Source organism: Castor canadensis, chromosome 15, assembly GCF_047511655.1.
Source record: "Castor canadensis chromosome 15, mCasCan1.hap1v2, whole genome shotgun sequence".
Lineage (NCBI taxonomy): Eukaryota > Metazoa > Chordata > Mammalia > Rodentia > Castoridae > Castor > Castor canadensis.
In genome coordinates, this window is record NC_133400.1 from 41,121,494 (window position 1) to 41,193,582 (window position 72,089).

Below are 72,089 nucleotides of genomic sequence, written 5' to 3' on the forward strand. Positions count from 1 at the left end.
GTTAGACAGTATTCCCTTCAACAGGTAAGTCAATTCACAGTGCTTAACAGGGTGCTAGACCCTCTTCCTTCTAACATTAATGATTGTCTAACAAGACCTACAGTATGCCTCCATTCCCTTCAAAGGGGCTATTTAGCAGAACATTGATTTTCCTCCCCCTGAAAACACTGAGAGTTGGCAGTATTCCATTCAACAGGTAACTCAATTCATAGTGCTTAACAAGATGCTTGACCCTCTTGCTTCTAACACTTATGCATCTCTTACAGGAGAAACAGTGCTTCTTCCTTCCATTGAAACAGGGCTCTTTTGCACAAAGATAATCTTCTTCACACTGTAAATGCCTGAGAGACAGGTAGTATTCCTTTGTAAAGCTCACTCAATTCTCACTTTTAAACAACAGTCGAGACCCTCTTGCTGCTGGAATGAATGCTTTTCATACATCCTAAACTGTTCTGGTTCCATTCAGTTGAAGGCAGCTATTTGGCCCAACGGTGATCTTCCTCACACATGAATAAACTGAGGGGTAGTCAGTATTCCTTTCAACAGGTAACTCATTTCTCATAGGGAGACAAGTGGCAAACTATTCCTGCCTCTCACATACTGCATCCTGCCCTGAGCTACAAGTGAATGTGCATTTCGCCGAAAGTGGGTATTTTTCAAGGAGTGAATGATTCTCCATTGTCAAAGGCTTTCATTTGGCAAGCACTCCTTTCACATGCTATTTCAACTCTCACAGGAAAACAATGTGCTTGCAACTGCTGCTGCAAACCTTGACATCTGCTTGCCAGACACACAGTGCATGTTCCATTCAGTGGAAACGGTCTATTGGCACAAAGATGGATTTGCTCACACTGTCAAACCCTTGACAGATAGGCAGTGTTCCTTTTGAATGCTAAATCACTTGAAGCTGCTAAACAAAGTGCTTGAGCATCTTTCTTGTAACCTTTGTGGTTCTCCTACAAGACATACAGTAATCCTTCCCTTCATGGAAACAGGCAATTTTGCCCCAAAATCAAGTTCCTCACACTTTCAAACTGTCAGAGGCAGGTGGTCTTCCTTTTAAAACTTCACTCTACTCACACTGTTACACAACTTGCTGTACGCTCTTGCTTCCAACCTAAATAATTTAATCAGAAGAGCCTCAGAACTTCTTCCATTCTCTTCAAAGGGGTGATGTTGCACAAAGGTGATATACCTCATCCTTGAAAACACTGAGTGGTAGGTAGTATTCCTGGAAAAAAGTTACTCACGTATCATCCGAAGACAAGCTGCTTCACCCTCCTGCTTGTAACATTCATACTTTTCTTACAACACCCACACAGCTGGGTCCAGTCAGTTGTAAGAGGAGATTTTGCACAAAGTTGAAGGTTCTCACATATAAAAGCACTGAGAGGTATCAGTATGTCCTTAAACAGCTAACTCATTTGAGAATTCTCAACAGAGTGCTAGGCTCTCTTCCTGTTAACAGTAATGTCTCTCTTATAAGACCTACAGTGCAGCTTCCATTCACTCGAATGGGGCAATTTTGAAAAATCCTGGTAGTCCTCATCCCTGAAAACCCTGAGAGGTAGGTAGTATTCCATTAAACAACTCACTCAATTCCCAAAGCTGAAGAAGGTGCTTGACCTTCTTCTTTCTAACATTGATGGATTTCATACAAGAGCAACAGTGTTTCTCCATTCCCTTCACAAAGGCAATTTTGCACAAAGGTGAGGTTCCTGACTCCTGAAAACTCTGAGAAGTAGGCAGTATTCCTTTAAACAGCTAAGTCAATTCACAATGCTAAACAACTTGCTACACCCTGTTGCTTCAAACATTCATGAGTCTCTTACAAGAGCTACCAGGAATCTTCCATTCGCTTGTATGGGATATTTTGCAAAAGTTGGGTTCCTCACCCATGAAAACGCTGAGAGGTAGGCAGTATTCCTTTACCCAGCTAACTCAGTTCACAATGCTGTTCAAAGTGGTAGACCCTTTCCTTTCTAACATTAATGATTCTCTCACAAGATCGACAGTGATTCTTCCCATCCCTCTAAGTGCGGTATTTTGCCCAAAGGTGGTATTCCTCACCCATGAAAACGCTGAGTTGTAGGCATTATTCCTTTAAAGCAGTATATCAATTCGCCTTTGAAAACAAGGTGCTTGACCCTCCTGCTTCTAACATTCATACTTCTCATCCAAGAGATGTAGTGCTGGTTCCATTGACTTGAAAGAGGCAATTTTGCACAAACTTGAGGTTCCTCCACCCATAAAAACACTGAGAGTTAGACAGTATTCCCTTCAACAGGTAAGTCAATTCACAGTGCTTAACAGGGTGCTAGACCCTCTTGCTTCTAACATTAATGATTGTCTTACAAGACCTACACTATGCCTCCATTCCCTTGGAAGGGGCTATTTAGCAAAACATTGATTTTCCTCCACCTGAAAACACAGAGAGTTAGGCAGTATTCCATTCAACAGGTAACTCAATTCATAGTGCTTAACAAGGTGCTTGACCCTCTTGCTTCTAACACTTATGCATCTCTTACAGGAGAAACAGTGCTTCTTCCTTCCATTGAAACAGGGCTCTTTTGCACAAAGATAATCTTCTTCACACTGTAAAAGCCTGAGAGACAGGTAGTATTCCTTTGTAAAGCTCACTCAATTCTCACTTTTAAACAACAGTCGAGACCCTCTTGCTGCTGGAATGAATGGTTTTCATACATCCTAAACTGTTCTGGTTCCATTCAGTTGAAGGCAGCTATTTGGCCCAACGGTGATCTTCCTCACACATGAATAAACTGAGGGGTAGTCAGTATTCCTTTCAACAGGTAACTCATTTCTCATAGGGAGACAAGTGCCAAACTATTCCTGCCTCTCACATACTGCATCCTGCCCTGAGCTACAAGTGAATGTGCATTTCGCCGAAAGTGGGTATTTTTCAAGGAGTGAATGATTCTCCATTGTCAAAGGCTTTCATTTGGCAAGCACTCCTTTCACATGCTAATTCAACTCTCACAGGAAAACAATGTGCTTGCAACTGCTGCTGCAAACCTTGACATCTGCTTGCCAGACACACAGTGCATGTTCCATTCAGTGGAAAGGGTCTATTGGCACAAAGATGGATTTGCTCACACTGTCAAACTCTTGACAGATAGGCAGTCTTCCTTTTGAATGCTAAATCACTTGAAGCTGCTAAACAAAGTGCTAGAGCATCTTTCTTGTAATCTTTGTGGTTCTCCTACAAGACATACAGTAATCCTTCCCTTCATGGAAACAGGCAATTTTGCCCCAAAATCAAGTTCGCCACACTTTCAAACTGTGAGAGGCAGGTGGTCTTCCTTTTAAAACTTCACTCTACTCACACTGTTACACAACTTGCTGTGCGCTCTTGCTTCCAACCTAAATAATTTTCTCAGAAGAGCCTCAGAACTTCTTTCATTCTCTTCAAAGGGGTGATGTTGCACAAATGTGATATACCTCATCCTTGAAAACACTGAGTGGTAGACAGTATTCCTGGAAACAAGTTACTCACGTATCATCCGAAGACAAGCTGCTTCACCCTCTTGCTTGTAACATTCATACTTTTCTTACAACACCCACACAGCTGGGTCCAGTCAGTTATAAGAGGAGATTTTGCACAAAGTTGAAGGTTCTCACATATAAAAGCACTGAGAGGTATCAATATGTCCTTAAACAGCTAACTCAGTTGAGAATCCTCAACAGAGTGCTAGGCTCTCTTCCTGTTAACAGTAATGTCTCTCTTATAAGACCTACAGTGCAGCTTCCATTCACTCGAATGGGGCAATTTTGAAAAATCCTGGTAGTCCTCATCCCTAAAAACCCTGAGAGGTAAGTAGTATTCCATTAAACAACTCATTCAATTCACAAAGCTGAAGAATGTGCTTGACCCTCTTCCTTTTAACATTGATGGATATCATACAAGAGCAACAGTGTTTCTCCATTCACTTCAGAGAGGCAATTTTGCACAAAGGTGAGGTTCCTGACTCCTGAAAACTCTGAGAAGTAGGCAGTATTCCTTTAAACAGCTAAGTCAATTCACAATGCTAAACAACTTGCTACACCCTGTTGCTTCAAACATTCATGAGTCTCTTACAAGAGCTACCAGGAATCTTCCATTCGCTTGTATGGGATATTTTGCAAAAGTTGGGTTCCTCACCCATGAAAACGCTGAGAGGTAGGCAGTATTCCTTTACCCAGCTAACTCAGTTCACAATGCTGTTCAAGGTGGTAGACCCTTTCCTTTCTAACATTAATGATTCTCTCAGAAGTTCGACAGTGATTCTTCCCATCCCTCTAATTGCAGTATTTTGCACAAAGGTGGTATTGCTCACCCATGAAAACGCTGAGTTGTAGGCATTATTCCTTTAAAGCAGTATATCAATTGGCATTGGAAAACAAGGTGCTTTACCCTGCTGCTTCTAACATTCATACTTCTTTTCCAAGAGATGTAGTGCTGGTTCCATTGACTGGAAAGAGGTCATTTTGCACAAACTTGAGGTTCCTCCACCCATAAAAACACTGAGAGTTAGACAGTATTCCCTTCAACAGGTAAGTCAATTCACAGTGCTTAACAGGGTGCTAGACCCTCTTCCTTCTAACATTAATGATTGTCTAACAAGACCTACAGTATGCCTCCATTCCCTTCAAAGGGGCTATTTAGCAGAACATTGATTTTCCTCCCCCTGAAAACACTGAGAGTTGGCAGTATTCCATTCAACAGGTAACTCAATTCATAGTGCTTAACAAGATGCTTGACCCTCTTGCTTCTAAGACTTATGCATCTCTTACAGGAGAAACAGTGCTTCTTCCTTCCATTGAAACAGGGCTCTTTTGCACAAAGATAATCTTCTTCACACTGTAAATGCCTGAGAGACAGGTAGTATTCCTTTGTAAAGCTCACTCAATTCTCACTTTTAAACAACAGTCGAGACCCTCTTGCTGCTGGAATGAATGGTTTTCATACATCCTAAACTGTTCTGGTTCCATTCAGTTGAAGGCAGCTATTTGGCCCAACGGTGATCTTCCTCACACATGAATAAACTGAGGGGTAGTCAGTATTCCTTTCAACAGGTAACTCATTTCTCATAGGGAGACAAGTGGCAAACTATTCCTGCCTCTCACATACTGCATCCTGCCCTGAGCTACAAGTGAATGTGCATTTCGCCGAAAGTGGGTATTTTTCAAGGAGTGAATGATTCTCCATTGTCAAAGGCTTTCATTTGGCAAGCACTCCTTTCACATGCTATTTCAACTCTCACAGGAAAACAATGTGCTTGCAACTGCTGCTGCAAACCTTGACATCTGCTTGCCAGACACATAGTGCATGTTCCATTCAGTGGAAAGGGTCTATTGGCACAAAGATGGATTTGCTCACACTGTCAAACCCTTGACAGATAGGCAGTGTTCCTTTTGAATGCTAAATCACTTGAAGCTGCTAAACAAAGTGCTTGAGCATCTTTCTTGTAACCTTTGTGGTTCTCCTACAAGACATACAGTAATCCTTCCCTTCATGGAAACAGGCAATTTTGCCCCAAAATCAAGTTCCTCACACTTTCAAACTGTCAGAGGCAGGTGGTCTTCCTTTTAAAACTTCACTCTACTCACACTGTTACACAACTTGCTGTACGCTCTTGCTTCCAACCTAAATAATTTTCTCAGAAGAGCCTCAGAACTTCTTCCATTCTCTTCAAAGGGGTGATGTTGCACAAAGGTGATATACCTCATCCTTGAAAACACTGAGTGGTAGGTAGTATTCCTGGAAAAAAGTTACTCACGTATCATCCGAAGACAAGCTGCTTCACCCTCCTGCTTGTAACATTCATACTTTTCTTACAACACCCACACAGCTGGGTCCAGTCAGTTGTAAGAGGAGATTTTGCACAAAGTTGAAGGTTCTCACATATAAAAGCACTGAGAGGTATCAGTATGTCCTTAAACAGCTAACTCATTTGAGAATTCTCAACAGAGTGCTAGGCTCTCTTCCTGTTAACAGTAATGTCTCTCTTATAAGACCTACAGTGCAGCTTCCATTCACTCGAAAGGAGCAATTTTGAAAAATCCTGGTAGTCCTCATCCCTGAAAACCCTGAGAGGTAGGTAGTATTCCATTAAACAACTCACTCAATTCCCAAAGCTGAAGAAGGTGCTTGACCCTCTTCTTTCTAACATTGATGGATTTCATACAAGAGCAACAGTGTTTCTCCATTCCCTTCACAAAGGCAATTTTGCACAAAGGTGAGGTTCCTGACTCCTGAAAACTCTGAGAAGTAGGCAGTATTCCTTTAAACAGCTAAGTCAATTCACAATGCTAAACAACTTGCTACACCCTGTTGCTTCAAACATTCATGAGTCTCTTACAAGAGCTACCAGGAATCTTCCATTCGCTTGTATGGGATATTTTGCAAAAGTTGGGTTCCTCACCCATGAAAACGCTGAGAGGTAGGCAGTATTCCTTTACCCAGCTAACTCAGTTCACAATGCTGTTCAAGGTGGTAGACCCTTTCCTTTCTAACATTAATGATTCTCTCAGAAGTTCGACAGTGATTCTTCCCATCCCTCTAAGTGCAGTATTTTGCACAAAGGTGGTATTGCTCACCCATGAAAACGCTAAGTTGTAGGCATTATTCCTTTAAAGCAGTATATCAATTCGCATTGGAAAACAAGGTGCTTGACCCTGCTGCTTCTAACATTCATACTTCTTTTCCAAGAGATGTAGTGCTGGTTCCATTGACTGGAAAGAGGTCATTTTGCACAAACTTGAGGTTCCTCCACCCATAAAAACACTGAGAGTTAGACAGTATTCCCTTCAACAGGTAAGTCAATTCACAGTGCTTAACAGGGTGGTAGACCCTCTTCCTTCTAACATTAATGATTGTCTAACAAGACCTACAGTATGCCTCCATTCCCTTGAAAGGAGCTATTTAGCAGAACATTGATTTTCCTCCCCCTGAAAACACTGAGAATTGGCAGTATTCCATTCAAAAGGTAACTCAATTCATAGTGCTTAACAAGATGCTTGACCCTCTTGCTTCTAACACTTATGCATCTCTTACAGGAGAAACAGTGCTTCTTCCTTCCATTGAAACAGGGCTCTTTTGCACAAAGATAATCTTCTTCACACTGTAAATGCCTGAGAGACAGGTAGTATTCCTTTGTAAAGCTCACTCAATTCTCACTTTTAAACAACAGTCGAGAACCTCTTGCTGCTGGAATGAATGCTTTTCATACATCCTAAACTGTTCTGGTTCCATTCAGTTGAAGGCAGCTATTTGGCCCAACGGTGATCTTCCTCACACATGAATAAACTGAGGGGTAGTCAGTATTCCTTTCAACAGGTAACTCATTTCTCATAGGGAGACAAGTGGCAAACTATTAATGCCTCTCACATACTGCATCCTGCCCTGAGCTACAAGTGAATGTGCATTTCGCCGAAAGTGGGTATTTTTCAAGGAGTGAATGATTCTCCATTGTCAAAGGCTTTCATTTGGCAAGCACTCCTTTCACATGCTAATTCAACTCTCACAGGAAAACAATGTGCTTGCAACTCCTGCTGCAAACCTTGACATCTGCTTGCCAGACACACAGTGCATGTTCCATTCAGTGGAAAGGGTCTACTGGCACAAAGATGGATTTGCTCACACTGTCAAACCCTTGACAGATAGGCAGTGTTCCTTTTGAATGCTAAATCACTTGAAGCTGCTAAACAAAGTGCTTGAGCATCTTTCTTGTAACCTTTGTGGTTCTCCTACAAGACATACAGTAATCCTTCCCTTCATGGAAACAGGCAATTTTGCCCCAAAATCAAGTTCGCCACACTTTCAAACTGTGAGAGGCAGGTGGTCTTCCTTTTAAAACTTCACTCTACTCACACTGTTACAAAACTTGCTGTGCGCTCTTGCTTCCAACCTAAATAATTTTCTCAGAAGAGCCTCAGAACTTCTTTCATTCTCTTCAAAGGGGTGATGTTGCACAAATGTGATATACCTCATCCTTGAAAACACTGAGTGGTAGACAGTATTCCTGGAAACAAGTTACTCACGTATCATCCGAAGACAAGCTGCTTCACCCTCTTGCTTGTAACATTCATTCTTTTCTTACAACACCCACACAGCTGGGTCCAGTCAGTTGTAAGAGGAGATTTTGCACAAAGTTGAAGGTTCTCACATATAAAAGCACTGAGAGGTATCAGTATGTCCTTAAACAGCTAACTCAGTTGAGAATCCTCAACAGAGTGCTAGGCTCTCTTCCTGTTAACAGTAATGTCTCTCTTATAAGACCTACAGTGCAGCTTCTATTCACTCGAATGGGGCAATTTTGAAAAATCCTTGTAGTCCTCATCCCTGAAAACCCTGAGAGGTAGGTAGTATTCCATTAAACAACTCACTCAATTCCCAAAGCTGAAGAAGGTGCTTGACCCTCTTCTTTCTAACATTGATGGATTTCATACAAGAGCAACAGTGTTTCTCCATTCCCTTCACAAAGGCAATTTTGCACAAAGGTGAGGTTCCTGACTCCTGAAAACTCTGAGAAGTAGGCAGTATTCCTTTAAACAGCTAAGTCAATTCACAATGCTAAACAACTTGCTACACCCTGTTGCTTCAAACATTCATGAGTCTCTTACAAGAGCTATCAGGAATCTTCCATTCGCTTGTATGGGATATTTTGCAAAAGTTGGGTTCCTCACCCATGAAAACGCTGAGAAGTAGGCAGTATTCCTTTACCCAGCTAACTCAGTTCACAATGCTGTTCAAGGTGGTAGACCCTTTCCTTTCTAACATTAATGATTCTCTCAGAAGTTCGACAGTGATTCTTCCCATCCCTCTAAGTGCAGTATTTTGCACAAAGGTGGTATTGCTCACCCATGAAAACGCTGAATTGTAGGCATTATTCCTTTAAAGCAGTATATCAATTCGCATTGGAAAACAAGATGCTTGACCCTGCTGCTTCTAACATTCATAGTTCTTTTCTAAGAGATGTAGTGCTGGTTCCATTGACTGGAAAGAGGTCATTTTGCACAAACTTGAGGTTCCTCCACCCATAAAAACACTGAGAGTTAGACAGTATTCCCTTCAACAGGTAAGTCAATTCACAGTGCTTAACAGGGTGCTAGACCCTCTTCCTTCTAACATTAATGATTGTCTAACAAGACCTACAGTATGCCTCCATTCCCTTCAAAGGGGCTATTTAGCAGAACATTGATTTTCCTCCCCCTGAAAACACTGAGAGTTGGCAGTATTCCATTCAACAGGTAACTCAATTCATAGTGCTTAACAAGATGCTTGACCCTCTTGCTTCTAAGACTTATGCATCTCTTACAGGAGAAACAGTGCTTCTTCCTTCCATTGAAACAGGGCTCTTTTGCACAAAGATAATCTTCTTCACACTGTAAATGCCTGAGAGACAGGTAGTATTCCTTTGTAAAGCTCACTCAATTCTCACTTTTAAACAACAGTCGAGACCCTCTTGCTGCTGGAATGAATGGTTTTCATACATCCTAAACTGTTCTGGTTCCATTCAGTTGAAGGCAGCTATTTGGCCCAACGGTGATCTTCCTCACACATGAATAAACTGAGGGGTAGTCAGTATTCCTTTCAACAGGTAACTCATTTCTCATAGGGAGACAAGTGGCAAACTATTCCTGCCTCTCACATACTGCATCCTGCCCTGAGCTACAAGTGAATGTGCATTTCGCCGAAAGTGGGTATTTTTCAAGGAGTGAATGATTCTCCATTGTCAAAGGCTTTCATTTGGCAAGCACTCCTTTCACATGCTATTTCAACTCTCACAGGAAAACAATGTGCTTGCAACTGCTGCTGCAAACCTTGACATCTGCTTGCCAGACACATAGTGCATGTTCCATTCAGTGGAAAGGGTCTATTGGCACAAAGATGGATTTGCTCACACTGTCAAACCCTTGACAGATAGGCAGTGTTCCTTTTGAATGCTAAATCACTTGAAGCTGCTAAACAAAGTGCTTGAGCATCTTTCTTGTAACCTTTGTGGTTCTCCTACAAGACATACAGTAATCCTTCCCTTCATGGAAACAGGCAATTTTGCCCCAAAATCAAGTTCCTCACACTTTCAAACTGTCAGAGGCAGGTGGTCTTCCTTTTAAAACTTCACTCTACTCACACTGTTACACAACTTGCTGTACGCTCTTGCTTCCAACCTAAATAATTTAATCAGAAGAGCCTCAGAACTTCTTCCATTCTCTTCAAAGGGGTGATGTTGCACAAAGGTGATATACCTCATCCTTGAAAACACTGAGTGGTAGGTAGTATTCCTGGAAAAAAGTTACTCACGTATCATCCGAAGACAAGCTGCTTCACCCTCCTGCTTGTAACATTCATACTTTTCTTACAACACCCACACAGCTGGGTCCAGTCAGTTGTAAGAGGAGATTTTGCACAAAGTTGAAGGTTCTCACATATAAAAGCACTGAGAGGTATCAGTATGTCCTTAAACAGCTAACTCATTTGAGAATTCTCAACAGAGTGCTAGGCTCTCTTCCTGTTAACAGTAATGTCTCTCTTATAAGACCTACAGTGCAGCTTCCATTCACTCGAAAGGAGCAATTTTGAAAAATCCTGGTAGTCCTCATCCCTGAAAACCCTGAGAGGTAGGTAGTATTCCATTAAACAACTCACTCAATTCCCAAAGCTGAAGAAGGTGCTTGACCCTCTTCTTTCTAACATTGATGGATTTCATACAAGAGCAACAGTGTTTCTCCATTCCCTTCACAAAGGCAATTTTGCACAAAGGTGAGGTTCCTGACTCCTGAAAACTCTGAGAAGTAGGCAGTATTCCTTTAAACAGCTAAGTCAATTCACAATGCTAAACAACTTGCTACACCCTGTTGCTTCAAACATTCATGAGTCTCTTACAAGAGCTACCAGGAATCTTCCATTCGCTTGTATGGGATATTTTGCAAAAGTTGGGTTCCTCACCCATGAAAACGCTGAGAGGTAGGCAGTATTCCTTTACCCAGCTAACTCAGTTCATAATGCTGTTCAAAGTGGTAGACCCTTTCCTTTCTAACATTAATGATTCTCTCACAAGATCGACAGTGATTCTTCCCATCCCTCTAAGTGCGGTATTTTGCCCAAAGGTGGTATTCCTCACCCATGAAAACGCTGAGTTGTAGGCATTATTCCTTTAAAGCAGTATATCAATTCGCCTTTGAAAACAAGGTGCTTGACCCTCCTGCTTCTAACATTCATACTTCTCTTCCAAGAGATGTAGTGCTGGTTCCATTGACTTGAAAGAGGCAATTTTGCACAAACTTGAGGTTCCTCCACCCATAAAAACACTGAGAGTTAGACAGTATTCCCTTCAACAGGTAAGTCAATTCACAGTGCTTAACAGGGTGCTAGACCCTCTTGCTTCTAACATTAATGATTGTCTTACAAGACCTACACTATGCCTCCATTCCCTTGGAAGGGGCTATTTAGCAAAACATTGATTTTCCTCCACCTGAAAACACAGAGAGTTAGGCAGTATTCCATTCAACAGGTAACTCAATTCATAGTGCTTAACAAGGTGCTTGACCCTCTTGCTTCTAACACTTATGCATCTCTTACAGGAGAAACAGTGCTTCTTCCTTCCATTGAAACAGGGCTCTTTTGCACAAAGATAATCTTCTTCACACTGTAAAAGCCTGAGAGACAGGTAGTATTCCTTTGTAAAGCTCACTCAATTCTCACTTTTAAACAACAGTCGAGACCCTCTTGCTGCTGGAATGAATGGTTTTCATACATCCTAAACTGTTCTGGTTCCATTCAGTTGAAGGCAGCTATTTGGCCCAACGGTGATCTTCCTCACACATGAATAAACTGAGGGGTAGTCAGTATTCCTTTCAACAGGTAACTCATTTCTCATAGGGAGACAAGTGGCAAACTATTCCTGCCTCTCACATACTGCATCCTGCCCTGAGCTACAAGTGTATGTGCATTTCGCCGAAAGTGGGTATTTTTCAAGGAGTGAATGATTCTCCATTGTCAAAGGCTTTCATTTGGCAAGCACTCCTTTCACATGCTAATTCACCTCTCACATGAAAACAATGTGCTTGCAAGTCCTGCTGCAAACCTTGACCCCTGCTGGCAAGAGACACAGTGCATGTTCCATTCAGTGGAAAGGGTCTATTGGCACAAAGATGGATTTGCTCACACTGTCAAACTCTTGACAGATAGGCAGTCTTCCTTTTGAATGCTAAATCACTTGAAGCTGCTAAACAAAGTGCTAGAGCATCTTTCTTGTAATCTTTGTGGTTCTCCTACAAGACATACAGTAATCCTTCCCTTCATGGAAACAGGCAATTTTGCCCCAAAATCAAGTTCGCCACACTTTCAAACTGTGAGAGGCAGGTGGTCTTCCTTTTAAAACTTCACTCTACTCACACTGTTACACAACTTGCTGTGCGCTCTTGCTTCCAACCTAAATAATTTTCTCAGAAGAGCCTCAGAACTTCTTTCATTCTCTTCAAAGGGGTGATGTTGCACAAATGTGATATACCTCATCCTTGAAAACACTGAGTGGTAGACAGTATTCCTGGAAACAAGTTACTCACGTATCATCCGAAGACAAGCTGCTTCACCCTCTTGCTTGTAACATTCATACTTTTCTTACAACACCCACACAGCTGGGTCCAGTCAGTTATAAGAGGAGATTTTGCACAAAGTTGAAGGTTCTCACATATAAAAGCACTGAGAGGTATCAATATGTCCTTAAACAGCTAACTCAGTTGAGAATCCTCAACAGAGTGCTAGGCTCTCTTCCTGTTAACAGTAATGTCTCTCTTATAAGACCTACAGTGCAGCTTCCATTCACTCGAATGGGGCAATTTTGAAAAATCCTGGTAGTCCTCATCCCTAAAAACCCTGAGAGGTAAGTAGTATTCCATTAAACAACTCATTCAATTCACAAAGCTGAAGAATGTGCTTGACCCTCTTCCTTTTAACATTGATGGATATCATACAAGAGCAACAGTGTTTCTCCATTCACTTCACAGAGGCAATTTTGCACAAAGGTGAGGTTCCTGACTCCTGAAAACTCTGAGAAGTAGGCAGTATTCCTTTAAACAGCTAAGTCAATTCACAATGCTAAACAACTTGCTACACCCTGTTGCTTCAAACATTCATGAGTCTCTTACAAGAGCTACCAGGAATCTTCCATTCGCTTGTATGTGATATTTTGCAAAAGTTGGGTTCCTCACCCATGAAAACGCTGAGAGGTAGGCAGTATTCCTTTACCCAGCTAACTCAGTTCACAATGCTGTTCAAGGTGGTAGACCCTTTCCTTTCTAACATTAATGATTCTCTCAGAAGTTCGACAGTGATTCTTCCCATCCCTCTAATTGCAGTATTTTGCACAAAGGTGGTATTGCTCACCCATGAAAACGCTGAGTTGTAGGCATTATTCCTTTAAAGCAGTATATCAATTGGCATTGGAAAACAAGGTGCTTGACCCTGCTGCTTCTAACATTCATACTTCTTTTCCAAGAGATGTAGTGCTGGTTCCATTGACTGGAAAGAGGTCATTTTGCACAAACTTGAGGTTCCTCCACCCATAAAAACACTGAGAGTTAGACAGTATTCCCTTCAACAGGTAAGTCAATTCACAGTGCTTAACAGGGTGCTAGACCCTCTTCCTTCTAACATTAATGATTGTCTAACAAGACCTACAGTATGCCTCCATTCCCTTCAAAGGGGCTATTTAGCAGAACATTGATTTTCCTCCCCCTGAAAACACTGAGAGTTGGCAGTATTCCATTCAACAGGTAACTCAATTCATAGTGCTTAACAAGATGCTTGACCCTCTTGCTTCTAACACTTATGCATCTCTTACAGGAGAAACAGTGCTTCTTCCTTCCATTGAAACAGGGCTCTTTTGCACAAAGATAATCTTCTTCACACTGTAAATGCCTGAGAGACAGGTAGTATTCCTTTGTAAAGCTCACTCAATTCTCACTTTTAAACAACAGTCGAGACCCTCTTGCTGCTGGAATGAATGCTTTTCATACATCCTAAACTGTTCTGGTTCCATTCAGTTGAAGGCAGCTATTTGGCCCAACGGTGATCTTCCTCACACATGAATAAACTGAGGGGTAGTCAGTATTCCTTTCAACAGGTAACTCATTTCTCATAGGGAGACAAGTGGCAAACTATTCCTGCCTCTCACATACTGCATCCTGCCCTGAGCTACAAGTGAATGTGCATTTCGCCGAAAGTGGGTATTTTTCAAGGAGTGAATGATTCTCCATTGTCAAAGGCTTTCATTTGGCAAGCACTCCTTTCACATGCTATTTCAACTCTCACAGGAAAACAATGTGCTTGCAACTGCTGCTGCAAACCTTGACATCTGCTTGCCAGACACACAGTGCATGTTCCATTCAGTGGAAACGGTCTATTGGCACAAAGATGGATTTGCTCACACTGTCAAACCCTTGACAGATAGGCAGTGTTCCTTTTGAATGCTAAATCACTTGAAGCTGCTAAACAAAGTGCTTGAGCATCTTTCTTGTAACCTTTGTGGTTCTCCTACAAGACATACAGTAATCCTTCCCTTCATGGAAACAGGCAATTTTGCCCCAAAATCAAGTTCCTCACACTTTCAAACTGTCAGAGGCAGGTGGTCTTCCTTTTAAAACTTCACTCTACTCACACTGTTACACAACTTGCTGTACGCTCTTGCTTCCAACCTAAATAATTTAATCAGAAGAGCCTCAGAACTTCTTCCATTCTCTTCAAAGGGGTGATGTTGCACAAAGGTGATATACCTCATCCTTGAAAACACTGAGTGGTAGGTAGTATTCCTGGAAAAAAGTTACTCACGTATCATCCGAAGACAAGCTGCTTCACCCTCCTGCTTGTAACATTCATACTTTTCTTACAACACCCACACAGCTGGGTCCAGTCAGTTGTAAGAGGAGATTTTGCACAAAGTTGAAGGTTCTCACATATAAAAGCACTGAGAGGTATCAGTATGTCCTTAAACAGCTAACTCATTTGAGAATTCTCAACAGAGTGCTAGGCTCTCTTCCTGTTAACAGTAATGTCTCTCTTATAAGACCTACAGTGCAGCTTCCATTCACTCGAATGGGGCAATTTTGAAAAATCCTGGTAGTCCTCATCCCTGAAAACCCTGAGAGGTAGGTAGTATTCCATTAAACAACTCACTCAATTCCCAAAGCTGAAGAAGGTGCTTGACCTTCTTCTTTCTAACATTGATGGATTTCATACAAGAGCAACAGTGTTTCTCCATTCCCTTCACAAAGGCAATTTTGCACAAAGGTGAGGTTCCTGACTCCTGAAAACTCTGAGAAGTAGGCAGTATTCCTTTAAACAGCTAAGTCAATTCACAATGCTAAACAACTTGCTACACCCTGTTGCTTCAAACATTCATGAGTCTCTTACAAGAGCTACCAGGAATCTTCCATTCGCTTGTATGGGATATTTTGCAAAAGTTGGGTTCCTCACCCATGAAAACGCTGAGAGGTAGGCAGTATTCCTTTACCCAGCTAACTCAGTTCACAATGCTGTTCAAAGTGGTAGACCCTTTCCTTTCTAACATTAATGATTCTCTCACAAGATCGACAGTGATTCTTCCCATCCCTCTAAGTGCGGTATTTTGCCCAAAGGTGGTATTCCTCACCCATGAAAACGCTGAGTTGTAGGCATTATTCCTTTAAAGCAGTATATCAATTCGCCTTTGAAAACAAGGTGCTTGACCCTCCTGCTTCTAACATTCATACTTCTCATCCAAGAGATGTAGTGCTGGTTCCATTGACTTGAAAGAGGCAATTTTGCACAAACTTGAGGTTCCTCCACCCATAAAAACACTGAGAGTTAGACAGTATTCCCTTCAACAGGTAAGTCAATTCACAGTGCTTAACAGGGTGCTAGACCCTCTTGCTTCTAACATTAATGATTGTCTTACAAGACCTACACTATGCCTCCATTCCCTTGGAAGGGGCTATTTAGCAAAACATTGATTTTCCTCCACCTGAAAACACAGAGAGTTAGGCAGTATTCCATTCAACAGGTAACTCAATTCATAGTGCTTAACAAGGTGCTTGACCCTCTTGCTTCTAACACTTATGCATCTCTTACAGGAGAAACAGTGCTTCTTCCTTCCATTGAAACAGGGCTCTTTTGCACAAAGATAATCTTCTTCACACTGTAAAAGCCTGAGAGACAGGTAGTATTCCTTTGTAAAGCTCACTCAATTCTCACTTTTAAACAACAGTCGAGACCCTCTTGCTGCTGGAATGAATGGTTTTCATACATCCTAAACTGTTCTGGTTCCATTCAGTTGAAGGCAGCTATTTGGCCCAACGGTGATCTTCCTCACACATGAATAAACTGAGGGGTAGTCAGTATTCCTTTCAACAGGTAACTCATTTCTCATAGGGAGACAAGTGCCAAACTATTCCTGCCTCTCACATACTGCATCCTGCCCTGAGCTACAAGTGAATGTGCATTTCGCCGAAAGTGGGTATTTTTCAAGGAGTGAATGATTCTCCATTGTCAAAGGCTTTCATTTGGCAAGCACTCCTTTCACATGCTAATTCAACTCTCACAGGAAAACAATGTGCTTGCAACTGCTGCTGCAAACCTTGACATCTGCTTGCCAGACACACAGTGCATGTTCCATTCAGTGGAAAGGGTCTATTGGCACAAAGATGGATTTGCTCACACTGTCAAACTCTTGACAGATAGGCAGTCTTCCTTTTGAATGCTAAATCACTTGAAGCTGCTAAACAAAGTGCTAGAGCATCTTTCTTGTAATCTTTGTGGTTCTCCTACAAGACATACAGTAATCCTTCCCTTCATGGAAACAGGCAATTTTGCCCCAAAATCAAGTTCGCCACACTTTCAAACTGTGAGAGGCAGGTGGTCTTCCTTTTAAAACTTCACTCTACTCACACTGTTACACAACTTGCTGTGCGCTCTTGCTTCCAACCTAAATAATTTTCTCAGAAGAGCCTCAGAACTTCTTTCATTCTCTTCAAAGGGGTGATGTTGCACAAATGTGATATACCTCATCCTTGAAAACACTGAGTGGTAGACAGTATTCCTGGAAACAAGTTACTCACGTATCATCCGAAGACAAGCTGCTTCACCCTCTTGCTTGTAACATTCATACTTTTCTTACAACACCCACACAGCTGGGTCCAGTCAGTTATAAGAGGAGATTTTGCACAAAGTTGAAGGTTCTCACATATAAAAGCACTGAGAGGTATCAATATGTCCTTAAACAGCTAACTCAGTTGAGAATCCTCAACAGAGTGCTAGGCTCTCTTCCTGTTAACAGTAATGTCTCTCTTATAAGACCTACAGTGCAGCTTCCATTCACTCGAATGGGGCAATTTTGAAAAATCCTGGTAGTCCTCATCCCTAAAAACCCTGAGAGGTAAGTAGTATTCCATTAAACAACTCATTCAATTCACAAAGCTGAAGAATGTGCTTGACCCTCTTCCTTTTAACATTGATGGATATCATACAAGAGCAACAGTGTTTCTCCATTCACTTCAGAGAGGCAATTTTGCACAAAGGTGAGGTTCCTGACTCCTGAAAACTCTGAGAAGTAGGCAGTATTCCTTTAAACAGCTAAGTCAATTCACAATGCTAAACAACTTGCTACACCCTGTTGCTTCAAACATTCATGAGTCTCTTACAAGAGCTACCAGGAATCTTCCATTCGCTTGTATGGGATATTTTGCAAAAGTTGGGTTCCTCACCCATGAAAACGCTGAGAGGTAGGCAGTATTCCTTTACCCAGCTAACTCAGTTCACAATGCTGTTCAAGGTGGTAGACCCTTTCCTTTCTAACATTAATGATTCTCTCAGAAGTTCGACAGTGATTCTTCCCATCCCTCTAATTGCAGTATTTTGCACAAAGGTGGTATTGCTCACCCATGAAAACGCTGAGTTGTAGGCATTATTCCTTTAAAGCAGTATATCAATTGGCATTGGAAAACAAGGTGCTTTACCCTGCTGCTTCTAACATTCATACTTCTTTTCCAAGAGATGTAGTGCTGGTTCCATTGACTGGAAAGAGGTCATTTTGCACAAACTTGAGGTTCCTCCACCCATAAAAACACTGAGAGTTAGACAGTATTCCCTTCAACAGGTAAGTCAATTCACAGTGCTTAACAGGGTGCTAGACCCTCTTCCTTCTAACATTAATGATTGTCTAACAAGACCTACAGTATGCCTCCATTCCCTTGAAAGGAGCTATTTAGCAGAACATTGATTTTCCTCCCCCTGAAAACACTGAGAGTTGGCAGTATTCCATTCAACAGGTAACTCAATTCATAGTGCTTAACAAGATGCTTGACCCTCTTGCTTCTAACACTTATGCATCTCTTACAGGAGAAACAGTGCTTCTTCCTTCCATTGAAACAGGGCTCTTTTGCACAAAGATAATCTTCTTCACACTGTAAATGCCTGAGAGACAGGTAGTATTCCTTTGTAAAGCTCACTCAATTCTCACTTTTAAACAACAGTCGAGACCCTCTTGCTGCTGGAATGAATGCTTTTCATACATCCTAAACTGTTCTGGTTCCATTCAGTTGAAGGCAGCTATTTGGCCCAACGGTGATCTTCCTCACACATGAATAAACTGAGGGGTAGTCAGTATTCCTTTCAACAGGTAACTCATTTCTCATAGGGAGACAAGTGGCAAACTATTCCTGCCTCTCACATACTGCATCCTGCCCTGAGCTACAAGTGAATGTGCATTTCGCCGAAAGTGGGTATTTTTCAAGGAGTGAATGATTCTCCATTGTCAAAGGCTTTCATTTGGCAAGCACTCCTTTCACATGCTATTTCAACTCTCACAGGAAAACAATGTGCTTGCAACTGCTGCTGCAAACCTTGACATCTGCTTGCCAGACACATAGTGCATGTTCCATTCAGTGGAAAGGGTCTATTTTCACAAAGATGGATTTGCTCACACTGTCAAACCCTTGACAGATAGGCAGTGTTCCTTTTGAATGCTAAATCACTTGAAGCTGCTAAACAAAGTGCTTGAGCATCTTTCTTGTAACCTTTGTGGTTCTCCTACAAGACATACAGTAATCCTTCCCTTCATGGAAACAGGCAATTTTGCCCCAAAATCAAGTTCCTCACACTTTCAAACTGTCAGAGGCAGGTGGTCTTCCTTTTAAAACTTCACTCTACTCACACTGTTACACAACTTGCTGTACGCTCTTGCTTCCAACCTAAATAATTTAATCAGAAGAGCCTCAGAACTTCTTCCATTCTCTTCAAAGGGGTGATGTTGCACAAAGGTGATATACCACATCCTTGAAAACACTGAGTGGTAGGTAGTATTCCTGGAAAAAAGTTACTCACGTATCATCCGAAGACAAGCTGCTTCACCCTCTTGCTTGTAACATTCATACTTTTCTTACAACACCCACACAGCTGGGTCCAGTCAGTTGTAAGAGGAGATTTTGCACAAAGTTGAAGGTTCTCACATATAAAAGCACTGAGAGGTATCAGTATGTCCTTAAACAGCTAACTCATTTGAGAATTCTCAACAGAGTGCTAGGCTCTCTTCCTGTTAACAGTAATGTCTCTCTTATAAGACCTACAGTGCAGCTTCCATTCACTCGAATGGGGCAATTTTGAAAAATCCTGGTAGTCCTCATCCCTGAAAACCCTGAGAGGTAGGTAGTATTCCATTAAACAACTCACTCAATTCCCAAGGCTGAAGAAGGTGCTTGACCCTCTTCTTTCTAACATTGATGGATTTCATACAAGAGCAACAGTGTTTCTCCATTCCCTTCACAAAGGCAATTTTGCACAAAGGTGAGGTTCCTGACTCCTGAAAACTCTGAGAAGTAGGCAGTATTCCTTTAAACAGCTAAGTCAATTCACAATGCTAAACAACTTGCTACACCCTGTTGCTTCAAACATTCATGAGTCTCTTACAAGAGCTACCAGGAATCTTCCATTCGCTTGTATGGGATATTTTGCAAAAGTTGGGTTCCTCACCCATGAAAACGCTGAGAGGTAGGCAGTATTCCTTTACCCAGCTAACTCAGTTCACAATGCTGTTCAAAGTGGTAGACCCTTTCCTTTCTAACATTAATGATTCTCTCACAAGATCGACAGTGATTCTTCCCATCCCTCTAAGTGCGGTATTTTGCCCAAAGGTGGTATTCCTCACCCATGAAAACGCTGAGTTGTAGGCATTATTCCTTTAAAGCAGTATATCAATTCGCCTTTGAAAACAAGGTGCTTGACCCTCCTGCTTCTAACATTCATACTTCTCTTCCAAGAGATGTAGTGCTGGTTCCATTGACTTGAAAGAGGCAATTTTGCACAAACTTGAGGTTCCTCCACCCATAAAAACACTGAGAGTTAGACAGTATTCCCTTCAACAGGTAAGTCAATTCACAGTGCTTAACAGGGTGCTAGACCCTCTTGCTTCTAACATTAATGATTGTCTTACAAGACCTACACTATGCCTCCATTCCCTTGGAAGGGGCTATTTAGCAAAACATTGATTTTCCTCCACCTGAAAACACAGAGAGTTAGGCAGTATTCCATTCAACAGGTAACTCAATTCATAGTGCTTAACAAGGTGCTTGACCCTCTTGCTTCTAACACTTATGCATCTCTTACAGGAGAAACAGTGCTTCTTCCTTCCATTGAAACAGGGCTCTTTTGCACAAAGATAATCTTCTTCACACTGTAAAAGCCTGAGAGACAGGTAGTATTCCTTTGTAAAGCTCACTCAATTCTCACTTTTAAACAACAGTCGAGACCCTCTTGCTGCTGGAATGAATGGTTTTCATACATCCTAAACTGTTCTGGTTCCATTCAGTTGAAGGCAGCTATTTGGCCCAACGGTGATCTTCCTCACACATGAATAAACTGAGGGGTAGTCAGTATTCCTTTCAACAGGTAACTCATTTCTCATAGGGAGACAAGTGGCAAACTATTCCTGCCTCTCACATACTGCATCCTGCCCTGAGCTAAAAGTGAATGTGCATTTCGCCGAAAGTGGGTATTTTTCAAGGAGTGAATGATTCTCCATTGTCAAAGGCTTTCATTTGGCAAGCACTCCTTTCACATGCTAATTCACCTTCACATGAAAACAATGTGCTTGCAAGTCCTGCTGCAAACCTTGACCCCTGCTGGCAAGAGACACAGTGCATGTTCCATTCAGTGGAAAGGGTCTATTGGCACAAAGATGGATTTGCTCACACTGTCAAACTCTTGACAGATAGGCAGTCTTCCTTTTGAATGCTAAATCACTTGAAGCTGCTAAACAAAGTGCTAGAGCATCTTTCTTGTAATCTTTGTGGTTCTCCTACAAGACATACAGTAATCCTTCCCTTCATGGAAACAGGCAATTTTGCCCCAAAATCAAGTTCGCCACACTTTCAAACTGTGAGAGGCAGGTGGTCTTCCTTTTAAAACTTCACTCTACTCACACTGTTACACAACTTGCTGTGCGCTCTTGCTTCCAACCTAAATAATTTTCTCAGAAGAGCCTCAGAACTTCTTTCATTCTCTTCAAAGGGGTGATGTTGCACAAATGTGATATACCTCATCCTTGAAAACACTGAGTGGTAGACAGTATTCCTGGAAACAAGTTACTCACGTATCATCCGAAGACAAGCTGCTTCACCCTCTTGCTTGTAACATTCATACTTTTCTTACAACACCCACACAGCTGGGTCCAGTCAGTTATAAGAGGAGATTTTGCACAAAGTTGAAGGTTCTCACATATAAAAGCACTGAGAGGTATCAATATGTCCTTAAACAGCTAACTCAGTTGAGAATCCTCAACAGAGTGCTAGGCTCTCTTCCTGTTAACAGTAATGTCTCTCTTATAAGACCTACAGTGCAGCTTCCATTCACTCGAATGGGGCAATTTTGAAAAATCCTGGTAGTCCTCATCCCTAAAAACCCTGAGAGGTAAGTAGTATTCCATTAAACAACTCATTCAATTCACAAAGCTGAAGAATGTGCTTGACCCTCTTCCTTTTAACATTGATGGATATCATACAAGAGCAACAGTGTTTCTCCATTCACTTCACAGAGGCAATTTTGCACAAAGGTGAGGTTCCTGACTCCTGAAAACTCTGAGAAGTAGGCAGTATTCCTTTAAACAGCTAAGTCAATTCACAATGCTAAACAACTTGCTACACCCTGTTGCTTCAAACATTCATGAGTCTCTTACAAGAGCTACCAGGAATCTTCCATTCGCTTGTATGGGATATTTTGCAAAAGTTGGGTTCCTCACCCATGAAAACGCTGAGAGGTAGGCAGTATTCCTTTACCCAGCTAACTCAGTTCACAATGCTGTTCAAGGTGGTAGACCCTTTCCTTTCTAACATTAATGATTCTCTCAGAAGTTCGACAGTGATTCTTCCCATCCCTCTAAGTGCAGTATTTTGCACAAAGGTGGTATTGCTCACCCATGAAAACGCTGAGTTGTAGGCATTATTCCTTTAAAGCAGTATATCAATTGGCATTGGAAAACAAGGTGCTTGACCCTGCTGCTTCTAACATTCATACTTCTTTTCCAAGAGATGTAGTGCTGGTTCCATTGACTGGAAAGAGGTCATTTTGCACAAACTTGAGGTTCCTCCACCCATAAAAACACTGAGAGTTAGACAGTATTCCCTTCAACAGGTAAGTCAATTCACAGTGCTTAACAGGGTGCTAGACCCTCTTCCTTCTAACATTAATGATTGTCTAACAAGACCTACAGTATGCCTCCATTCCCTTGAAAGGAGCTATTTAGCAGAACATTGATTTTCCTCCCCCTGAAAACACTGAGAGTTGGCAGTATTCCATTCAACAGGTAACTCAATTCATAGTGCTTAACAAGATGCTTGACCCTCTTGCTTCTAACACTTATGCATCTCTTACAGGAGAAACAGTGCTTCTTCCTTCCATTGAAACAGGGCTCTTTTGCACAAAGATAATCTTCTTCACACTGTAAATGCCTGAGAGACAGGTAGTATTCCTTTGTAAAGCTCACTCAATTCTCACTTTTAAACAACAGTCGAGACCCTCTTGCTGCTGGAATGAATGCTTTTCATACATCCTAAACTGTTCTGGTTCCATTCAGTTGAAGGCAGCTATTTGGCCCAACGGTGATCTTCCTCACACATGAATAAACTGAGGGGTAGTCAGTATTCCTTTCAACAGGTAACTCATTTCTCATAGGGAGACAAGTGGCAAACTATTCCTGCCTCTCACATACTGCATCCTGCCCTGAGCTACAAGTGAATGTGCATTTCGCCGAAAGTGGGTATTTTTCAAGGAGTGAATGATTCTCCATTGTCAAAGGCTTTCATTTGGCAAGCACTCCTTTCACATGCTAATTCAACTCTCACAGGAAAACAATGTGCTTGCAACTCCTGCTGCAAACCTTGACATCTGCTTGCCAGACACACAGTGCATGTTCCATTCAGTGGAAAGGGTCTACTGGCACAAAGATGGATTTGCTCACACTGTCAAACCCTTGACAGATAGGCAGTGTTCCTTTTGAATGCTAAATCACTTGAAGCTGCTAAACAAAGTGCTTGAGCATCTTTCTTGTAACCTTTGTGGTTCTCCTACAAGACATACAGTAATCCTTCCCTTCATGGAAACAGGCAATTTTGCCCCAAAATCAAGTTCGCCACACTTTCAAACTGTCAGAGGCAGGTGGTCTTCCTTTTAAAACTTCACTCTACTCACACTGTTACACAACTTGCTGTACGCTCTTGCTTCCAACCTAAATAATTTAATCAGAAGAGCCTCAGAACTTCTTCCATTCTCTTCAAAGGGGTGATGTTGCACAAAGGTGATATACCTCATCCTTGAAAACACTGAGTGGTAGGTAGTATTCCTGGAAAAAAGTTACTCACGTATCATCCGAAGACAAGCTGCTTCACCCTCCTGCTTGTAACATTCATACTTTTCTTACAACACCCACACAGCTGGGTCCAGTCAGTTGTGAGAGGAGATTTTGCACAAAGTTGAAGGTTCTCACATATAAAAGCACTGAGAGGTATCAGTATGTCCTTAAACAGCTAACTCATTTGAGAATTCTCAACAGAGTGCTAGGCTCTCTTCCTGTTAACAGTAATGTCTCTCTTATAAGACCTACAGTGCAGCTTCCATTCACTCGAATGGGGCAATTTTGAAAAATCCTGGTAGTCCTCATCCCTGAAAACCCTGAGAGGTAGGTAGTATTCCATTAAACAACTCACTCAATTCCCAAAGCTGAAGAAGGTGCTTGACCTTCTTCTTTCTAACATTGATGGATTTCATACAAGAGCAACAGTGTTTCTCCATTCCCTTCACAAAGGCAATTTTGCACAAAGGTGAGGTTCCTGACTCCTGAAAACTCTGAGAAGTAGGCAGTATTCCTTTAAACAGCTAAGTCAATTCACAATGCTAAACAACTTGCTACACCCTGTTGCTTCAAACATTCATGAGTCTCTTACAAGAGCTACCAGGAATCTTCCATTCGCTTGTATGGGATATTTTGCAAAAGTTGGGTTCCTCACCCATGAAAACGCTGAGAGGTAGGCAGTATTCCTTTACCCAGCTAACTCAGTTCACAATGCTGTTCAAAGTGGTAGACCCTTTCCTTTCTAACATTAATGATTCTCTCACAAGATCGACAGTGATTCTTCCCATCCCTCTAAGTGCGGTATTTTGCCCAAAGGTGGTATTCCTCACCCATGAAAACGCTGAGTTGTAGGCATTATTCCTTTAAAGCAGTATATCAATTCGCCTTTGAAAACAAGGTGCTTGACCCTCCTGCTTCTAACATTCATACTTCTCATCCAAGAGATGTAGTGCTGGTTCCATTGACTTGAAAGAGGCAATTTTGCACAAACTTGAGGTTCCTCCACCCATAAAAACACTGAGAGTTAGACAGTATTCCCTTCAACAGGTAAGTCAATTCACAGTGCTTAACAGGGTGCTAGACCCTCTTGCTTCTAACATTAATGATTGTCTTACAAGACCTACACTATGCCTCCATTCCCTTGGAAGGGGCTATTTAGCAAAACATTGATTTTCCTCCACCTGAAAACACAGAGAGTTAGGCAGTATTCCATTCAACAGGTAACTCAATTCATAGTGCTTAACAAGGTGCTTGACCCTCTTGCTTCTAACACTTATGCATCTCTTACAGGAGAAACAGTGCTTCTTCCTTCCATTGAAACAGGGCTCTTTTGCACAAAGATAATCTTCTTCACACTGTAAAAGCCTGAGAGACAGGTAGTATTCCTTTGTAAAGCTCACTCAATTCTCACTTTTAAACAACAGTCGAGACCCTCTTGCTGCTGGAATGAATGGTTTTCATACATCCTAAACTGTTCTGGTTCCATTCAGTTGAAGGCAGCTATTTGGCCCAACGGTGATCTTCCTCACACATGAATAAACTGAGGGGTAGTCAGTATTCCTTTCAACAGGTAACTCATTTCTCATAGGGAGACAAGTGGCAAACTATTCCTGCCTCTCACATACTGCATCCTGCCCTGAGCTACAAGTGAATGTGCATTTCGCCGAAAGTGGGTATTTTTCAAGGAGTGAATGATTCTCCATTGTCAAAGGCTTTCATTTGGCAAGCACTCCTTTCACATGCTAATTCAACTCTCACAGGAAAACAATGTGCTTGCAACTGCTGCTGCAAACCTTGACATCTGCTTGCCAGACACACAGTGCATGTTCCATTCAGTGGAAAGGGTCTATTGGCACAAAGATGGATTTGCTCACACTGTCAAACCCTTGACAGATAGGCAGTGTTCCTTTTGAATGCTAAATCACTTGAAGCTGCTAAACAAAGTGCTTGAGCATCTTTCTTGTAACCTTTGTGGTTCTCCTACAAGACATACAGTAATCCTTCCCTTCATGGAAAGAGGCAATTTTGCCCCAAAATCAAGTTCGCCACACTTTCAAACTGTGAGAGGCAGGTGGTCTTCCTTTTAAAACTTCACTCTACTCACACTGTTACACAACTTGCTGTGCGCTCTTGCTTCCAACCTAAATAATTTTCTCAGAAGAGCCTCAGAACTTCTTTCATTCTCTTCAAAGGGGTGATGTTGCACAAATGTGATATACCTCATCCTTGAAAACACTGAGTGGTAGACAGTATTCCTGGAAACAAGTTACTCACGTATCATCCGAAGACAAGCTGCTTCACCCTCCTGCTTGTAACATTCATACTTTTCTTACAACACCCACACAGCTGGGTCCAGTCAGTTGTAAGAGGAGATTTTGCACAAAGTTGAAGGTTCTCACATATAAAAGCACTGAGAGGTATCAGTATGTCCTTAAACAGCTAACTCAGTTGAGAATCCTCAACAGAGTGCTAGGCTCTCTTCCTGTTAACAGTAATGTCTCTCTTATAAGACCTACAGTGCAGCTTCCATTCACTCGAATGGGGCAATTTTGAAAAATCCTGGTAGTCCTCATCCCTAAAAACCCTGAGAGGTAAGTAGTATTCCATTAAACAACTCATTCAATTCACAAAGCTGAAGAATGTGCTTGACCCTCTTCCTTTTAACATTGATGGATATCATACAAGAGCAACAGTGTTTCTCCATTCACTTCACAGAGGCAATTTTGCACAAAGGTGAGGTTCCTGACTCCTGAAAACTCTGAGAAGTAGGCAGTATTCCTTTAAACAGCTAAGTCAATTCACAATGCTAAACAACTTGCTACACCCTGTTGCTTCAAACATTCATGAGTCTCTTACAAGAGCTACCAGGAATCTTCCATTCGCTTGTATGGGATATTTTGCAAAAGTTGGGTTCCTCACCCATGAAAACGCTGAGAGGTAGGCAGTATTCCTTTACCCAGCTAACTCAGTTCACAATGCTGTTCAAGGTGGTAGACCCTTTCCTTTCTAACATTAATGATTCTCTCAGAAGTTCGACAGTGATTCTTCCCATCCCTCTAAGTGCAGTATTTTGCACAAAGGTGGTATTGCTCACCCATGAAAACGCTGAGTTGTAGGCATTATTCCTTTAAAGCAGTATATCAATTGGCATTGGAAAACAAGGTGCTTGACCCTGCTGCTTCTAACATTCATACTTCTTTTCCAAGAGATGTAGTGCTGGTTCCATTGACTGGAAAGAGGTCATTTTGCACAAACTTGAGGTTCCTCCACCCATAAAAACACTGAGAGTTAGACAGTATTCCCTTCAACAGGTAAGTCAATTCACAGTGCTTAACAGGGTGCTAGACCCTCTTCCTTCTAACATTAATGATTGTCTAACAAGACCTACAGTATGCCTCCATTCCCTTGAAAGGAGCTATTTAGCAGAACATTGATTTTCCTCCCCCTGAAAACACTGAGAGTTGGCAGTATTCCATTCAACAGGTAACTCAATTCATAGTGCTTAACAAGATGCTTGACCCTCTTGCTTCTAACACTTATGCATCTCTTACAGGAGAAACAGTGCTTCTTCCTTCCATTGAAACAGGGCTCTTTTGCACAAAGATAATCTTCTTCACACTGTAAATGCCTGAGAGACAGGTAGTATTCCTTTGTAAAGCTCACTCAATTCTCACTTTTAAACAACAGTCGAGACCCTCTTGCTGCTGGAATGAATGCTTTTCATACATCCTAAACTGTTCTGGTTCCATTCAGTTGAAGGCAGCTATTTGGCCCAACGGTGATCTTCCTCACACATGAATAAACTGAGGGGTAGTCAGTATTCCTTTCAACAGGTAACTCATTTCTCATAGGGAGACAAGTGGCAAACTATTCCTGCCTCTCACATACTGCATCCTGCCCTGAGCTACAAGTGAATGTGCATTTCGCCGAAAGTGGGTATTTTTCAAGGAGTGAATGATTCTCCATTGTCAAAGGCTTTCATTTGGCAAGCACTCCTTTCACATGCTATTTCAACTCTCACAGGAAAACAATGTGCTTGCAACTGCTGCTGCAAACCTTGACATCTGCTTGCCAGACACATAGTGCATGTTCCATTCAGTGGAAAGGGTCTACTGGCACAAAGATGGATTTGCTCACACTGTCAAACCCTTGACAGATAGGCAGTGTTCCTTTTGAATGCTAAATCACTTGAAGCTGCTAAACAAAGTGCTTGAGCATCTTTCTTGTAACCTTTGTGGTTCTCCTACAAGACATACAGTAATCCTTCCCTTCATGGAAACAGGCAATTTTGCCCCAAAATCAAGTTCCTCACACTTTCAAACTGTCAGAGGCAGGTGGTCTTAATTTTAAAACTTCACTCTACTCACACTGTTACACAACTTGCTGTACGCTCTTGCTTCCAACCTAAATAATTTAATCAGAAGAGCCTCAGAACTTCTTCCATTCTCTTCAAAGGGGTGATGTTGCACAAAGGTGATATACCACATCCTTGAAAACACTGAGTGGTAGGCAGTATTCCTGGAAAAAAGTTACTCACGTATCATCCGAAGACAAGCTGCTTCACCCTCCTGCTTGTAACATTCATACTTTTCTTACAACACCCACACAGCTGGGTCCAGTCAGTTGTAAGAGGAGATTTTGCACAAAGTTGAAGGTTCTCACATATAAAAGCACTGAGAGGTATCAGTATGTCCTTAAACAGCTAACTCAGTTGAGAATCCTCAACAGAGTGCTAGGCTCTCTTCCTGTTAACAGTAATGTCTCTCTTATAAGACCTACAGTGCAGCTTCTATTCACTCGAATGGGGCAATTTTGAAAAATCCTGGTAGTCCTCATCCCTGAAAACCCTGAGAGGTAGGTAGTATTCCATTAAACAACTCACTCAATTCCCAAAGCTGAAGAAGGTGCTTGACCCTCTTCTTTCTAACATTGATGGATTTCATACAAGAGCAACAGTGTTTCTCCATTCCCTTCACAAAGGCAATTTTGCACAAAGGTGAGGTTCCTGACTCCTGAAAACTCTGAGAAGTAGGCAGTATTCCTTTAAACAGCTAAGTCAATTCACAATGCTAAACAACTTGCTACACCCTGTTGCTTCAAACATTCATGAGTCTCTTACAAGAGCTACCAGGAATCTTCCATTCGCTTGTATGGGATATTTTGCAAAAGTTGGGTTCCTCACCCATGAAAACGCTGAGAAGTAGGCAGTATTCCTTTACCCAGCTAACTCAGTTCACAATGCTGTTCAAGGTGGTAGACCCTTTCCTTTCTAACATTAATGATTCTCTCAGAAGTTCGACAGTGATTCTTCCCATCCCTCTAAGTGCAGTATTTTGCACAAAGGTGGTATTGCTCACCCATGAAAACGCTGAATTGTAGGCATTATTCCTTTAAAGCAGTATATCAATTTGCATTGGAAAACAAGATGCTTGACCCTGCTGCTTCTAACATTCATAGTTCTTTTCTAAGAGATGTAGTGCTGGTTCCATTGACTGGAAAGAGGTCATTTTGCACAAACTTGAGGTTCCTCCACCCATAAAAACACTGAGAGTTAGACAGTATTCCCTTCAACAGGTAAGTCAATTCACAGTGCTTAACAGGGTGCTAGACCCTCTTCCTTCTAACATTAATGATTGTCTAACAAGACCTACAGTATGCCTCCATTCCCTTCAAAGGGGCTATTTAGCAGAACATTGATTTTCCTCCCCCTGAAAACACTGAGAGTTGGCAGTATTCCATTCAACAGGTAACTCAATTCATAGTGCTTAACAAGATGCTTGACCCTCTTGCTTCTAAGACTTATGCATCTCTTACAGGAGAAACAGTGCTTCTTCCTTCCATTGAAACAGGGCTCTTTTGCACAAAGATAATCTTCTTCACACTGTAAATGCCTGAGAGACAGGTAGTATTCCTTTGTAAAGCTCACTCAATTCTCACTTTTAAACAACAGTCGAGACCCTCTTGCTGCTGGAATGAATGCTTTTCATACATCCTAAACTGTTCTGGTTCCATTCAGTTGAAGGCAGCTATTTGGCCCAACGGTGATCTTCCTCACACATGAATAAACTGAGGGGTAGTCAGTATTCCTTTCAACAGGTAACTCATTTCTCATAGGGAGACAAGTGGCAAACTATTCCTGCCTCTCACATACTGCATCCTGCCCTGAGCTACAAGTGAATGTGCATTTCGCCGAAAGTGGGTATTTTTCAAGGAGTGAATGATTCTCCATTGTCAAAGGCTTTCATTTGGCAAGCACTCCTTTCACATGCTAATTCAACTCTCACAGGAAAACAATGTGCTTGCAACTCCTGCTGCAAACCTTGACATCTGCTTGCCAGACACACAGTGCATGTTCCATTCAGTGGAAAGGGTCTACTGGCACAAAGATGGATTTGCTCACACTGTCAAACCCTTGACAGATAGGCAGTATTCCTTTTGAATGCTAAATCACTTGAAGCTGCTAAACAAAGTGCTTGAGCATCTTTCTTGTAACCTTTGTGGTTCTCCTACAAGACATACAGTAATCCTTCCCTTCATGGAAACAGGCAATTTTGCCCCAAAATCAAGTTCCTCACACTTTCAAACTGTCAGAGGCAGGTGGTCTTAATTTTAAAACTTCACTCTACTCACACTGTTACACAACTTGCTGTACGCTCTTGCTTCCAACCTAAATAATTTAATCAGAAGAGCCTCAGAACTTCTTCCATTCTCTTCAAAGGGGTGATGTTGCACAAAGGTGATATACCTCATCCTTGAAAACACTGAGTGGTAGGCAGTATTCCTGGAAAAAAGTTACTCACGTATCATCCGAAGACAAGCTGCTTCACCCTCCTGCTTGTAACATTCATACTTTTCTTACAACACCCACACAGCTGGGTCCAGTCAGTTGTAAGAGGAGATTTTGCACAAAGTTGAAGGTTCTCACATATAAAAGCACTGAGAGGTATCAGTATGTCCTTAAACAGCTAGCTCAGTTGAGAATCCTCAACAGAGTGCTAGGCTCTCTTCCTGTTAACAGTAATGTCTCTCTTATAAGACCTACAGTGCAGCTTCTATTCACTCGAATGGGGCAATTTTGAAAAATCCTGGTAGTCCTCATCCCTGAAAACCCTGAGAGGTAGGTAGTATTCCATTAAACAACTCACTCAATTCCCAAAGCTGAAGAAGGTGCTTGACCCTCTTCTTTCTAACATTGATGGATTTCATACAAGAGCAACAGTGTTTCTCCATTCCCTTCACAAAGGCAATTTTGCACAAAGGTGAGGTTCCTGACTCCTGAAAACTCTGAGAAGTAGGCAGTATTCCTTTAAACAGCTAAGTCAATTCACAATGCTAAACAACTTGCTACACCCTGTTGCTTCAAACATTCATGATTCTCTTACAAGTGCTACCAGGAATCTTCCATTCGCTTGTATGGGATATTTTGCAAAAGTTGGGTTCCTCACCCATGAAAACGCTGAGAAGTAGGCAGTATTCCTTTACCCAGCTAACTCAGTTCACAATGCTGTTCAAGGTGGTAGACCCTTTCCTTTCTAACATTAATGATTCTCTCAGAAGTTCGACAGTGATTCTTCCCATCCCTCTAAGTGCAGTATTTTGCACAAAGGTGGTATTGCTCACCCATGAAAACGCTGAATTGTAGGCATTATTCCTTTAAAGCAGTATATCAATTTGCATTGGAAAACAAGATGCTTGACCCTGCTGCTTCTAACATTCATAGTTCTTTTCTAAGAGATGTAGTGCTGGTTCCATTGACTGGAAAGAGGTCATTTTGCACAAACTTGAGGTTCCTCCACCCATAAAAACACTGAGAGTTAGACAGTATTCCCTTCAACAGGTAAGTCAATTCACAGTGCTTAACAGGGTGCTAGACCCTCTTCCTTCTAACATTAATGATTGTCTAACAAGACCTACAGTATGCCTCCATTCCCTTCAAAGGGGCTATTTAGCAGAACATTGATTTTCCTCCCCCTGAAAACACTGAGAGTTGGCAGTATTCCATTCAACAGGTAACTCAATTCATAGTGCTTAATAAGATGCTTGACCCTCTTGCTTCTAACACTTATGCATCTCTTACAGGAGAAACAGTGCTTCTTCCTTCCATTGAAACAGGGCTCTTTTGCACAAAGATAATCTTCTTCACACTGTAAATGCCTGAGAGACAGGTAGTATTCCTTTGTAAAGCTCACTCAATTCTCACTTTTAAACAACAGTCGAGACCCTCTTGCTGCTGGAATGAATGCTTTTCATACATCCTAAACTGTTCTGGTTCCATTCAGTTGAAGGCAGCTATTTGGCCCAACGGTGATCTTCCTCACACATGAATAAACTGAGGGGTAGTCAGTATTCCTTTCAACAGGTAACTCATTTCTCATAGGGAGACAAGTGCCAAACTATTCCTGCCTCTCACATACTGCATCCTGCCCTGAGCTACAAGTGAATGTGCATTTCGCCGAAAGTGGGTATTTTTCAAGGAGTGAATGATTCTCCATTGTCAAAGGCTTTCATTTGGCAAGCACTCCTTTCACATGCTATTTCAACTCTCACAGGAAAACAATGTGCTTGCAACTGCTGCTGCAAACCTTGACATCTGCTTGCCAGACACATAGTGCATGTTCCATTCAGTGGAAAGGGTCTATTGGCACAAAGATGGATTTGCTCACACTGTCAAACCCTTGACAGATAGGCAGTGTTCCTTTTGAATGCTAAATCACTTGCAGCTGCTAAACAAAGTGCTTGAGCATCTTTCTTGTAACCTTTGTGGTTCTCCTACAAGACATACAGTAATCCTTCCCTTCATGGAAACAGGCAATTTTGCCCCAAAATCAAGTTCCTCACACTTTCAAACTGTCAGAGGCAGGTGGTCTTCCTTTTAAAACTTCACTCTACTCACACTGTTACACAACTTGCTGTACGCTCTTGCTTCCAACCTAAATAATTTAATCAGAAGAGCCTCAGAACTTCTTCCATTCTCTTCAAAGGGGTGATGTTGCACAAAGGTGATATACCTCATCCTTGAAAACACTGAGTGGTAGGTAGTATTCCTGGAAAAAAGTTACTCACGTATCATCCGAAGACAAGCTGCTTCACCCTCCTGCTTGTAACATTCATACTTTTCTTACAACACCCACACAGCTGGGTCCAGTCAGTTGTAAGAGGAGATTTTGCACAAAGTTGAAGGTTCTCACATATAAAAGCACTGAGAGGTATCAGTATGTCCTTAAACAGCTAACTCATTTGAGAATTCTCAACAGAGTGCTAGGCTCTCTTCCTGTTAACAGTAATGTCTCTCTTATAAGACCTACAGTGCAGCTTCTATTCACTCGAATGGGGCAATTTTGAAAAATCCTGGTAGTCCTCATCCCTGAAAACCCTGAGAGGTAGGTAGTATTCCATTAAACAACTCACTCAATTCCCAAAGCTGAAGAAGGTGCTTGACCTTCTTCTTTCTAACATTGATGGATTTCATACAAGAGCAACAGTGTTTCTCCATTCCCTTCACAAAGGCAATTTTGCACAAAGGTGAGGTTCCTGACTCCTGAAAACTCTGAGAAGTAGGCAGTATTCCTTTAAACAGCTAAGTCAATTCACAATGCTAAACAACTTGCTACACCCTGTTGCTTCAAACATTCATGAGTCTCTTACAAGAGCTACCAGGAATCTTCCATTCGCTTGTATGGGATATTTTGCAAAAGTTGGGTTCCTCACCCATGAAAACGCTGAGAGGTAGGCAGTATTCCTTTACCCAGCTAACTCAGTTCACAATGCTGTTCAAAGTGGTAGACCCTTTCCTTTCTAACATTAATGATTCTCTCACAAGATCGACAGTGATTCTTCCCATCCCTCTAAGTGCGGTATTTTGCCCAAAGGTGGTATTCCTCACCCATGAAAACGCTGAGTTGTAGGCATTATTCATTTAAAGCAGTATATCAATTCGCCTTTGAAAACAAGGTGCTTGACCCTCCTGCTTCTAACATTCATACTTCTCTTCCAAGAGATGTAGTGCTGGTTCCATTGACTTGAAAGAGGCAATTTTGCACAAACTTGAGGTTCCTCCACCCATAAAAACACTGAGAGTTAGACAGTATTCCCTTCAACAGGTAAGTCAATTCACAGTGCTTAACAGGGTGCTAGACCCTCTTGCTTCTAACATTAATGATTGTCTTACAAGACCTACACTATGCCTCCATTCCCTTGGAAGGGGCTATTTAGCAAAACATTGATTTTCCTCCACCTGAAAACACAGAGAGTTAGGCAGTATTCCATTCAACAGGTAACTCAATTCATAGTGCTTAACAAGGTGCTTGACAGTCTTGCTTCTAACACTTATGCATCTCTTACAGGAGAAACAGTGCTTCTTCCTTCCATTGAAACAGGGCTCTTTTGCACAAAGATAATCTTCTTCACACTGTAAAAGCCTGAGAGACAGGTAGTATTCCTTTGTAAAGCTCACTCAATTCTCACTTTTAAACAACAGTCGAGACCCTCTTGCTGCTGGAATGAATGGTTTTCATACATCCTAAACTGTTCTGGTTCCATTCAGTTGAAGGCAGCTATTTGGCCCAACGGTGATCTTCCTCACACATGAATAAACTGAGGGGTAGTCAGTATTCCTTTCAACAGGTAACTCATTTCTCATAGGGAGACAAGTGCCAAACTATTCCTGCCTCTCACATACTGCATCCTGCCCTGAGCTACAAGTGAATGTGCATTTCGCCGAAAGTGGGTATTTTTCAAGGAGTGAATGATTCTCCATTGTCAAAGGCTTTCATTTGGCAAGCACTCCTTTCACATGCTAATTCAACTCTCACAGGAAAACAATGTGCTTGCAACTGCTGCTGCAAACCTTGACATCTGCTTGCCAGACACACAGTGCATGTTCCATTCAGTGGAAAGGGTCTATTGGCACAAAGATGGATTTGCTCACACTGTCAAACCCTTGACAGATAGGCAGTGTTCCTTTTGAATGCTAAATCACTTGAAGCTGCTAAACAAAGTGCTTGAGCATCTTTCTTGTAACCTTTGTGGTTCTCCTACAAGACATACAGTAATCCTTCCCTTCATGGAAACAGGCAATTTTGCCCCAAAATCAAGTTCGCCACACTTTCAAACTGTGAGAGGCAGGTGGTCTTCCTTTTAAAACTTCACTCTACTCACACTGTTACACAACTTGCTGTGCGCTCTTGCTTCCAACCTAAATAATTTTCTCAGAAGAGCCTCAGAACTTCTTTCATTCTCTTCAAAGGGGTGATGTTGCACAAATGTGATATACCTCATCCTTGAAAACACTGAGTGGTAGACAGTATTCCTGGAAACAAGTTACTCACGTATCATCCGAAGACAAGCTGCTTCACCCTCCTGCTTGTAACATTCATACTTTTCTTACAACACCCACACAGCTGGGTCCAGTCAGTTGTAAGAGGAGATTTTGCACAAAGTTGAAGGTTCTCACATATAAAAGCACTGAGAGGTATCAGTATGTCCTTAAACAGCTAACTCAGTTGAGAATCCTCAACAGAGTGCTAGGCTCTCTTCCTGTTAACAGTAATGTCTCTCTTATAAGACCTACAGTGCAGCTTCTATTCACTCGAATGGGGCAATTTTGAAAAATCCTTGTAGTCCTCATCCCTGAAAACCCTGAGAGGTAGGTAGTATTCCATTAAACAACTCACTCAATTCCCAAAGCTGAAGAAGGTGCTTGACCCTCTTCTTTCTAACATTGATGGATTTCATACAAGAGCAATAGTGTTTCTCCATTCCCTTCACAAAGGCAATTTTGCACAAAGGTGAGGTTCCTGACTCCTGAAAACTCTGAGAAGTAGGCAGTATTCCTTTAAACAGCTAAGTCAATTCACAATGCTAAACAACTTGCTACACCCTGTTGCTTCAAACATTCATGAGTCTCTTACAAGAGCTATCAGGAATCTTCCATTCGCTTGTATGGGATATTTTGCAAAAGTTGGGTTCCTCATCCATGAAAACGCTGAGAAGTAGGCAGTATTCCTTTACCCAGCTAACTCAGTTCACAATGCTGTTCAAGGTGGTAGACCCTTTCCTTTCTAACATTAATGATTCTCTCAGAAGTTCGACAGTGATTCTTCCCATCCCTCTAAGTGCAGTATTTTGCACAAAGGTGGTATTGCTCACCCATGAAAACGCTGAATTGTAGGCATTATTCCTTTAAAGCAGTATATCAATTCGCATTGGAAAACAAGATGCTTGACCCTGCTGCTTCTAACATTCATAGTTCTTTTCTAAGAGATGTAGTGCTGGTTCCATTGACTGGAAAGAGGTCATTTTGCACAAACTTGAGGTTCCTCCACCCATAAAAACACTGAGAGTTAGACAGTATTCCCTTCAACAGGTAAGTCAATTCACAGTGCTTAACAGGGTGCTAGACCCTCTTCCTTCTAACATTAATGATTGTCTAACAAGACCTACAGTATGCCTCCATTCCCTTCAAAGGGGCTATTTAGCAGAACATTGATTTTCCTCCCCCTGAAAACACTGAGAGTTGGCAGTATTCCATTCAACAGGTAACTCAATTCATAGTGCTTAACAAGATGCTTGACCCTCTTGCTTCTAACACTTATGCATCTCTTACAGGAGAAACAGTGCTTCTTCCTTACATTGAAACTGGGCTCTTTTGCACAAAGATAATCTTCTACACACTGTAAATGCCTGAGAGACAGGTAGTATTCCTTTGTAAAGCTCACTCAATTCTCACTTTTAAACAACAGTCGAGACCCTCTTGCTGCTGGAATGAATGCTTTTCATACATCCTAAACTGTTCTGGTTCCATTCAGTTGAAGGCAGCTATTTGGCCCAACGGTGATCTTCCTCACACATGAATAAACTGAGGGGTAGTCAGTATTCCTTTCAACAGGTAACTCATTTCTCATAGGGAGACAAGTGGCAAACTATTCCTGCCTCTCACATACTGCATCCTGCCCTGAGCTACAAGTGAATGTGCATTTCGCCGAAAGTGGGTATTTTTCAAGGAGTGAATGATTCTCCATTGTCAAAGGCTTTCATTTGGCAAGCACTCCTTTCACATGCTATTTCAACTCTCACAGGAAAACAATGTGCTTGCAACTGCTGCTGCAAACCTTGACATCTGCTTGCCAGACACATAGTGCATGTTCCATTCAGTGGAAAGGGTCTATTGGCACAAAGATGGATTTGCTCACACTGTCAAACCCTTGACAGATAGGCAGTGTTCCTTTTGAATGCTAAATCACTTGAAGCTGCTAAACAAAGTGCTTGAGCATCTTTCTTGTAACCTTTGTGGTTCTCCTACAAGACATACAGTAATCCTTCCCTTCATGGAAACAGGCAATTTTGCCCCAAAATCAAGTTCCTCACACTTTCAAACTGTCAGAGGCAGGTGGTCTTCCTTTTAAAACTTCACTCTACTCACACTGTTACACAACTTGCTGTACGCTCTTGCTTCCAACCTAAATAATTTAATCAGAAGAGCCTCAGAACTTCTTCCATTCTCTTCAAAGGGGTGATGTTGCACAAAGGTGATATACCTCATCCTTGAAAACACTGAGTGGTAGGTAGTATTCCTGGAAAAAAGTTACTCACGTATCATCCGAAGACAAGCTGCTTCACCCTCCTGCTTGTAACATTCATACTTTTCTTACAACACCCACACAGCTGGGTCCAGTCAGTTGTAAGAGGAGATTTTGCACAAAGTTGAAGGTTCTCACATATAAAAGCACTGAGAGGTATCAGTATGTCCTTAAACAGCTAACTCATTTGAGAATTCTCAACAGAGTGCTAGGCTCTCTTCCTGTTAACAGTAATGTCTCTCTTATAAGACCTACAGTGCAGCTTCCATTCACTCGAATGGGGCAATTTTGTAAAATCCTGGTAGTCCTCATCCCTGAAAACCCTGAGAGGTAGGTAGTATTCCATTAAACAACTCACTCAATTCCCAAAGCTGAAGAAGGTGCTTGACCTTCTTCTTTCTAACATTGATGGATTTCATACAAGAGCAACAGTGTTTCTCCATTCCCTTCACAAAGGCAATTTTGCACAAAGGTGAGGTTCCTGACTCCTGAAAACTCTGAGAAGTACGCAGTATTCCTTTAAACAGCTAAGTCAATTCACAATGCTAAACAACTTGCTACACCCTGTTGCTTCAAACATTCATGAGTCTCTTACAAGAGCTACCAGGAATCTTCCATTCGCTTGTATGGGATATTTTGCAAAAGTTGGGTTCCTCACCCATGAAAACGCTGAGAGGTAGGCAGTATTCCTTTACCCAGCTAACTCAGTTCACAATGCTGTTCAAAGTGGTAGACCCTTTCCTTTCTAACATTAATGATTCTCTCACAAGATCGACAGTGATTCTTCCCATCCCTCTAAGTGCGGTATTTTGCCCAAAGGTGGTATTCCTCACCCATGAAAACGCTGAGTTGTAGGCATTATTCCTTTAAAGCAGTATATCAATTCGCCTTTGAAAACAAGGTGCTTGACCCTCCTGCTTCTAACATTCATACTTCTCTTCCAACAGATGTAGTGCTGGTTCCATTGACTTGAAAGAGGCAATTTTGCACAAACTTGAGGTTCCTCCACCCATAAAAACACTGAGAGTTAGACAGTATTCCCTTCAACAGGTAAGTCAATTCACAGTGCTTAACAGGGTGCTAGACCCTCTTGCTTCTAACATTAATGATTGTCTTACAAGACCTACACTATGCCTCCATTCCCTTGGAAGGGGCTATTTAGCAAAACATTGATTTTCCTCCACCTGAAAACACAGAGAGTTAGGCAGTATTCCATTCAACAGGTAACTCAATTCATAGTGCTTAACAACGTGCTTGACCCTCTTGCTTCTAACACTTATGCATCTCTTACAGGAGAAACAGTGCTTCTTCCTTCCATTGAAACAGGGCTCTTTTGCACAAAGATAATCTTCTTCACACTGTAAAAGCCTGAGAGACAGGTAGTATTCCTTTGTAAAGCTCACTCAATTCTCACTTTTAAACAACAGTCGAGACCCTCTTGCTGCTGGAATGAATGGTTTTCATACATCCTAAACTGTTCTGGTTCCATTCAGTTGAAGGCAGCTATTTGGCCCAACGGTGATCTTCCTCACACATGAATAAACTGAGGGGTAGTCAGTATTCCTTTCAACAGGTAACTCATTTCTCATAGGGAGACAAGTGCCAAACTATTCCTGCCTCTCACATACTGCATCCTGACCTGAGCTACAAGTGAATGTGCATTTCTCCGAAAGTGGGTATTTTTCAAGGAGTGAATGATTCTCCATTGTCAAAGGCTTTCATTTGGCAAGCACTCCTTTCACATGCTAATTCAACTCTCACATGAAAACAATGTGCTTGCAAGTCCTGCTGCAAACCTTGACCCCTGCTGGCAAGAGACACAGTGCATGTTCCATTCAGTGGAAAGGGTCTATTGGCACAAAGATGGATTTGCTCACACTGTCAAACTCTTGACAGATAGGCAGTCTTCCTTTTGAATGCTAAATCACTTGAAGCTGCTAAACAAAGTGCTAGAGCATCTTTCTTGTAATCTTTGTGGTTCTCCTACAAGACATACAGTAATCCTTCCCTTCATGGAAACAGGCAATTTTGCCCCAAAATCAAGTTCGCCACACTTTCAAACTGTGAGAGGCAGGTGGTCTTCCTTTTAAAACTTCACTCTACTCACACTGTTACACAACTTGCTGTGCGCTCTTGCTTCCAACCTAAATAATTTTCTCAGAAGAGCCTCAGAACTTCTTTCATTCTCTTCAAAGGGGTGATGTTGCACAAATGTGATATACCTCATCCTTGAAAACACTGAGTGGTAGACAGTATTCCTGGAAACAAGTTACTCACGTATCATCCGAAGACAAGCTGCTTCACCCTCTTGCTTGTAACATTCATACTTTTCTTACAACACCCACACAGCTGGGTCCAGTCAGTTATAAGAGGAGATTTTGCACAAAGTTGAAGGTTCTCACATATAAAAGCATTGAGAGGTATCAACATGTCCTTAAACACCTAACTCAGTTGAGAATCCTCAACAGAGTGCTAGGCTCTCTTCCTGTTAACAGTAATGTCTCTCTTATAAGACCTACAGTGCAGCTTCCATTCACTCGAATGGGGCAATTTTGAAAAATCCTGGTAGTCCTCATCCCTAAAAACCCTGAGAGGTAAGTAGTATTCCATTAAACAACTCATTCAATTCACAAAGCTGAAGAATGTGCTTGACCCTCTTCCTTTTAACATTGATGGATATCATACAAGAGCAACAGTGTTTCTCCATTCACTTCACAGAGGCAATTTTGCACAAAGGTGAGGTTCCTGACTCCTGAAAACTCTGAGAAGTAGGCAGTATTCCTTTAAACAGCTAAGTCAATTCACAATGCTAAACAACTTGCTACAACCTGTTGCTTCAAACATTCATGAGTCTCTTACAAGAGCTACCAGGAATCTTCCATTCGCTTGTATGGGATATTTTGCAAAAGTTGGGTTCCTCACCCATGAAAACGCTGAGAGGTAGGCAGTATTCCTTTACCCAGCTAACTCAGTTCACAATGCTGTTCAAGGTGGTAGACCCTTTCCTTTCTAACATTAATGATTCTCTCAGAAGTTCGACAGTGATTCTTCCCATCCCTCTAAGTGCAGTATTTTGCACAAAAGTGGTATTGCTCACCCATGAAAACGCTGAGTTGTAGGCATTATTCCTTTAAAGCAGTATATCAATTCGCATTGGAAAAAAAGGTGCTTGACCCTGCTGCTTCTAACATTCATACTTCTTTTCCAAGAGATGTAGTGCTGGTTCCATTGACTGGAAAGAGGTCATTTTGCACAAACTTGAGGTTCCTCCACCCATAAAAACACTGAGAGTTAGACAGTATTCCCTTCAACAGGTAAGTCAATTCACAGTGCTTAACAGGGTGCTAGACCCTCTTCCTTCTAACATTAATGATTGTCTAACAAGACCTACAGTATGCCTCCATTCCCTTGAAAGGAGCTATTTAGCAGAACATTGATTTTCCTCCCCCTGAAAACACTGAGAATTGGCAGTATTCCATTCAACAGGTAACTCAATTCATAGTGCTTAACAAGATGCTTGACCCTCTTGCTTCTAACACTTATGCATCTCTTACAGGAGAAACAGTGCTTCTTCCTTCCATTGAAACAGGGCTCTTTTGCACAAAGATAATCTTCTTCACACTGTAAATGCCTGAGAGACAGGTAGTATTCCTTTGTAAAGCTCACTCAATTCTCACTTTTAAACAACAGTCGAGAACCTCTTGCTGCTGGAATGAATGCTTTTCATACATCCTAAACTGTTCTGGTTCCATTCAGTTGAAGGCAGCTATTTGGCCCAACGGTGATCTTCCTCACACATGAATAAACTGAGGGGTAGTCAGTATTCCTTTCAACAGGTAACTCATTTCTCATAGGGAGACAAGTGGCAAACTATTAATGCCTCTCACATACTGCATCCTGCCCTGAGCTACAAGTGAATGTGCATTTCGCCGAAAGTGGGTATTTTTCAAGGAGTGAATGATTCTCCATTGTCAAAGGCTTTCATTTGGCAAGCACTCCTTTCACATGCTAATTCAACTCTCACAGGAAAACAATGTGCTTGCAACTCCTGCTGCAAACCTTGACATCTGCTTGCCAGACACACAGTGCATGTTCCATTCAGTGGAAAGGGTCTACTGGCACAAAGATGGATTTGCTCACACTGTCAAACCCTTGACAGATAGGCAGTGTTCCTTTTGAATGCTAAATCACTTGAAGCTGCTAAACAAAGTGCTTGAGCATCTTTCTTGTAACCTTTGTGGTTCTCCTACAAGACATACAGTAATCCTTCCCTTCATGGAAACAGGCAATTTTGCCCCAAAATCAAGTTCGCCACACTTTCAAACTGTGAGAGGCAGGTGGTCTTCCTTTTAAAACTTCACTCTACTCACACTGTTACACAACTTCCTGTGCGCTCTTGCTTCCAACCTAAATAATTTAATCAGAAGAGCCTCAGAACTTCTTCCATTCTCTTCAAAGGGGTGATGTTGCACAAAGGTGATATACCTCATCCTTGAAAACACTGAGTGGTAGGCAGTATTCCTGGAAAAAAGTTACTCACGTATCATCCGAAGACAAGCTGCTTCACCCTCCTGCTTGTAACATTCATACTTTTCTTACAACACCCACACAGCTGGGTCCAGTCAGTTGTAAGAGGAGATTTTGCACAAAGTTGAAGGTTCTCACATATAAAAGCACTGAGAGGTATCAGTATGTCCTTAAACAACTAACTCATTTGAGAATTCTCTACAGAGTGCTAGGCTCTCTTCCTGTTAACAGTAATGTCTCTCTTATAAGACCTACAGTGCAGCTTCCATTCACTCGAAAGGGGCAATTTTGAAAAATCCTGGTAGTCCTCATCCCTGAAAACCCTGAGAGGTAGGTAGTATTCCATTAAACAACTCACTCAATTCCCAAAGCTGAAGAAGGTGCTTGACCCTCTTCTTTCTAACATTGATGGATATCATACAAGAGCAACAGTGTTTCTCCATTCCCTTCACAAAGGCAATTTTGCACAAAGGTGAGGTTCCTGACTCCTGAAAACTCTGAGAAGTAGGCAGTATTCCTTTAAACAGCTAAGTCAATTCACAATGCTAAACAACTTGCTACACCCTGTTGCTTCAAACATTCATGAGTCTCTTACAAGAGCTACCAGGAATCTTCCATTCGCTTGTATGGGATATTTTGCAAAAGTTGGGTTCCTCACCCATGAAAACGCTGAGAGGTAGGCAGTATTCCTTTACCCAGCTAACTCAGTTCACAATGCTGTTCAAAGTGGTAGACCCTTTCCTTTCTAACATTAATGATTCTCTCAGAAGATCGACAGTGATTCTTCCCATCCCTCTAAGTGCGGTATTTTGCCCAAAGGTGGTATTCCTCACCCATGAAAACGCTGAGTTGTAGGCATTATTCCTTTAAAGCAGTATATCAATTCGCCTTTGAAAACAAGGTGCTTGACCCTCCTGCTTCTAACATTCATACTTCTCTTCCAAGAGATGTAGTGCTGGTTCCATTGACTTGAAAGAGGCAATTTTGCACAAACTTGAGGTTCCTCCACCCATAAAAACACTGAGAGTTAGACAGTATTCCCTTCAACAGGTAAGTCAATTCACAGTGCTTAACAGGGTGCTAGACCCTCTTGCTTCTAACATTAATGATTGTCTTACAAGACCTACACTATGCCTCCATTCCCTTGGAAGGGGCTATTTAGCAAAACATTGATTTTCCTCCACCTGAAAACAAGAGAGTTAGGCAGTATTCCATTCAACAGGTAACTCAATTCATAGTGCTTAACAAGGTGCTTGACCCTCTTGCTTCTAACACTTATGCATCTCTTACAGGAGAAACAGTGCTTCTTCCTTCCATTGAAACAGGGCTCTTTTGCACAAAGATAATCTTCACACTGTAAAAGCCTGAGAGACAGGTAGTATTCCTTTGTAAAGCTCACTCAATTCTCACTTTTAAACAACAGTCGAGACCCTCTTGCTGCTGGAATGAATGGTTTTCATACATCCTAAACTGTTCTGGTTCCATTCAGTTGAAGGCAGCTATTTGGCCCAACGGTGATCTTCCTCACACATGAATAAACTGAGGGGTAGTCAGTATTCCTTTCAACAGGTAACTCATTTCTCATAGGGAGACAAGTGCCAAACTATTCCTGCCTCTCACATACTGCATCCTGCCCTGAGCTACAAGTGTATGTGCATTTCGCCGAAAGTGGGTATTTTTCAAGGAGTGAATGATTCTCCATTGTCAAAGGCTTTCATTTGGCAAGCACTCCTTTCACATGCTAATTCAACTCTCACATGAAAACAATGTGCTTGCAAGTCCTGCTGCAAACCTTGACCCCTGCTGGCAAGAGACACAGTGCATGTTCCATTCAGTGGAAAGGGTCTATTGGCACAAAGATGGATTTGCTCACACTGTCAAACTCTTGACAGATAGGCAGTCTTCCTTTTGAATGCTAAATCACTTGAAGCTGCTAAACAAAGTGCTAGAGCATCTTTCTTGTAATCTTTGTGGTTCTCCTACAAGACATACAGTAATCCTTCCCTTCATGGAAACAGGCAATTTTGCCCCAAAATCAAGTTCGCCACACTTTCAAACTGTGAGAGGCAGGTGGTCTTCCTTTTAAAACTTCACTCTACTCACACTGTTACACAACTTGCTGTGCGCTCTTGCTTCCAACCTAAATAATTTTCTCAGAAGAGCCTCAGAACTTCTTTCATTCTCTTCAAAGGGGTGATGTTGCACAAATGTGATATACCTCATCCTTGAAAACACTGAGTGGTAGACAGTATTCCTGGAAACAAGTTACTCACGTATCATCCGAAGACAAGCTGCTTCACCCTCTTGCTTGTAACATTCATACTTTTCTTACAACACCCACACAGCTGAGTCCAGTCAGTTATAAGAGGAGATTTTGCACAAAGTTGAAGGTTCTCACATATAAAAGCACTGAGAGGTATCAATATGTCCTTAAACAGCTAACTCAGTTGAGAATCCTCAACAGAGTGCTAGGCTCTCTTCCTGTTAACAGTAATGTCTCTCTTATAAGACCTACAGTGCAGCTTCCATTCACTCGAATGGGGCAATTTTGAAAAATCCTGGTAGTCCTCATCCCTAAAAACCCTGAGAGGTAAGTAGTATTCCATTAAACAACTCATTCAATTCACAAAGCTGAAGAATGTGCTTGACCCTCTTCCTTTTAACATTGATGGATATCATACAAGAGCAACAGTGTTTCTCCATTCACTTCACAGAGGCAATTTTGCACAAAGGTGAGGTTCCTGACTCCTGAAAACTCTGAGAAGTAGGCAGTATTCCTTTAAACAGCTAAGTCAATTCACAATGCTAAACAACTTGCTACACCCTTTTGCTTCAAACATTCATGAGTCTCTTACAAGAGCTACCAGGAATCTTCCATTCGCTTGTATGGGATATTTTGCAAAAGTTGGGTTCCTCACCCATGAAAACGCTGAGAAGTAGGCAGTATTCCTTTACCCAGCTAACTCAGTTCACAATGCTGTTCAAGGTGGTAGACCCTTTCTTTTCTAACATTAATGATTCTCTCAGAAGTTCGACAGTGATTCTTCCCATCCCTCTAAGTGCAGTATTTTGCACAAAGGTGGTATTGCTCACCCATGAAAACGCTGAGTTGTAGGCATTATTCCTTTAAAGCAGTATATCAATTCGCATTGGAAAACAAGGTGCTTGACCCTGCTGCTTCTAACATTCATACTTCTTTTCCAAGAGATGTAGTGCTGGTTCCATTGACTGGAAAGAGGTCATTTTGCACAAACTTGAGGTTCCTCCACCCATAAAAACACTGAGAGTTAGACAGTATTCCCTTCAACAGGTAAGTCAATTCACAGTGCTTAACAGGGTGCTAGACCCTCTTCCTTCTAACATTAATGATTGTCTAACAAGACCTACAGTATGCCTCCATTCCCTTGAAAGGAGCTATTTAGCAGAACATTGATTTTCCTTCCCCTGAAAACACTGAGAGTTGGCAGTATTCCATTCAACAGGTAACTCAATTCATAGTGCTTAACAAGATGCTTGACCCTCTTGCTTCTAACACTTATGCATCTCTTACAGGAGAAACAGTGCTTCTTCCTTCCATTGAAACAGGGCTCTTTTGCACAAAGATAATCTTCTTCACACTGTAAATGCCTGAGAGACAGGTAGTATTCCTTTGTAAAGCTCACTCAATTCTCACTTTTAAACAACAGTCGAGACCCTCTTGCTGCTGGAATGAATGGTTTTCATACATCCTAAACTGTTCTGGTTCCATTCAGTTGAAGGCAGCTATTTGGCCCAACGGTGATCTTCCTCACACATGAATAAACTGAGGGGTAGTCAGTATTCCTTTCAACAGGTAACTCATTTCTCATAGGGAGACAAGTGGCAAACTATTCCTGCCTCTCACATACTGCATCCTGCCCTGAGCTACAAGTGAATGTGCATTTCGCCGAAAGTGGGTATTTTTCAAGGAGTGAATGATTCTCCATTGTCAAAGGCTTTCATTTGGCAAGCACTCCTTTCACATGCTAATTCAACTCTCACAGGAAAACAATGTGCTTGCAACTGCTGCTGCAAACCTTGACATCTGCTTGCCAGACACACAGTGCATGTTCCATTCAGTGGAAACGGTCTATTGGCACAAAGATGGATGTGCTCACACTGTCAAACCCTTGACAGATAGGCAGTGTTCTTTTTGAATGCTAAATCACTTGAAGCTGCTAAACAAAGTGCTTGAGCATCTTTCTTTTAACCTTTGTGGTTCTCCTACAAGACATACAGTAATCCTTCCCTTCATGGAAACAGGCAATTTTGCCCCAAAATCAAGTTCGCCACACTTTCAAACTGTGAGAGGCAGGTGGTCTTCCTTTTAAAACTTCACTCTACTCACACTGTTACACAACTTGCTGTGCGCTCTTGCTTCCAACCTAAATAATTTTCTCAGAAGAGCCTCAGAACTTCTTTCATTCTCTTCAAAGGGGTGATGTTGCACAAATGTGATATACCTCATCCTTGAAAACACTGAGTGGTAGACAGTATTCCTGGAAACAAGTTACTCACGTATCATCCGAAGACAAGCTGCTTCACCCTCCTGCTTGTAACATTCATACTTTTCTTACAACACTCACACAGCTGGGTCCAGTCAGTTGTAAGAGGAGATTTTGCACAAAGTTGAAGGTTCTCACATATAAAAGCACTGAGAGGTATCAATATGTCCTTAAACAGCTAACTCAGTTGAGAATCCTCAACAGAGTGCTAGGCTCTCTTCCTGTTAACAGTAATGTCTCTCTTATAAGACCTACAGTGCAGCTTCCATTCACTCGAAAGGGGCAATTTTGAAAAATCCTGGTAGTCCTCATCCCTGAAAACCCTGAGAGGTAAGTAGTATTCCATTAAACAACTCATTCAATTCACAAAGCTGAAGAATGTGCTTGACCCTCTTCCTTTTAACATTGATGGATATCATACAAGAGCAACAGTGTTTCTCCATTCACTTCACAGAGGCAATTTTGCACAAAGGTGAGGTTCCTGACTCCTGAAAACTCTGAGAAGTAGGCAGTATTCCTTTAAACAGCTAAGTCAATTCACAATGCTAAACAACTTGCTACACCCTGTTGCTTCAAACATTCATGAGTCTCTTACAAGAGCTACCAGGAATCTTCCATTCGCTTGTATGGGATATTTTGCAAAAGTTGGGTTCCTCACCCATGAAAACGCTGAGAGGTAGGCAGTATTCCTTTACCCAGCTAACTCAGTTCACAATGCTGTTCAAGGTGGTAGACCCTTTCTTTTCTAACATTAATGATTCTCTCAGAAGTTCGACAGTGATTCTTCCCATCCCTCTAAGTGCAGTATTTTGCACAAAGGTGGTATTGCTCACCCATGAAAACGCTGAGTTGTAGGCATTATTCCTTTAAAGCAGTATATCAATTCGCATTGGAAAACAAGGTGCTTGACCCTGCTGCTTCTAACATTCATACTTCTTTTCCAAGAGATGTAGTGCTGGTTCCATTGACTGGAAAGAGGTCATTTTGCACAAACTTGAGGTTCCTCCACCCATAAAAACACTGAGAGTTAGACAGTATTCCCTTCAACAGGTAAGTCAATTCACAGTGCTTAACAGGGTGCTAGACCCTCTTCCTTCTAACATTAATGATTGTCTAACAAGACCTACAGTATGCCTCCATTCCCTTGAAAGGAGCTATTTAGCAGAACATTGATTTTCCTCCCCCTGAAAACACTGAGAGTTGGCAGTATTCCATTCAACAGGTAACTCAATTCATAGTGCTTAACAAGATGCTTGACCCTCTTGCTTCTAACACTTATGCATCTCTTACAGGAGAAACAGTGCTTCTTCCTTCCATTGAAACAGGGCTCTTTTGCACAAAGATAATCTTCTTCACACTGTAAATGCCTGAGAGACAGGTAGTATTCTTTTGTAAAGCTCACTCAATTCTCACTTTTAAACAACAGTCGAGACCCTCTTGCTGCTGGAATGAATGGTTTTCATACATCCTAAACTGTTCTGGTTCCATTCAGTTGAAGGCAGCTATTTGGCCCAACGGTGATCTTCCTCACACATGAATAAACTGAGGGGTAGTCAGTATTCCTTTCAACAGGTAACTCATTTCTCATAGGGAGACAAGTGGCAAACTATTCCTGCCTCTCACATACTGCATCCTGCCCTGAGCTACAAGTGAATGTGCATTTCGCCGAAAGTGGGTATTTTTCAAGGAGTGAATGATTCTCCATTGTCAAAGGCTTTCATTTGGCAAGCACTCCTTTCACATGCTAAGTCAACTCTCACAGGAAAACAATGTGCTTGCAACTCCTGCTGCAAACCTTGACATCTGCTTGCCAGACACACAGTGCATGTTCCATTCAGTGGAAAGGGTCTATTGGCACAAAGATGGATTTGCTCACACTGTCAAACCCTTGACAGATAGGCAGTGTTCCTTTTGAATGCTAAATCACTTGAAGCTGCTAAACAAAGTGCTTGAGCATCTTTCTTTTAACCTTTGTGGTTCTCCTACAAGACATACAGTAATCCTTCCCTTCATGGAAACAGGAAATTTTGCCCCAAAATCAAGTTCCTCACACTTTCAAACTGTCAGAGGCAGGTGGTCTTAATTTTAAAACTTCACTCTACTCACACTGTTACACAACTTGCTGTACGCTCTTGCTTCCAACCTAAATAATTTAATCAGAAGAGCCTCAGAAATTCTTCCATTCTCTTCAAAGGGGTGATGTTGCACAAATGTGATATACCTCATCCTTGAAAACACTGAGTGGTAGACAGTATTCCTGGAAACAAGTTACTCACGTATCATCCGAAGACAAGCTGCTTCACCCTCCTGCTTGTAACATTCATACTTTTCTTACAACACCCACACAGCTGGGTCCAGTCAGTTGTAAGAGGAGATTTTGCACAAAGTTGAAGGTTCTCACATATAAAAGCACTGAGAGGTATCAATATGTCCTTAAACAGCTAACTCAGTTGAGAATCCTCAACAGAGTGCTAGGCTCTCTTCCTGTTAACAGTAATGTCTCTCTTATAAGACCTACAGTGCAGCTTCCATTCACTCGAAAGGGGCAATTTTGAAAAATCCTGGTAGTCCTCATCCCTGAAAACCCTGAGAGGTAAGTAGTATTCCATTAAACAACTCATTCAATTCACAAAGCTGAAGAATGTGCTTGACCCTCTTCCTTTTAACATTGATGGATATCATAAAAGAGCAACAGTGTTTCTCCATTCACTTCACAGAGGCAATTTTGCACAAAGGTGAGGTTCCTGACTCCTGAAAACTCTGAGAAGTAGGCAGTATTCCTTTAAACAGCTAAGTCAATTCACAATGCTAAACAACTTGCTACACCCTGTTGCTTCAAACATTCATGAGTCTCTTACAAGAGCTACCAGGAATCTTCCATTCGCTTGTATGGGATATTTTGCAAAAGTTGGGTTCCTCACCCATGAAAACGCTGAGAGGTAGGCAGTATTCCTTTACCCAGCTAACTCAGTTCACAATGCTGTTCAAGGTGGTAGACCCTTTCTTTTCTAACATTAATGATTCTCTCAGAAGTTCGACAGTGATTCTTCCCATCCCTCTAAGTGCAGTATTTTGCACAAAGGTGGTATTGCTCACCCATGAAAACGCTGAGTTGTAGGCATTATTCCTTTAAAGCAGTATATCAATTCGCATTGGAAAACAAGGTGCTTGACCCTGCTGCTTCTAACATTCATACTTCTTTTCCAAGAGATGTAGTGCTGGTTCCATTGACTGGAAAGAGGTCATTTTGCACAAACTTGAGGTTCCTCCACCCATAAAAACACTGAGAGTTAGACAGTATTCCCTTCAACAGGTAAGTCAATTCACAGTGCTTAACAGGGTGCTAGACCCTCTTCCTTCTAACATTAATGATTGTCTAACAAGACCTACAGTATGCCTCCATTCCCTTGAAAGGAGCTATTTAGCAGAACATTGATTTTCCTCCCCCTGAAAACACTGAGAGTTGGCAGTATTCCATTCAACAGGTAACTCAATTCATAGTGCTTAACAAGATGCTTGACCCTCTTGCTTCTAACACTTATGCATCTCTTACAGGAGAAACAGTGCTTCTTCCTTCCATTGAAACAGGGCTCTTTTGCACAAAGATAATCTTCTTCACACTGTAAATGCCTGAGAGACAGGTAGTATTCCTTTGTAAAGCTCACTCAATTCTCACTTTTAAACAACAGTCGAGACCCTCTTGCTGCTGGAATGAATGGTTTTCATACATCCTAAACGGTTCTGGTTCCATTCAGTTGAAGGCAGCTATTTGGCCCAACGGTGATCTTCCTCACACATGAATAAACTGAGGGGTAGTCAGTATTCCTTTCAACAGGTAACTCATTTCTCATAGGGAGACAAGTGGCAAACTATTCCTGCCTCTCACATACTGCATCCTGCCCTGAGCTACAAGTGAATGTGCATTTCGCCGAAAGTGGGTATTTTTCAAGGAGTGAATGATTCTAAATTGTCAAAGGCTTTCATTTGGCAAGCACTCCTTTCACATGCTAATTCAACTCTCACAGGAAAACAATGTGCTTGCAACTCCTGCTGCAAACCTTGACATCTGCTTGCCAGACACACAGTGCATGTTCCATTCAGTGGAAAGGGTCTATTGGCACAAAGATGGATTTGCTCACACTGTCAAACCCTTGACAGATAGGCAGTCTTCCTTTTGAATGCTAAATCACTTGAAGCTGCTAAACAAAGTGCTAGAGCATCTTTCTTGTAATCTTTGTGGTTCTCCTACAAGACATACAGTAATCCTTCCCTTCATGGAAACAGGCAATTTTGCCCCAAAATCAAGTTCGCCACACTTTCAAACTGTGAGAGGCAGGTGGTCTTCCTTTTAAAACTTCACTCTACTCACACTGTTACACAACTTGCTGTGCGCTCTTGCTTCCAACCTAAATAATTTTCTCAGAAGAGCCTCAGAACTTCTTTCATTCTCTTCAAAGGGGTGATGTTGCACAAATGTGATATACCTCATCCTTGAAAACACTGAGTGGTAGACAGTATTCCTGGAAACAAGTTACTCACGTATCATCCGAAGACAAGCTGCTTCACCCTCTTGCTTGTAACATTCATACTTTTCTTACAACACCCACACAGCTGGGTCCAGTCAGTTATAAGAGGAGATTTTGCACAAAGTTGAAGGTTCTCACATATAAAAGCACTGAGAGGTATCAATATGTCCTTAAACAGCTAACTCAGTTGAGAATCCTCAACAGAGTGCTAGGCTCTCTTCCTGTTAACAGTAATGTCTCTCTTATAAGACCTACAGTGCAGCTTCCATTCACTCGAAAGGGGCAATTTTGAAAAATCCTGGTAGTCCTCATCCCTAAAAACCCTGAGAGGTAAGTAGTATTCCATTAAACAACTCATTCAATTCACAAAGCTGAAGAATGTGCTTGACCCTCTTCCTTTTAACATTGATGGATATCATACAAGAGCAACAGTGTTTCTCCATTCACTTCACAGAGGCAATTTTGCACAAAGGTGAGGTTCCTGACTCCTGAAAACTCTGAGAAGTAGGCAGTATTCCTTTAAACAGCTAAGTCAATTCACAATGCTAAACAACTTGCTACACCCTGTTGCTTCAAACATTCATGAGTCTCTTACAAGAGCTACCAGGAATCTTCCATTCGCTTGTATGGGATATTTTGCAAAAGTTGGGTTCCTCACCCATGAAAACGCTGAGAGGTAGGCAGTATTCCTTTACCCAGCTAACTCAGTTCACAATGCTGTTCAAGGTGGTAGACCCTTTCTTTTCTAACATTAATGATTCTCTCAGAAGTTTGACAGTGATTCTTCCCATCCCTCTAAGTGCAGTATTTTGCACAAAGGTGGTATTGCTCACCCATGAAAACGCTGAGTTGTAGGCATTATTCCTTTAAAGCAGTATATCAATTCGCATTGGAAAACAAGGTGCTTGACCCTGCTGCTTCTAACATTCATACTTCTTTTCCAAGAGATGTAGTGCTGGTTCCATTGACTGGAAAGAGGTCATTTTGCACAAACTTGAGGTTCCTCCACCCATAAAAACACTGAGAGTTAGACAGTATTCCCTTCAACAGGTAAGTCAATTCACAGTGCTTAACAGGGTGCTAGACCCTCTTCCTTCTAACATTAATGATTGTCTAACAAGACCTACAGTATGCCTCCATTCCCTTGAAAGGAGCTATTTAGCAGAACATTGATTTTCCTCCCCCTGAAAACACTGAGAGTTGGCAGTATTCCATTCAACAGGTAACTCAATTCATAGTGCTTAACAAGATGCTTGACCCTCTTGCTTCTAACACTTATGCATCTCTTACAGGAGAAACAGTGCTTCTTCCTTCCATTGAAACAGGGCTCTTTTGCACAAAGATAATCTTCTTCACACTGTAAATGCCTGAGAGACAGGTAGTATTCCTTTGTAAAGCTCACTCAATTCTCACTTTTAAACAACAGTCGAGACCCTCTTGCTGCTGGAATGAATGGTTTTCATACATCCTAAACTGTTCTGGTTCCATTCAGTTGAAGGCAGCTATTTGGCCCAACGGTGATCTTCCTCACACATGAATAAACTGAGGGGTAGTCAGTATTCCTTTCAACAGGTAACTCATTTCTCATAGGGAGACAAGTGGCAAACTATTCCTGCCTCTCACATACTGCATCCTGCCCTGAGCTACAAGTGAATGTGCATTTCGCCGAAAGTGGGTATTTTTCAAGGAGTGAATGATTCTAAATTGTCAAAGGCTTTCATTTGGCAAGCACTCCTTTCACATGCTAATTCAACTCTCACAGGAAAACAATGTGCTTGCAACTCCTGCTGCAAACCTTGACATCTGCTTGCCAGACACACAGTGCATGTTCCATTCAGTGGAAAGGGTCTATTGGCACAAAGATGGATTTGCTCACACTGTCAAACCCTTGACAGATAGGCAGTCTTCCTTTTGAATGCTAAATCACTTGAAGCTGCTAAACAAAGTGCTAGAGCATCTTTCTTGTAATCTTTGTGGTTCTCCTACAAGACATACAGTAATCCTTCCCTTCATGGAAACAGGCAATTTTGCCCCAAAATCAAGTTCGCCACACTTTCAAACTGTGAGAGGCAGGTGGTCTTCCTTTTAAAACTTCACTCTACTCACACTGTTACACAACTTGCTGTGCGCTCTTGCTTCCAACCTAAATAATTTTCTCAGAAGAGCCTCAGAACTTCTTTCATTCTCTTCAAAGGGGTGATGTTGCACAAATGTGATATACCTCATCCTTGAAAACACTGAGTGGTAGACAGTATTCCTGGAAACAAGTTACTCACGGATCATCCGAAGACAAGCTGCTTCACCCTCTTGCTTGTAACATTCATACTTTTCTTACAACACCCACACAGCTGGGTCCAGTCAGTTATAAGAGGAGATTTTGCACAAAGTTGAAGGTTCTCACATATAAAAGCACTGAGAGGTATCAATATGTCCTTAAACAGCTAACTCAGTTGAGAATCCTCAACAGAGTGCTAGGCTCTCTTCCTGTTAACAGTAATGTCTCTCTTATAAGACCTACAGTGCAGCTTCCATTCACTCGAAAGGGGCAATTTTGAAAAATCCTGGTAGTCCTCATCCCTAAAAACCCTGAGAGGTAAGTAGTATTCCATTAAACAACTCATTCAATTCACAAAGCTGAAGAATGTGCTTGACCCTCTTCCTTTTAACATTGATGGATATCATACAAGAGCAACAGTGTTTCTCCATTCACTTCACAGAGGCAATTTTGCACAAAGGTGAGGTTCCTGACTCCTGAAAACTCTGAGAAGTAGGCAGTATTCCTTTAAACAGCTAAGTCAATTCACAATGCTAAACAACTTGCTACACCCTGTTGCTTCAAACATTCATGAGTCTCTTACAAGAGCTACCAGGAATCTTCCATTCGCTTGTATGGGATATTTTGCAAAAGTTGGGTTCCTCACCCATGAAAACGCTGAGAGGTAGGCAGTATTCCTTTACCCAGCTAACTCAGTTCACAATGCTGTTCAAGGTGGTAGACCCTTTCTTTTCTAACATTAATGATTCTCTCAGAAGTTTGACAGTGATTCTTCCCATCCCTCTAAGTGCAGTATTTTGCACAAAGGTGGTATTGCTCACCCATGAAAACGCTGAGTTGTAGGCATTATTCCTTTAAAGCAGTATATCAATTCGCATTGGAAAACAAGGTGCTTGACCCTGCTGCTTCTAACATTCATACTTCTTTTCCAAGAGATGTAGTGCTGGTTCCATTGACTGGAAAGAGGTCATTTTGCACAAACTTGAGGTTCCTCCACCCATAAAAACACTGAGAGTTAGACAGTATTCCCTTCAACAGGTAAGTCAATTCACAGTGCTTAACAGGGTGCTAGACCCTCTTCCTTCTAACATTAATGATTGTCTAACAAGACCTACAGTATGCCTCCATTCCCTTGAAAGGAGCTATTTAGCAGAACATTGATTTTCCTCCCCCTGAAAACACTGAGAGTTGGCAGTATTCCATTCAACAGGTAACTCAATTCATAGTGCTTAACAAGATGCTTGACCCTCTTGCTTCTAACACTTATGCATCTCTTACAGGAGAAACAGTGCTTCTTCCTTCCATTGAAACAGGGCTCTTTTGCACAAAGATAATCTTCTTCACACTGTAAATGCCTGAGAGACAGGTAGTATTCCTTTGTAAAGCTCACTCAATTCTCACTTTTAAACAACAGTCGAGACCCTCTTGCTGCTGGAATGAATGGTTTTCATACATCCTAAACTGTTCTGGTTCCATTCAGTTGAAGGCAGCTATTTGGCCCAACGGTGATCTTCCTCACACATGAATAAACTGAGGGGTAGTCAGTATTCCTTTCAACAGGTAACTCATTTCTCATAGGGAGACAAGTGGCAAACTATTCCTGCCTCTCACATACTGCATCCTGCCCTGAGCTACAAGTGAATGTGCATTTCGCCGAAAGTGGGTATTTTTCAAGGAGTGAATGATTCTAAATTGTCAAAGGCTTTCATTTGGCAAGCACTCCTTTCACATGCTAATTCAACTCTCACAGGAAAACAATGTGCTTGCAACTCCTGCTGCAAACCTTGACATCTGCTTGCCAGACACACAGTGCATGTTCCATTCAGTGGAAAGGGTCTATTGGCACAAAGATGGATTTGCTCACACTGTCAAACCCTTGACAGATAGGCAGTCTTCCTTTTGAATGCTAAATCACTTGAAGCTGCTAAACAAAGTGCTAGAGCATCTTTCTTGTAATCTTTGTGGTTCTCCTACAAGACATACAGTAATCCTTCCCTTCATGGAAACAGGCAATTTTGCCCCAAAATCAAGTTCGCCACACTTTCAAACTGTGAGAGGCAGGTGGTCTTCCTTTTAAAACTTCACTCTACTCACACTGTTACACAACTTGCTGTGCGCTCTTGCTTCCAACCTAAATAATTTTCTCAGAAGAGCCTCAGAACTTCTTTCATTCTCTTCAAAGGGGTGATGTTGCACAAATGTGATATACCTCATCCTTGAAAACACTGAGTGGTAGACAGTATTCCTGGAAACAAGTTACTCACGGATCATCCGAAGACAAGCTGCTTCACCCTCTTGCTTGTAACATTCATACTTTTCTTACAACACCCACACAGCTGGGTCCAGTCAGTTATAAGAGGAGATTTTGCACAAAGTTGAAGGTTCTCACATATAAAAGCACTGAGAGGTATCAATATGTCCTTAAACAGCTAACTCAGTTGAGAATCCTCAACAGAGTGCTAGGCTCTCTTCCTGTTAACAGTAATGTCTCTCTTATAAGACCTACAGTGCAGCTTCCATTCACTCGAAAGGGGCAATTTTGAAAAATCCTGGTAGTCCTCATCCCTAAAAACCCTGAGAGGTAAGTAGTATTCCATTAAACAACTCATTCAATTCACAAAGCTGAAGAATGTGCTTGACCCTCTTCCTTTTAACATTGATGGATATCATACAAGAGCAACAGTGTTTCTCCATTCACTTCACAGAGGCAATTTTGCACAAAGGTGAGGTTCCTGACTCCTGAAAACTCTGAGAAGTAGGCAGTATTCCTTTAAACAGCTAAGTCAATTCACAATGCTAAACAACTTGCTACACCCTGTTGCTTCAAACATTCATGAGTCTCTTACAAGAGCTACCAGGAATCTTCCATTCGCTTGTATGGGATATTTTGCAAAAGTTGGGTTCCTCACCCATGAAAACGCTGAGAGGTAGGCAGTATTCCTTTACCCAGCTAACTCAGTTCACAATGCTGTTCAAGGTGGTAGACCCTTTCTTTTCTAACATTAATGATTCTCTCAGAAGTTCGACAGTGATTCTTCCCATCCCTCTAAGTGCAGTATTTTGCACAAAGGTGGTATTGCTCACCCATGAAAACGCTGAGTTGTAGGCATTATTCCTTTAAAGCAGTATATCAATTCGCATTGGAAAACAAGGTGCTTGACCCTGCTGCTTCTAACATTCATACTTCTTTTCCAAGAGATGTAGTGCTGGTTCCATTGACTGGAAAGAGGTCATTTTGCACAAACTTGAGGTTCCTCCACCCATAAAAACACTGAGAGTTAGACAGTATTCCCTTCAACAGGTAAGTCAATTCACAGTGCTTAACAGGGTGCTAGACCCTCTTCCTTCTAACATTAATGATTGTCTAACAAGACCTACAGTATGCCTCCATTCCCTTGAAAGGAGCTATTTAGCAGAACATTGATTTTCCTCCCCCTGAAAACACTGAGAGTTGGCAGTATTCCATTCAACAGGTAACTCAATTCATAGTGCTTAACAAGATGCTTGACCCTCTTGCTTCTAACACTTATGCATCTCTTACAGGAAAAACAGTGCTTCTTCCTTCCATTGAAACAGGGCTCTTTTGTACAAAGATAATCTTCTTCACACTGTAAATGCCTGAGAGACAGGTAGTATTCCTTTGTAAAGCTCACTCAATTCTCACTTTTAAACAACAGTCGAGACCCTCTTGCTGCTGGAATGAATGGTTTTCATACATCCTAAACTGTTCTGGTTCCATTCAGTTGAAGGCAGCTATTTGGCCCAACGGTGATCTTCCTCACACATGAATAAACTGAGGGGTAGTCAGTATTCCTTTCAACAGGTAACTCATTTCTCATAGGGAGACAAGTGGCAAACTATTCCTGCCTCTCACATACTGCATCCTGCCCTGAGCTACAAGTGAATGTGCATTTCGCCGAAAGTGGGTATTTTTCAAGGAGTGAATGATTCTCCATTGTCAAAGGCTTTCATTTGGCAAGCACTCCTTTCACATGCTAATTCAACTCTCACAGGAAAACAATGTGCTTGCAACTCCTGCTGCAAACCTTGACATCTGCTTGCCAGACACACAGTGCATGTTCCATTCAGTGGAAAGGGTCTATTGGCACAAAGATGGATTTGCTCACACTGTCAAACCCTTGACAGATAGGCAGTCTTCCTTTTGAATGCTAAATCACTTGAAGCTGCTAAACAAAGTGGTAGAGCATCTTTCTTGTAATCTTTGTGGTTCTCCTACAAGACATACAGTAATCCTTCCCTTCATGGAAACAGGCAATTTTGCCCCAAAATCAAGTTCGCCACACTTTCAAACTGTGAGAGGCAGGTGGTCTTCCTTTTAAAACTTCACTCTACTCACACTGTTACACAACTTGCTGTGCGCTCTTGCTTCCAACCTAAATAATTTTCTCAGAAGAGCCTCAGAACTTCTTTCATTCTCTTCAAAGGGGTGATGTTGCACAAATGTGATATACCTCATCCTTGAAAACACTGAGTGGTAGACAGTATTCCTGGAAACAAGTTACTCACGTATCATCCGAAGACAAGCTGCTTCACCCTCCTGCTTGTAACATTCATACTTTTCTTACAACACCCACACAGCTGGGTCCAGTCAGTTGTAAGAGGAGATTTTGCACAAAGTTGAAGGTTCTCACATATAAAAGCACTGAGAGGTATCAATATGTCCTTAAACAGCTAACTCAGTTGAGAATCCTCAACAGAGTGCTAGGCTCTCTTCCTGTTAACAGTAATGTCTCTCTTATAAGACCTACAGTGCAGCTTCCATTCACTCGAAAGGGGCAATTTTGAAAAATCCTGGTAGTCCTCATCCCTGAAAACCCTGAGAGGTAAGTAGTATTCCATTAAACAACTCATTCAATTCACAAAGCTGAAGAATGTGCTTGACCCTCTTCCTTTTAACATTGATGGATATCATACAAGAGCAACAGTGTTTCTCCATTCACTTCACAGAGGCAATTTTGCACAAAGGTGAGGTTCCTGACTCCTGAAAACTCTGAGAAGTAGGCAGTATTCCTTTAAACAGCTAAGTCAATTCACAATGCTAAACAACTTGCTACACCCTGTTGCTTCAAACATTCATGAGTCTCTTACAAGAGCTACCAGGAATCTTCCATTCGCTTGTATGGGATATTTTGCAAAAGTTGGGTTCCTCACCCATGAAAACGCTGAGAGGTAGGCAGTATTCCTTTACCCAGCTAACTCAGTTCACAATGCTGTTCAAGGTGGTAGACCCTTTCTTTTCTAACATTAATGATTCTCTCAGAAGTTCGACAGTGATTCTTCCCATCCCTCTAAGTGCAGTATTTTGCACAAAGGTGGTATTGCTCACCCATGAAAACACTGAGTTGTAGGCATTATTCCTTTAAAGCAGTATATCAATTCGCATTGGAAAACAAGGTGCTTGACCCTCCTGCTTCTAACATTCATACTTCTCTTCCAAGAGTTCTAGTGCTGGTTCCATTGACTTGAAAGAGGCAATTTTGCACAAACTTCAGGTTCCTCCACCCATAAAAACACTGAGAGTTAGACAGTATTCCCTTCAACAGGTAAGTCAATTCACAGTGCTTAACAGGGTGCTAGACCCTCTTGCTTCTAACATTAATGATTGTCTTACAAGACCTACAGTGTGCCTCCATTCCCTTGGAAGGGGCTATTTAGCAGAACATTGATTTTCCTCCACCTGAAAACACTGAGAGTTAGGCAGTATACTATTGAACAGGTAACTCAATTCCTAATGCTTAACAAGGTGCTTGACCGTCTTGCTTCTAACACATGCATCTCTTACTGGAGAAACAGTGCTTCTTCCTTCCATTGAAACAGGGCTATTTTCCACAAAGGTAATCTTCTTCACACTGTAAAAGCCTGAGAGACAGGTAGTATTCCTTTGTAAAGCTCACTCAATTCTCACTTTTAAACAACAGTCGAGACCCTCTTGCTGCTGGAATGAATGGTTTTCATACATCCTAAACTGTTCTGGTTCCATTCAGTTGAAGGCAGCTATTTGGCGCAACGGTGATCTTCCTCACACATGAATAAACTGAGGGGTAGTCAGTATTCCTTTCAACAGGTAACTCATTTCTCATAGGGAGACAAGTGGCAAACTATTCCTGCCTCTCACATACTGCATCCTGCCCTGAGCTACAAGTGTATGTGCATTTCGCCGAAAGTGGGTATTTTTCAAGTAGTGAATGATTCTCCATTGTCAAAGGCTTTCATTTGGCAAGCACTCCTTTCACATGCTAATTCAACTCTCACATGAAAACAATGTGCTTGCAAGTCCTGCTGCAAACCTTGACCCCTGCTGGCAAGAGACACAGTGCATGTTCCATTCAGTGGAAAGGGTCTATTGGCACAAAGATGGATTTGCTCACACTGTCAAACTCTTGACAGATAGGCAGTCTTCCTTTTGAATGCTAAATCACTTGAAGCTGCTAAACAAAGTGCTAGAGCATCTTTCTTGTAATCTTTGTGGTTCTCCTACAAGACATACAGTAATCCTTCCCTTCATGGAAACAGGCAATTTTGCCCCAAAATCAAGTTCGCCACACTTTCAAACTGTGAGAGGCAGGTGGTCTTCCTTTTAAAACTTCACTCTACTCACACTGTTACACAACTTGCTGTGCGCTCTTGCTTCCAACCTAAATAATTTTCTCAGAAGAGCCTCAGAACTTCTTTCATTCTCTTCAAAGGGGTGATGTTGCACAAATGTGATATACCTCATCCTTGAAAACACTGAGTGGTAGACAGTATTCCTGGAAACAAGTTACTCACGTATCATCCGAAGACAAGCTGCTTCACCCTCTTGCTTGTAACATTCATACTTTTCTTACAACACCCACACAGCTGGGTCCAGTCAGTTATAAGAGGAGATTTTGCACAAAGTTGAAGGTTCTCACATATAAAAGCACTGAGAGGTATCAATATGTCCTTAAACAGCTAACTCAGTTGAGAATCCTCAACAGAGTGCTAGGCTCTCTTCCTGTTAACAGTAATGTCTCTCTTATAAGACCTACAGTGCAGCTTCCATTCACTCGAATGGGGCAATTTTGAAAAATCCTGGTAGTCCTCATCCCTAAAAACCCTGAGAGGTAAGTAGTATTCCATTAAACAACTCATTCAATTCACAAAGCTGAAGAATGTGCTTGACCCTCTTCCTTTTAACATTGATGGATATCATACAAGAGCAACAGTGTTTCTCCATTCACTTCACAGAGGCAATTTTGCACAAAGGTGAGGTTCCTGACTCCTGAAAACTCTGAGAAGTAGGCAGTATTCCTTTAAACAGCTAAGTCAATTCACAATGCTAAACAACTTGCTACACCCTGTTGCTTCAAACATTCATGAGTCTCTTACAAGAGCTACCAGGAATCTTCCATTCGCTTGTATGGGATATTTTGCAAAAGTTGGGTTCCTCACCCATGAAAACGCTGAGAGGTAGGCAGTATTCCTTTACCCAGCTAACTCAGTTCACAATGCTGTTCAAGGTGGTAGACCCTTTCTTTTCTAACATTAATGATTCTCTCAGAAGTTCGACAGTGATTCTTCCCATCCCTCTAAGTGCAGTATTTTGCACAAAGGTGGTATTGCTCACCCATGAAAACGCTGAGTTGTAGGCATTATTCCTTTAAAGCAGTATATCAATTCGCATTGGAAAACAAGGTGCTTGACCCTGCTGCTTCTAACATTCATACTTCTTTTCCAAGAGATGTAGTGCTGGTTCCATTGACTGGAAAGAGGTCATTTTGCACAAACTTGAGGTTCCTCCACCCATAAAAACACTGAGAGTTAGACAGTATTCCCTTCAACAGGTAAGTCAATTCACAGTGCTTAACAGGGTGCTAGACCCTCTTCCTTCTAACATTAATGATTGTCTAACAAGACCTACAGTATGCCTCCATTCCCTTGAAAGGAGCTATTTAGCAGAACATTGATTTTCCTCCCCCTGAAAACACTGAGAGTTGGCAGTATTCCATTCAACAGGTAACTCAATTCATAGTGCTTAACAAGATGCTTGACCCTCTTGCTTCTAACACTTATGCATCTCTTACAGGAGAAACAGTGCTTCTTCCTTCCATTGAAACAGGGCTCTTTTGCACAAAGATAATCTTCTTCACACTGTAAATGCCTGAGAGACAGGTAGTATTCCTTTGTAAAGCTCACTCAATTCTCACTTTTAAACAACAGTCGAGACCCTCTTGCTGCTGGAATGAATGGTTTTCATACATCCTAAACTGTTCTGGTTCCATTCAGTTGAAGGCAGCTATTTGGCCCAACGGTGATCTTCCTCACACATGAATAAACTGAGGGGTAGTCAGTATTCCTTTCAACAGGTAACTCATTTCTCATAGGGAGACAAGTGGCAAACTATTCCTGCCTCTCACATACTGCATCCTGCCCTGAGCTACAAGTGAATGTGCATTTCGCCGAAAGTGGGTATTTTTCAAGGAGTGAATGATTCTCCATTGTCAAAGGCTTTCATTTGGCAAGCACTCCTTTCACATGCTAATTCAACTCTCACAGGAAAACAATGTGCTTGCAACTGCTGCTGCAAACCTTGACATCTGCTTGCCAGACACACAGTGCATGTTCCATTCAGTGGAAACGGTCTATTGGCACAAAGATGGATTTGCTCACACTGTCAAACCCTTGACAGATAGGCAGTGTTCTTTTTGAATGCTAAATCACTTGAAGCTGCTAAACAAAGTGCTTGAGCATCTTTCTTTTAACCTTTGTGGTTCTCCTACAAGACATACAGTAATCCTTCCCTTCATGGAAACAGGCAATTTTGCCCCAAAATCAAGTTCGCCACACTTTCAAACTGTGAGAGGCAGGTGGTCTTCCTTTTAAAACTTCACTCTACTCACACTGTTACACAACTTGCTGTGCGCTCTTGCTTCCAACCTAAATAATTTTCTCAGAAGAGCCTCAGAACTTCTTTCATTCTCTTCAAAGGGGTGATGTTGCACAAATGTGATATACCTCATCCTTGAAAACACTGAGTGGTAGACAGTATTCCTGGAAACAAGTTACTCACGTATCATCCGAAGACAAGCTGCTTCACCCTCCTGCTTGTAACATTCATACTTTTCTTACAACACCCACACAGCTGGGTCCAGTCAGTTGTAAGAGGAGATTTTGCACAAAGTTGAAGGTTCTCACATATAAAAGCACTGAGAGGTATCAATATGTCCTTAAACAGCTAACTCAGTTGAGAATCCTCAACAGAGTGCTAGGCTCTCTTCCTGTTAACAGTAATGTCTCTCTTATAAGACCTACAGTGCAGCTTCCATTCACTCGAAAGGGGCAATTTTGAAAAATCCTGGTAGTCCTCATCCCTGAAAACCCTGAGAGGTAAGTAGTATTCCATTAAACAACTCATTCAATTCACAAAGCTGAAGAATGTGCTTGACCCTCTTCCTTTTAACATTGATGGATATCATACAAGAGCAACAGTGTTTCTCCATTCACTTCACAGAGGCAATTTTGCACAAAGGTGAGGTTCCTGACTCCTGAAAACTCTGAGAAGTAGGCAGTATTCCTTTAAACAGCTAAGTCAATTCACAATGCTAAACAACTTGCTACACCCTGTTGCTTCAAACATTCATGAGTCTCTTACAAGAGCTACCAGGAATCTTCCATTCGCTTGTATGGGATATTTTGCAAAAGTTGGGTTCCTCACCCATGAAAACGCTGAGAAGTAGGCAGTATTCCTTTACCCAGCTAACTCAGTTCACAATGCTGTTCAAGGTGGTAGACCCTTTCTTTTCTAACATTAATGATTCTCTCAGAAGTTCGACAGTGATTCTTCCCATCCCTCTAAGTGCAGTATTTTGCACAAAGGTGGTATTGCTCACCCATGAAAACGCTGAGTTGTAGGCATTATTCCTTTAAAGCAGTATATCAATTCGCATTGGAAAACAAGGTGCTTGACCCTGCTGCTTCTAACATTCATACTTCTTTTCCAAGAGATGTAGTGCTGGTTCCATTGACTGGAAAGAGGTCATTTTGCACAAACTTGAGGTTCCTCCACCCATAAAAACACTGAGAGTTAGACAGTATTCCCTTCAACAGGTAAGTCAATTCACAGTGCTTAACAGGGTGCTAGACCCTCTTCCTTCTAACATTAATGATTGTCTAACAAGACCTACAGTATGCCTCCATTCCCTTGAAAGGAGCTATTTAGCAGAACATTGATTTTCCTCCCCCTGAAAACACTGAGAGTTGGCAGTATTCCATTCAACAGGTAACTCAATTCATAGTGCTTAACAAGATGCTTGACCCTCTTGCTTCTAACACTTATGCATCTCTTACAGGAGAAACAGTGCTTCTTCCTTCCATTGAAACAGGGCTCTTTTGCACAAAGATAATCTTCTTCACACTGTAAATGCCTGAGAGACAGGTAGTATTCCTTTGTAAAGCTCACTCAATTCTCACTTTTAAACAACAGTCGAGACCCTCTTGCTGCTGGAATGAATGGTTTTCATACATCCTAAACTGTTCTGGTTCCATTCAGTTGAAGGCAGCTATTTGGCCCAACGGTGATCTTCCTCACACATGAATAAACTGAGGGGTAGTCAGTATTCCTTTCAACAGGTAACTCATTTCTCATAGGGAGACAAGTGGCAAACTATTCCTGCCTCTCACATACTGCATCCTGCCCTGAGCTACAAGTGAATGTGCATTTCGCCGAAAGTGGGTATTTTTCAAGGAGTGAATGATTCTCCATTGTCAAAGGCTTTCATTTGGCAAGCACTCCTTTCACATGCTAATTCAACTCTCACAGGAAAACAATGTGCTTGCAACTCCTGCTGCAAACCTTGACATCTGCTTGCCAGACACACAGTGCATGTTCCATTCAGTGGAAAGGGTCTATTGGCACAAAGATGGATTTGCTCACACTGTCAAACCCTTGACAGATAGGCAGTGTTCTTTTTGAATGCTAAATCACTTGAAGCTGCTAAACAAAGTGCTTGAGCATCTTTCTTTTAACCTTTGTGGTTCTCCTACAAGACATACAGTAATCCTTCCCTTCATGGAAACAGGCAATTTTGCCCCAAAATCAAGTTCGCCACACTTTCAAACTGTGAGAGGCAGGTGGTCTTCCTTTTAAAACTTCACTCTACTCACACTGTTACACAACTTGCTGTGCGCTCTTGCTTCCAACCTAAATAATTTTCTCAGAAGAGCCTCAGAACTTCTTTCATTCTCTTCAAAGGGGTGATGTTGCACAAATGTGATATACCTCATCCTTGAAAACACTGAGTGGTAGACAGTATTCCTGGAAACAAGTTACTCACGTATCATCCGAAGACAAGCTGCTTCACCCTCCTGCTTGTAACATTCATACTTTTCTTACAACACCCACACAGCTGGGTCCAGTCAGTTGTAAGAGGAGATTTTGCACAAAGTTGAAGGTTCTCACATATAAAAGCACTGAGAGGTATCAATATGTCCTTAAACAGCTAACTCAGTTGAGAATCCTCAACAGAGTGCTAGGCTCTCTTCCTGTTAACAGTAATGTCTCTCTTATAAGACCTACAGTGCAGCTTCCATGCACTCGAAAGGGGCAATTTTGAAAAATCCTGGTAGTCCTCATCCCTGAAAACCCTGAGAGGTAAGTAGTATTCCATTAAACAACTCATTCAATTCACAAAGCTGAAGAATGTGCTTGACCCTCTTCCTTTTAACATTGATGGATATCATACAAGAGCAACAGTGTTTCTCCATTCACTTCACAGAGGCAATTTTGCACAAAGGTGAGGTTCCTGACTCCTGAAAACTCTGAGAAGTAGGCAGTATTCCTTTAAACAGCTAAGTCAATTCACAATGCTAAACAACTTGCTACACCCTGTTGCTTCAAACATTCATGAGTCTCTTACAAGAGCTACCAGGAATCTTCCATTCGCTTGTATGGGATATTTTGCAAAAGTTGGGTTCCTCACCCATGAAAACGCTGAGAGGTAGGCAGTATTCCTTTACCCAGCTAACTCAGTTCACAATGCTGTTCAAGGTGGTAGACCCTTTCTTTTCTAACATTAATGATTCTCTCAGAAGTTCGACAGTGATTCTTCCCATCCCTCTAAGTGCAGTATTTTGCACAAAGGTGGTATTGCTCACCCATGAAAACACTGAGTTGTAGGCATTATTCCTTTAAAGCAGTATATCAATTCGCATTGGAAAACAAGGTGCTTGACCCTCCTGCTTCTAACATTCATACTTCTCTTCCAAGAGTTCTAGTGCTGGTTCCATTGACTTGAAAGAGGCAATTTTGCACAAACTTCAGGTTCCTCCACCCATAAAAACACTGAGAGTTAGACAGTATTCCCTTCAACAGGTAAGTCAATTCACAGTGCTTAACAGGGTGCTAGACCCTCTTGCTTCTAACATTAATGATTGTCTTACAAGACCTACAGTGTGCCTCCATTCCCTTGGAAGGGGCTATTTAGCAGAACATTGATTTTCCTCCACCTGAAAACACTGAGAGTTAGGCAGTATACTATTGAACAGGTAACTCAATTCCTAATGCTTAACAAGGTGCTTGACCGTCTTGCTTCTAACACATGCATCTCTTACTGGAGAAACAGTGCTTCTTCCTTCCATTGAAACAGGGCTATTTTCCACAAAGGTAATCTTCTTCACACTGTAAAAGCCTGAGAGACAGGTAGTATTCCTTTGTAAAGCTCACTCAATTCTCACTTTTAAACAACAGTCGAGACCCTCTTGCTGCTGGAATGAATGGTTTTCATACATCCTAAACTGTTCTGGTTCCATTCAGTTGAAGGCAGCTATTTGGCGCAACGGTGATCTTCCTCACACATGAATAAACTGAGGGGTAGTCAGTATTCCTTTCAACAGGTAACTCATTTCTCATAGGGAGACAAGTGGCAAACTATTCCTGCCTCTCACATACTGCATCCTGCCCTGAGCTACAAGTGTATGTGCATTTCGCCGAAAGTGGGTATTTTTCAAGTAGTGAATGATTCTCCATTGTCAAAGGCTTTCATTTGGCAAGCACTCCTTTCACATGCTAATTCAACTCTCACATGAAAACAATGTGCTTGCAAGTCCTGCTGCAAACCTTGACCCCTGCTGGCAAGAGACACAGTGCATGTTCCATTCAGTGGAAAGGGTCTATTGGCACAAAGATGGATTTGCTCACACTGTCAAACTCTTGACAGATAGGCAGTCTTCCTTTTGAATGCTAAATCACTTGAAGCTGCTAAACAAAGTGCTAGAGCATCTTTCTTGTAATCTTTGTGGTTCTCCTACAAGACATACAGTAATCCTTCCCTTCATGGAAACAGGCAATTTTGCCCCAAAATCAAGTTCGCCACACTTTCAAACTGTGAGAGGCAGGTGGTCTTCCTTTTAAAACTTCACTCTACTCACACTGTTACACAACTTGCTGTGCGCTCTTGCTTCCAACCTAAATAATTTTCTCAGAAGAGCCTCAGAACTTCTTTCATTCTCTTCAAAGGGGTGATGTTGCACAAATGTGATATACCTCATCCTTGAAAACACTGAGTGGTAGACAGTATTCCTGGAAACAAGTTACTCACGTATCATCCGAAGACAAGCTGCTTCACCCTCTTGCTTGTAACATTCATACTTTTCTTACAACACCCACACAGCTGGGTCCAGTCAGTTATAAGAGGAGATTTTGCACAAAGTTGAAGGTTCTCACATATAAAAGCACTGAGAGGTATCAATATGTCCTTAAACAGCTAACTCAGTTGAGAATCCTCAACAGAGTGCTAGGCTCTCTTCCTGTTAACAGTAATGTCTCTCTTATAAGACCTACAGTGCAGCTTCCATTCACTCGAATGGGGCAATTTTGAAAAATCCTGGTAGTCCTCATCCCTAAAAACCCTGAGAGGTAAGTAGTATTCCATTAAACAACTCATTCAATTCACAAAGCTGAAGAATGTGCTTGACCCTCTTCCTTTTAACATTGATGGATATCATACAAGAGCAACAGTGTTTCTCCATTCACTTCACAGAGGCAATTTTGCACAAAGGTGAGGTTCCTGACTCCTGAAAACTCTGAGAAGTAGGCAGTATTCCTTTAAACAGCTAAGTCAATTCACAATGCTAAACAACTTGCTACACCCTGTTGCTTCAAACATTCATGAGTCTCTTACAAGAGCTACCAGGAATCTTCCATTCGCTTGTATGGGATATTTTGCAAAAGTTGGGTTCCTCACCCATGAAAACGCTGAGAGGTAGGCAGTATTCCTTTACCCAGCTAACTCAGTTCACAATGCTGTTCAAGGTGGTAGACCCTTTCTTTTCTAACATTAATGATTCTCTCAGAAGTTCGACAGTGATTCTTCCCATCCCTCTAAGTGCAGTATTTTGCACAAAGGTGGTATTGCTCACCCATGAAAACGCTGAGTTGTAGGCATTATTCCTTTAAAGCAGTATATCAATTCGCATTGGAAAACAAGGTGCTTGACCCTGCTGCTTCTAACATTCATACTTCTTTTCCAAGAGATGTAGTGCTGGTTCCATTGACTGGAAAGAGGTCATTTTGCACAAACTTGAGGTTCCTCCACCCATAAAAACACTGAGAGTTAGACAGTATTCCCTTCAACAGGTAAGTCAATTCACAGTGCTTAACAGGGTGCTAGACCCTCTTCCTTCTAACATTAATGATTGTCTAACAAGACCTACAGTATGCCTCCATTCCCTTGAAAGGAGCTATTTAGCAGAACATTGATTTTCCTCCCCCTGAAAACACTGAGAGTTGGCAGTATTCCATTCAACAGGTAACTCAATTCATAGTGCTTAACAAGATGCTTGACCCTCTTGCTTCTAACACTTATGCATCTCTTACAGGAGAAACAGTGCTTCTTCCTTCCATTGAAACAGGGCTCTTTTGCACAAAGATAATCTTCTTCACACTGTAAATGCCTGAGAGACAGGTAGTATTCCTTTGTAAAGCTCACTCAATTCTCACTTTTAAACAACAGTCGAGACCCTCTTGCTGCTGGAATGAATGGTTTTCATACATCCTAAACTGTTCTGGTTCCATTCAGTTGAAGGCAGCTATTTGGCCCAACGGTGATCTTCCTCACACATGAATAAACTGAGGGGTAGTCAGTATTCCTTTCAACAGGTAACTCATTTCTCATAGGGAGACAAGTGGCAAACTATTCCTGCCTCTCACATACTGCATCCTGCCCTGAGCTACAAGTGAATGTGCATTTCGCCGAAAGTGGGTATTTTTCAAGGAGTGAATGATTCTCCATTGTCAAAGGCTTTCATTTGGCAAGCACTCCTTTCACATGCTAATTCAACTCTCACAGGAAAACAATGTGCTTGCAACTGCTGCTGCAAACCTTGACATCTGCTTGCCAGACACACAGTGCATGTTCCATTCAGTGGAAAGGGTCTATTGGCACAAAGATGGATTTGCTCACACTGTCAAACTCTTGACAGATAGGCAGTCTTCCTTTTGAATGCTAAATCACTTGAAGCTGCTAAACAAAGTGCTAGAGCATCTTTCTTGTAATCTTTGTGGTTCTCCTACAAGACATACTGTAATCCTTCCCTTCATGGAAACAGGCAATTTTGCCCCAAAATCAAGTTCGCCACACTTTCAAACTGTGAGAGGCAGGTGGTCTTCCTTTTAAAACTTCACTCTACTCACACTGTTACACAACTTGCTGTGCGCTCTTGCTTCCAACCTAAATAATTTTCTCAGAAGAGCCTCAGAACTTCTTTCATTCTCTTCAAAGGGGTGATGTTGCACAAATGTGATATACCTCATCCTTGAAAACACTGAGTGGTAGACAGTATTCCTGGAAACAAGTTACTCACGTATCATCCGAAGACAAGCTGCTTCACCCTCTTGCTTGTAACATTCATACTTTTCTTACAACACCCACACAGCTGGGTCCAGTCAGTTATAAGAGGAGATTTTGCACAAAGTTGAAGGTTCTCACATATAAAAGCACTGAGAGGTATCAATATGTCCTTAAACAGCTAACTCAGTTGAGAATCCTCAACAGAGTGCTAGGCTCTCTTCCTGTTAACAGTAATGTCTCTCTTATAAGACCTACAGTGCAGCTTCCATTCACTCGAATGGGGCAATTTTGAAAAATCCTGGTAGTCCTCATCCCTAAAAACCCTGAGAGGTAAGTAGTATTCCATTAAACAACTCATTCAATTCACAAAGCTGAAGAATGTGCTTGACCCTCTTCCTTTTAACATTGATGGATATCATACAAGAGCAACAGTGTTTCTCCATTCACTTCACAGAGGCAATTTTGCACAAAGGTGAGGTTCCTGACTCCTGAAAACTCTGAGAAGTAGGCAGTATTCCTTTAAACAGCTAAGTCAATTCACAATGCTAAACAACTTGCTACACCCTGTTGCTTCAAACATTCATGAGTCTCTTACAAGAGCTACCAGGAATCTTCCATTCGCTTGTATGGGATATTTTGCAAAAGTTGGGTTCCTCACCCATGAAAACGCTGAGAGGTAGGCAGTATTCCTTTACCCAGCTAACTCAGTTCACAATGCTGTTCAAGGTGGTAGACCCTTTCTTTTCTAACATTAATGATTCTCTCAGAAGTTCGACAGTGATTCTTCCCATCCCTCTAAGTGCAGTATTTTGCACAAAGGTGGTATTGCTCACCCATGAAAACGCTGAGTTGTAGGCATTATTCCTTTAAAGCAGTATATCAATTCGCATTGGAAAACAAGGTGCTTGACCCTGCTGCTTCTAACATTCATACTTCTTTTCCAAGAGATGTAGTGCTGGTTCCATTGACTGGAAAGAGGTCATTTTGCACAAACTTGAGGTTCCTCCACCCATAAAAACACTGAGAGTTAGACAGTATTCCCTTCAACAGGTAAGTCAATTCACAGTGCTTAACAGGGTGCTAGACCCTCTTCCTTCTAACATTAATGATTGTCTAACAAGACCTACAGTATGCCTCCATTCCCTTGAAAAGAGCTATTTAGCAGAACATTGATTTTCCTCCCCCTGAAAACACTGAGAGTTGGCAGTATTCCATTCAACAGGTAACTCAATTCATAGTGCTTAACAAGATGCTTGACCCTCTTGCTTCTAACACTTATGCATCTCTTACAGGAGAAACAGTGCTTCTTCCTTCCATTGAAACAGGGCTCTTTTGCACAAAGATAATCTTCTTCACACTGTAAATGCCTGAGAGACAGGTAGTATTCCTTTGTAAAGCTCACTCAATTCTCACTTTTAAACAACAGTCGAGACCCTCTTGCTGCTGGAATGAATGGTTTTCATACATCCTAAACTGTTCTGGTTCCATTCAGTTGAAGGCAGCTATTTGGCCCAACGGTGATCTTCCTCACACATGAATAAACTGAGGGGTAGTCAGTATTCCTTTCAACAGGTAACTCATTTCTCATAGGGAGACAAGTGGCAAACTATTCCTGCCTCTCACATACTGCATCCTGCCCTGAGCTACAAGTGAATGTGCATTTCGCCGAAAGTGGGTATTTTTCAAGGAGTGAATGATTCTCCATTGTCAAAGGCTTTCATTTGGCAAGCACTCCTTTCACATGCTAATTCAACTCTCACAGGAAAACAATGTGCTTGCAACTCCTGCTGCAAACCTTGACATCTGCTTGCCAGACACACAGTGCATGTTCCATTCAGTGGAAAGGGTCTATTGGCACAAAGATGGATTTGCTCACACTGTCAAACCCTTGACAGATAGGCAGTGTTCTTTTTGAATGCTAAATCACTTGAAGCTGCTAAACAAAGTGCTTGAGCATCTTTCTTTTAACCTTTGTGGTTCTCCTACAAGACATACAGTAATCCTTCCCTTCATGGAAACAGGCAATTTTGCCCCAAAATCAAGTTCGCCACACTTTCAAACTGTGAGAGGCAGGTGGTCTTCCTTTTAAAACTTCACTCTACTCACACTGTTACACAACTTGCTGTGCGCTCTTGCTTCCAACCTAAATAATTTTCTCAGAAGAGCCTCAGAACTTCTTTCATTCTCTTCAAAGGGGTGATGTTGCACAAATGTGATATACCTCATCCTTGAAAACACTGAGTGGTAGACAGTATTCCTGGAAACAAGTTACTCACGTATCATCCGAAGACAAGCTGCTTCACCCTCCTGCTTGTAACATTCATACTTTTCTTACAACACCCACACAGCTGGGTCCAGTCAGTTGTAAGAGGAGATTTTGCACAAAGTTGAAGGTTCTCACATATAAAAGCACTGAGAGGTATCAATATGTCCTTAAACAGCTAACTCAGTTGAGAATCCTCAACAGAGTGCTAGGCTCTCTTCCTGTTAACAGTAATGTCTCTCTTATAAGACCTACAGTGCAGCTTCCATTCACTCGAAAGGGGCAATTTTGAAAAATCCTGGTAGTCCTCATCCCTGAAAACCCTGAGAGGTAAGTAGTATTCCATTAAACAACTCATTCAATTCACAAAGCTGAAGAATGTGCTTGACCCTCTTCCTTTTAACATTGATGGATATCATACAAGAGCAACAGTGTTTCTCCATTCACTTCACAGAGGCAATTTTGCACAAAGGTGAGGTTCCTGACTCCTGAAAACTCTGAGAAGTAGGCAGTATTCCTTTAAACAGCTAAGTCAATTCACAATGCTAAACAACTTGCTACACCCTGTTGCTTCAAACATTCATGAGTCTCTTACAAGAGCTACCAGGAATCTTCCATTCGCTTGTATGGGATATTTTGCAAAAGTTGGGTTCCTCACCCATGAAAACGCTGAGAGGTAGGCAGTATTCCTTTACCCA